General features: G+C 48.3%; 3 protein-coding genes and 1 pseudogene across 4 annotated transcripts; 3 read left to right on the forward strand and 1 right to left on the reverse strand.

The window, feature by feature from the left end:
• Nucleotides 1-15,977: 15,977 nt before the first annotated feature.
• LOC103637229 (uncharacterized) lies at nt 15,978-17,154 on the forward strand (annotated as a pseudogene).
• Nucleotides 17,155-31,502: 14,348 nt separating this feature from the next.
• Nucleotides 31,503-34,757, forward strand: LOC100283911 (uncharacterized). Its single transcript, NM_001156809.1, has 4 exons — nt 31,503-31,717; nt 31,865-32,883; nt 33,106-33,177; nt 34,416-34,757. The coding sequence occupies exons 2-4, from the start codon at nt 32,062-32,064 to the stop codon at nt 34,494-34,496; spliced, it is 975 nt and encodes a 324-aa protein (NP_001150281.1). The 5' UTR covers nt 31,503-31,717; nt 31,865-32,061; the 3' UTR covers nt 34,497-34,757.
• Nucleotides 34,758-47,414: 12,657 nt separating this feature from the next.
• Nucleotides 47,415-53,264, forward strand: LOC100193691 (DUF1692 domain, endoplasmic reticulum vescicle transporter protein). Its single transcript, NM_001138783.1, has 13 exons — nt 47,415-47,802; nt 49,322-49,395; nt 49,530-49,613; nt 49,696-49,776; nt 50,738-50,818; nt 50,924-51,016; nt 51,416-51,592; nt 51,680-51,747; nt 51,864-51,915; nt 51,995-52,048; nt 52,126-52,215; nt 52,424-52,490; nt 52,846-53,264. Exons 1-13 carry the CDS (start codon nt 47,661-47,663, stop codon nt 52,935-52,937), a joined length of 1,155 nt encoding a protein of 384 aa, NP_001132255.1. The 5' UTR covers nt 47,415-47,660; the 3' UTR covers nt 52,938-53,264.
• Nucleotides 53,265-56,136: 2,872 nt separating this feature from the next.
• LOC100279399 (uncharacterized) lies at nt 56,137-58,328 on the reverse strand. 2 transcript variants are annotated; one of them, XM_008656574.4, is made up of 2 exons: nt 57,866-58,328; nt 56,137-57,691 (listed from the first exon to the last, which is right to left on the reverse strand). In XM_008656574.4, the coding sequence occupies exon 2, from the start codon at nt 57,579-57,581 to the stop codon at nt 56,517-56,519; it is 1,065 nt and encodes a 354-aa protein (XP_008654796.1). In that variant the 5' UTR covers nt 57,582-57,691; nt 57,866-58,328; the 3' UTR covers nt 56,137-56,516.
• Between the last annotated feature and the right edge of the window lie 13,273 nt (nt 58,329-71,601).

Raw genomic sequence — 71,601 nt, forward strand, 5'->3', positions numbered from 1 at the left:
GGGATGCATCGCTGGAGGATGCCTGAGGGGCTGCGGTGGTAGAGCTCCTTCCCATCTCCCAGTAGGACGAACGACTTGGCGCGTCGCGCCAACTGCCGAGCTTCGGCTCGGTCGAGGGGTAGCTCTCCTCGGTGGAGATATTGCATGTACGGGGTCTGCCAGTTTCGATTAGGCGCGACCCCGCTTCGCTCCTCCTCGACGCGCAGTGCCTCACCCTCGGGGGCCGAGGGTACCTCGGGCTGAACCGAGGGTGCCTCGGGCCGAGCCGAGGGTGCCTCGGACTGAGCCGAGGGTACCTCGGGCTGGGCCGAGGGTGCCTCTGGCTCGGGCGTGTCATCGATCTTGACGGAGGGTTGATGCAGGTCTCGGACAGTACCTCGCTGATGAAGTAGACTGGCCTCTGGACGGGCAATGCATGCCCCTCTTCTCGTCTCTCAACCACAATCGCGGCGCTGACCACCTGAGTGGTCGCGGCGATGTAGATCAAGAGGGCTTCTCCGGCAGCGGGAGGCACCAAGATGGGCGCGTTCGTGAGGAGCGCCTTCAGGTTCCCGAGGGCTTCCTCGGCCTCAGGGGTCCAAGTGAAACACTCGGCCTTCCTTAAGAGGCGGTACAGCGGCAGACCTCTTTCACCGAGGCGCGAGATGAAGCGGCTCAGAGCCGCAAGACATCCCGTGACTCTCTGTACGCCTTTCAAGTCCTTGATGGGCCCCATGCTGGTGATGGTTGCGATCTTCTCCGGGTTGGCTTCGATGCCCCGCTCGGAGACGATGAACCCCAAGAGCATGCCTCGGGGTACCCCGAAGACACACTTTTCGGGATTGAGCTTCACACCTTTCGCCTTAAGGCATCGGAATGTCACTTCAAGGTCGGAAAGGAGGTCGGAGGCTTTCCTCGTCTTGACTACGATGTCATCGACGTAGGCCTCGATCGTCCGGCCAATGTGTTCGCTGAACACATGGTTCATGCACCGCTGGTACGTCGCACCCGCATTCCTCAAGCCGAACGGCATGGTGACATAGCAGTACATGCCGAAGGGTGTGATGAAAGAAGTCGCTAGCTGGTCGGACTCTTTCATCCTGATTTGGTGATACCCTGAGTAGGCATCGAGGAAAGATAGGGTTTCGCACCGAGCAGTGGAATCCACGATTTGGTCGATGCGAGGCAGAGGGTAGGGAACCTTCGGACATGCTTTGTTTAGACCAGTGTAGTCTGCACACATCCGCCATTTCCCTCCTTTCTTTCTCACAAGCACAGGGTTGGCAAGCCATTCGGGATGGAATACCTCTTTGATGAACCCTACCGCCATTAGCTTGTGGATCTCCTCGCCTATGGCTCTGCGCTTTTCTTCGTCGAATCGGTGCAAAGGCTGCTTGACGGGTCGGGCTCTAGCTCGAATATCCAGCGAGTGGTCGGCGACATCCCTCGGTATGCCGGGCGTGTCCGAGGGACTCAACGCGAAAACATCGGCGTTTGCGCAGAGAAAGTCGACGAGCACTGCTTCCTATTTGGGATCGAGCTCGGAGCCGATCCGGATCTGCTTGGAAGCGTCGCTGCTGGGGTCGAGGGGGCGGACTTAACCGTCTCCGTTGGCTCGAAGTTGCCGGCGTGGCGCTTCACGTCTGGCACCTCCTTCGAGAGGCTCTCCAGGTCGGCGATGAGGGCCTCGGATTCGGCGAGGGCCTCGGCGTACTCCACGCACTCGACGTCACATTCGAACGCGTGTCGGTACGTGGGGCCGACGGTGATGACCCCGTTGGGGCCCGACATCTTGAGCTTGAGGTAGGTGTAGTTGGGGACGGCCATGAACTTCGCGTAGCATGGCCTCCCCAGTACTGCGTGGTAGGTTCCTCGGAACCCGACCACCTCGAACGTGAGGGTCTCCCTTCGGAAGTTGGAGGGCGCCCCGAAGAAGACGGGAAGGTCGAGTTGTCCGAGGGGCTGGATGCGCTTCCCAGGGATGATCCCGTGGAAAGGCGCAGCGCCTGCCCGGATCGAGGACAGATCAACATGCAGGAGCACGAGGGTCTCGACGTAGATGATGTTGAGGCTGCTGCCTCCGTCCATGGGGACCTTGGTGAGCCTGACGTCGCCGATGATGGGGTCGACAATGAGCGGGTATTTCCCCAGGCTCGGCATGTGGTCGGGGTGGTCGGCTTGGTCGAAGGTGATGGGCTTGTCGGACCAGTCTAGGTAGACTGGTGTCGCCACCTTTACCGAACAGACCTCCCGACGCTCTTGCTTGCGGTGCCGAGCCGAGGCGTTCGCCGCTTGCCCACCGTAGATCATGAAGCAGTCGCGGACCTCGGGGAACTCTCCTGCCAGGGGATCTTCCTTCTTGTCGTCGTCGCGAGCCCTGCCACCCTCCGCGGGTGGCCCGGCCCTATGGAAGTGGCGCCGAAGCATGGCGCACTCCTCAAGGGTGTGCTTGACGGGCCCCTGATGATAGGGGCACGGCTCCTTGAGCATCTTGTCGAAGAGGTTGGCACCTCCGGGGGGTTTCCGAGGGTTCTTGTACTCGGCGGCGGTGACAAGGTCCGCGTCGGTGGCGTCGCGTTTCGCTTGCGACTTCTTCTTGCCTTTCTTCTTGGCGCCGCGCTGAGTTGACGCCTCGGAGGCATCTTCCGGTGGGCGGCCCTGGGGCTGCTTGTCCTTCCGGAAGATAGCCTCAACCGCCTCCTGGCTAGAGGCGAACTTGGTGGCGATGTCCATCAGCTCGCTTGCCCTGGTGGGGGTCTTTCGACCCAGCTTGCTGACCAGGTCGCGTCAGGTGGTGCCGGCGAGGAACGCGCCGATGACATCTGAATCGGTGATGTTGGGCAGTTCGGTGCGTTGCTTCCAGAATCGCCGGATGTAGTCCCGGAGAGACTCTCCCGGCTGCTATCGGCAGCTTCGAAGGTCCCAGGAGTTCCCAGGGCGCATGTACGTGCCCTGGAAATTGCCGGCGAAGGCTTGGACCAGGTCGTCCCAGTTGGAGATCTGCCCCGGAGGCAGGTGCTCCAACCAGGCGCGAGCGGTGTCGGAGAGGAACAGGGGGAGGTTGCGGATGATGAGGTTGTCATCGTCCGTTCCACCCAGTTGGCAGGCCAGCCGGTAGTCCGCGAGCCATAGTTCCGGTCTCGTCTCCCCCGAGTACTTTGTGATAGTAGTCGAGGTTCGGAACCGGGTCGGGAACAGCGCCCGTCGTATGGCGCGGCTGAAAGCTTGTGGACCGTGTGGTTCGGGCGAGGGACTCCGATCCTCCCCGCTGTCGTAGCGTCCCCCACGCCTGGGGTGGTAGCCTCGGCGCACCCTTTCGTCGAGGTGGGCCCGACGGTCGCGGTGATGGGGCTCGTTGCCGAGGCGACCCGGGGCCGCAGGCGCTGTGTTGCGCGTGCGCCCGGTGTGGACCGAGGCTTCCCGCATGAATCGGGAAGTCACGGCGCGATGTTCCGAGGGGTACCCCTGCCTTCGGGAGGCGGAGCTTTCGGCCCGTCGGACCGCGGCGCCCTCCAGGAGATTCTTGAGCTCTCCCTGGATTCGCCGCCTCTCGGTGGTTGATGGCTCTGGCATCGCGCGGAGAAGCATTGCTGCTGCAGCCAGGTTCTGGCCGACTCCACTGGAAGCGGGTGGCGGCCTCACCCTGACATCATCGGCGATGCGGTGCTGGATACCCTGGGGTAGACGACGCACTTCTCCGGCCGGAGGTTGGCCCGCCCAATCCTGCCCGATGTCCCGGCGGATCGGCTCAAGCGTTCCTGCTCCCTCGTCGAGCCTGGCCTGCACCCCGCGGATTTGCTCGAGTTGTGGGTCATGACCCCCCGCCTGAACGGGGACCACAGCTAGCTCTCGTAGGATGTCAACGCGAGGCACAGGCCTAGGGAGATCACCGTTCTCTGGCATACCAAGATGGTTGCCTTCGGAGGGACCCCCTAGATCGACGTGGAAACATTCACGACTTGGGCCGCAGTCCTCGTCGCCGAGGCTGCGGCTACCGTCGGAACAGTCGGAAAGGCAGTAGTCGCATGCGGTCATGAAGTCCCGCATGGCACTGGGGTTACCAAGTCCGGAGAAATCCCAACAGAAGTCGGGCTCGTCATCTTCCTCAGACCCCGAGGGCCCGTAGGTCGAGACGTCCGTCAGCCGATCCCAGGGTGACCGCATACGAAACCCCAGAGGGTTTGGACTCACCTCTACGAGAGCGTCCGCCAAAGCGAATTCGCTTGGCGGGTCGAGGCTGAATCCAAAGGGCGTGAGATGGGAATCGGTGGGTACCTCTTGGTCGATGGGTGGTGACGAAGTCACGTCAGGGACGGACTGCACTGTCGTCTTAGGTACGAGGGTGACGCCCAGCAAGTCCTTCGCGAGCGTGCTGGCGTCATCCGTCTGCTTGGGATTGGCGCGTTGCGGGGAGACGGCGCTCGTCTTCGTCTCAAACGCGAGGTCGATGCCCGACGTGCCCCCCGTTGGGGCGCCGACGCTGTCGACTCGCTCGACAGCCGACGAGGTGCCGCCTCCTGCTTGGCCTTGGTTGCCCCGCCTCCTCCTCCGTCGGCGGGGGAGAGGGCGGGGTGAGCTCGAATGTTGTTCTTCCACCACGCGGGGAAGACGTCGTCGATTCCGTCGCCGGCGGGCGGGCTGTCGGCCGCCATTGTCACTGTCGCACGGCGGGGGAAGGAGTATCATGTCGTAGATGCCATCGAGGGACATGAACTCAAGACTCCCGAAACGAAGCACCGTCCCGGGCTGGAAAGGTTACTGGAGACTGCCCATCTGGAGCTTGACGGGAAGCTGTTCGTCAACACGCAGCAGGCCCCTACCTGGCGCGCCAACTGTCGGCGTTTCGAGACCGGGGGGTCCCTGGGCCGACGAGTAAACTGTCGCCGCGTGCCCCAGCCCAGATGGGTCGGCGCGAGACGGAGCGCGAAGGGGGGAAAAGGCAGCCGGAGCGAGAGAGAGAGAGAGAGAGAGGCGGAAATCCTGCGGCCTTCGTGTTTGTCCCGCGCCCAGGTCGAGTGCGCTTGCAGTAGGGGGTTACAAGCGTCCACGCGAGAGGGGAGCGAGCGGCCTCACGCGAGCGCCTGTCCCGTCCTCTTCCCCGCGCGGCCAACCCTCTGTAAGAGGGCCCTGGTCCTTCCTTTTATAGGCGTAAGGAGAGGATCCAGGTGTACAATGGGGGGTGTAGCAGAGTGCTAACGTGTCTAGCGGAGGAGAGCTAGCGCCCTATGTACATGCCATCGTGGCAGCCGGAGAGGTTTTGGCACCCGGTTCGTGTGGTGTCGTGGCCGTCGGAGGAGCGCTGGAGCCTGGCGGAAGGGCAGCTGTCGGGGCTGTCGAGTCCTTGCTGACGTCCTCTTGCTTCCGTAAGGGGGCTGAGAGCCGCCGTCGTCACAGAGCGTGCGGGGCGCCATCATTACTTGCCTGGCGGAGCGAGCCAGACGGGACGCCGGTCTTGTTTCCCGTAGCCTGAGTCAGCTTGGGGTAGGGTAATGATGGCGCCTCCTGTTGACGAGGTCGGTCCGTGCCCTAGGTTGGGCGATGTGGAGGCTCCTTCGAGGTCGAGGTCGAGTCTGTCTTCTGAGGCCGAGGTCGAGTCCGAGCCCCCGGGTCGGGCGAGGCGGAGACCGTCGGCTGAGGCCAGGGCTGAGTCCGAGCCCTAGGGTCGGGCGAAATGGAGTTCGTCGTCTTCAGGGGCTGAGCCCGAGTCCGAGCCCTGGGTTGGGTGGAGCGGAGTTCGCCGTGTTCCGGGGCTGAGCCCGAGTCCGAGCCCTGGGTCGGGCGGAGCGGAGTTGGTCGTCTTCCGGGGCTGAGCCCGAGTCCGAGCCCTGGGTCGGGCGGAGCGGAGTTCGCCGTCTTCCGGGGCTGAGCCCGAGTCCGAGCCCTGGGTCGGGCGGAGCGGAGTTCGCCGTCTTCCGGGGCTGAGCCCGAGTCCGAGCCCTGGGTCGGGCGAAGCGGAGTTTCCTATGGTGCCTGAGGCCGGGCCTAGCTGCCTGTCGGCCTCACTCTGTCGAGTGGCACAGCAGTCGGAGTGGTGCAGGCGGCGCTGTCCTTCTGTCAGGCCGGTCAGTGGAGCGGCGAAGTGACAGCGATCACTTCGGCTCTGTTCGACTGGAGGACGTGCGTCAGGATAAAGGTGTCAGGCCACCTTTGCATTAAATGCCCCTGCGATTTGGTCGGTTGGCGTGGCGATTTGGCCAGGGTTGCTTCTTGGTGAAGACGGGGCCTCGGGCGAGCCGGAAGTATGTTCGTCGCTGGAGGGGGGCCTCGGGCGAGACGTAGATCCTCCGGGGTCGGCTGCCCTTGCCCGGGGCTGGGCTCGGGCGAGGCGTGATCGAGTCCCTCGAATGGACCGATCCCTGACTTAGTCGCACCCATCAGGCCTTTGCAGCTTTGTGCTGATGGGGGTTACCAGCTGAGAATTAGGAGTCTTGAGGGTACCCCTAATTATGGTCCCCGACAGTATTCATTTTTGGGTATTACAAATCCTACCCCCCTTAAAAATAATCTCGTCCTCGAGATTTGCAAGAAAGGGATATAGAAAGTTTTTTTTAACTTTTATGTTTTCAATTAGTTTTAATGCTCCCAAAAGTTTCTCTTCATTAGCAAGTGTGGCTAGAAAACAAGCACATATTATGTTTTAGCTAATAAGTAAGATTTAGAAAAGCTTAGGATAAGAGAAGGTTAGGCAAGAAAAACTTCTATCCCGGATGGTGGATCTTGATGCATCTAGAGATCTGGTTTGACTTTTATCCTTGACGATTACCTTCCATGACGGTGACCCTTATCCTTTCCTTGATGAGGTTGATCTTCTTTGTATTGGTGTCTTGGTTAAGATAGATTTGTATGTAACACGTAGGTAGAGCAGCTGGTTTAGTAGATGGCTATGAGTTTAATAAGGTTAGTCAGAATCTGGTTTGGTCGTTTGCTTCTAGACGTGTGGGATAGGTTATGTAACCTATCATGTAGGTCAAGTTGTTGGGTATGGGCGAGTTGATCTAAGTCACCAATTTAGGTGTAAGTGAATTAGAAGTATGGCCTTATCCTTTGTACCAGCATTAAGTAACTCACACTAGATTAGATCATATAAGATTAGATAGGATCGAGATTAGATTGGATATGACTAGATTAGACTAGTTAAGATCTCATTATTTTGGATTAGATCCTGGTTGTTACTAGTGTGGGGGTAAATATGCTTATTAGGGTAAGATGAATCCATAAGGACAAGGTAGAATCTTTTGAGGTCAGTTAGATCTATTAGGATGTCATAAGACCCTTTTCAAGATAAGATGAGTATTTTTTGGATAAGATGGATCTATGAGTGTAGGATAGAATATTTAAGATGAGATGGATATTGTTAGGCTAGATACTTTAATGAGGGATAATCTAGTTTGTCTAGTTATTTTTATAAGCATTTTTTTCTATATGTATATGCAGATGTAATTGTGGACATTACTCCACAACTCATCACACTCAATCAAAGATCCAAATCAGACAAGTATCATAAGAACAAAACATTCAAATTCATAGATATCTATAAAAAATAGTTTTATTTTTGTTCCTAAGAGTAGGTCTCCTATTCCAAAAAGTCACTTTAACCACAAGATTTCAAAGTGTGAAATCCAAGTTTGTCTTTAGCAGGAAAAGGTAAGAATAATCAGAGTAAAGCGGAAATAGATGAGAAAAGATTAAGATAAGTTTAGAAAAGAATCAGAGTAAGGTAAGTAGATAATGGTTGTCCAGTTCTATCTAGGTTTCGTCCTACAGTCAACATCCCTCTGATACCATTTCTGTCACACCCGGATTTCGGGGCACCAAGACCCGGGCGCGAACATAATCACCAGGTGTGCTGGGACCAAGTCTCACACATATGATGATTCATGGCACAGGATCGAATGTCACATTTTTACTACATAACAGGAGTTCTATACAAAATAAATAAATAAATACATTATAAGGAGACAACGGTCCAGCAACCCAAAGTTGACTGGGAGACGACATCCTAGATCTCTCACGAACTCATCGCAGCATCCTCCATGCGCCTCATCCTGCGGTACCTGTTCTTGACCTGTGGGGGGGTGAGACAGCAAGAGTGAGCTCACATACGTTCATCGCTCAACAAGTTGTGGGGAATAATGTGCATGAACTCGTCAAAGGTGGGAGCTCACGTGAAGTGTAAGGCTTACCAAAGAGGATGGTTAGAGCTAAGCATTGCTTTTAAAGTTGGTCAAAATTTTATTAGCAATTACTAAGTATAAGTAAATACCAACCCAATTAAGTAGTAGAACAAAAGTAACAACATCACCTGTGATGCAATGCATATGACAAATTGAATTTAGTTCCATAAGTTAATCATCAGAGAGTCCTGAGCTGCTCATGACCGTGAGCTCGGCTAGTATACCAGTTTTACACTCTGCAGAGGTTGTACCCTTTACCCACAAGTCGTGTATCCCATGTCGCCAGGGTTAGCTAGACCCTTAGACACTACCGAGATGAATGGCTAGGGATCCACTACGAGGCCTTTACAAAGTTCCACTAGCTTCCGAAAACCCGCTACAGTTTATGAGAAGCGCACTTGCAAGAATCCCCCGTCTGACCGCCATCGCAGCAAAATCAACTCGAGAACCTCCTTGCATGCAACTCCCCTACTGCCCTTGCCCCTTTCGGGTAAGGTAGTCTTCCGCTAGCTTTCCTAATTAATCAGCCAAGGGCGTCCATAAACCCTTGTGGTGGCACGTGTTTCTCAAGTTAAGCTCTATGTTCCAATTAACATTAATGATCTTGACATGAACATAAATAGAATAACAAAATAACTGGAACATAGATATGATAAATAATTATCCCAAATCCATGTAAAGCAATAGCAAACTACCCAAGTGATTCAGGGGTAAACAAGGTAATGAGATAAACAATCTAGGGTGACCTATTGGGTCCCATCAAAATTAACCTATGCATGAATAAGTGACATTAAGAACATTATTGGGTAAAAAGTGGTCAAGGGCACAACTTGCCTGGCACTTGAGATTCCAGTTACCAGCTTGCTTTTCAGATGACACGTAATCTCGCTGCTAGTCGTAGCAATACAGACAAACATGATATAGACAAAATTAACATCACACCAAACATAAAAATATACTGCATAATAATGATCTACGCGATGTTACGAGATCGTAGAAACAAAAACCACTAAATTCGGAGTTGCGGTTACCAAGTTATGAATTTCGGAAATTATTTAGTGCTTAGAATAGATTAATCCAAATGAATAATTTTAATTCAAGTTTCATGGCTAAACAGTGTTACTAGTTGGTAGACAATATTAATACAAAATTATTGCAACTAGAATGACTCAATTTGGAGCTAAAATGAATTATATATGAATTTCTCAAGTTTCTAGAATTATTTTTGTACTAAAAACTAATTTCTATAATTATTTCTCTATTTTTAATCCCTTCTGGACTGGGCCTCGAATTCCAGAAAAATCAGGGGCTAGCGCGTAAGTTTTCCCGAGACTCAGAACACAGTGAACGTGGACGGCGGGTTTATTATGTGAAAACAGAGGGTCTCTTTATGAAGTTTGCTACGCGAAGGGGTATCCGGGAATCCAGACCGTCCGATCTCTGCCCATCGGCCCAGATTATGTCTACGCAGCAAATAACGTATAACTATTTTCGACTGCCAGATCTAACATCCACGGTTCTCATTCGCTTACCCCCAGATCTAATCCTAGACGTCTGGAACTGATCCAACGGTCATGATGCCATTAGCCGAACAGGTACGCCTGACCCGATTCGAGACGTCCGCAGTTTGATCAACGGCGCAGCGCCCAGCGACCTCCCCGCCCTAACCAGTACCGTCCACTTCCAGATCGACGGACGCGCCCGCGTCTTCTACCTACCGACGGCTAAACGCAGCGGCGCGGCTCCGCCCAGTGGTGCCCCTCGCCGGTGAGCCATACCAGGCGCCCCGATGCTCCAAAGTCCAATCCATACGAGCAACACGTGAATATGAATAGCGCGAATGCAAGGGAGGCTTCCTCACAGTGATTAGTGCCATACAACTCTCTGCCCACAAGCCGCGGCGGAGAGATGGCCGGGGTTCGGCCAATCCAGCGTCCCTACCCACGATTCTTTAATTAAATCGGTCCTACGCGATTCTGGGACCACGAAGGGGAGGTTGGGTAACTTACCAAGAGCAGAGACGGCCACAAGGATGCTATCCCCGGTGAGGGGCGGCGGTGCAAGCGTGAACGTCGCCGAGTGAACGAACCGGTTATTGGCTACGTGGATGTGGGCACAGGGAAGATCCAGTGGTCGAGGACGGTGAAATCGACAGCGAGGGAGGCGTAGATGGGGACGTCGCCGGGCTTGAATCCGCCCATGGCGTGCTGCGACCCACCGAGGAGCGGAGAGGTACGGTGGGGCAGGAGCTTGGGGCCGAGGAGAGTGTGGATCCGCGACCATGGACGAGCATGACGTCCAAGAGTCAAGGCGCAGGTTGAGGACGTCCAGGTGGGCAGAGGGAGTCCCACCGGCGAAGAGGGAGGGACGTGCCAGGGAGATTGACGACGAGTTCCATGGCAACAATTAATGGGTTGGACGGAGAGGGGAAAGGAGAGCTCGAGATGGCGGACAGGAAAGGGTCTGTTACTTGTACCCAGGAGTCCAGCCGAGGAGGTCCTGATCCGGTGGCGGAAGTTTCGGCGGCCAACAAGGAGTCGTTGAACGGCCCAGCCGATCCGTGCTTGAGCTTGAAGAGCGACCTGGCGAATGGGCCCCACACGCAGAGGCACAAGCACCCAGCAGTACACGGCCCTAGGCGTCAGCGACCCGCCCGAGCAAGCAGCGGCTGTCAGCCAGGGCCCGCGTGCCAGGTACAGGGGAGGCGCCATGGCAAATTTTGGGCTACGCGGTTAGCGGGGAACTGGGCCGAATGTGAGGGTGTGGCCCATCAGCGGGTTTTTCTTACTTTTCTTTTCTGTTTCCATTTTTATTTTTATTTTTCCAATTCTTTTTGATTTCCAATTTGAACTCAACTTTTAGGTGTGAGATTCATACTTGAATTAACTGCTCACATTCAAATGTCAGCAGGAATAAAATAATTTTATTTATGTATTTATTTTCTCTAATTTATACAATATTTTCTTTCTCTTTTCTTAAATTCTAGAATCCTTTTGGATTTTAAATCCCGCTTTGGACTTAGACATACCTATATATTTTGTACATTAGCTTTATATTGTCACAAAAATGCACACAAAATGAAACCTCAGCATGATGCTTAATTTAGTTGGTGTATCATTTGTTTTAATTAATCACGCTTAATTATAGGTATGCTCTTGTCATGAGGAATTTATGGCACACAAAATAAGATTATCAACTATATACTCATTGTATTCATTTTTGGGTATTACAACTATGTTGCTAAAAATGTCTTTGAGTTCAGTGGCCAAGAAGTAACAAGCCAGCAAGTGTACAATCACCTTCGTAAGTGGAGGTCTAGTTGGGTCAGGGTTTGCAAACGAAAGGACATTAGTGGCACTCTTTAGGATGAAGATAACTTTGTCATAAGGTTAGAAGAGGGTCATTATGATGCTTACATCAATGTTAGGACCAACACATTCCATTTTTAACTTGTTCTAACTTGAAATTGCTAACTTGAGTTGCTAACTCAATAGGATCATCCAAAAGATGCTAATTACCTCAATAGGCCCATATAGAATTATATGCCTATGCAAATCATATTTGGAAGTGGGGTTGCCATAGGTAGGTTTGCAATGGGTTCAAATGAGCCTTTGGGCAAGCCAACTGACATAGTTGACATCCTATATGATGGCATTGAAGTGACCTCAGAGTTTGTTGATGGTTCCAATCTAATTAGCAAGGGGAAAATGTTGACAAGGGTACCCCTGGTGACTCCAATGATATCAAGCCTATGTACAACTTAGGGAAGAGGAAGACGTACATGACTGATGAATATGTTGTTGTGTTCAATGGGATGAAAGAGGTTGTATCTGATGTTCCTTATGTTGTTCGTGAAAGCATCCATGTTGAGGCAGCACCTAGGATCTACAATGATGTAACCAAATGTCTTGGGTTCTCTAGGGAGGCTCTCATGTATGCCATGAACCACATGATGGAGCACAAAGGCCACCTCCCTGGTGTTCCTGGATATGACTCCTGATGATTGTGACCTATGGCTCAAGACTTTCCTAACCAAGCAGGCAAGCACTACCACATATGATCTGCTCTGTCTATCTTATATACTGCTTAAGAACAGATATGCTACACTTGATCTGATCTGTGTGTCCTTTATATTGTTTAAGAACAGGTATGCTACACTTTCTCTATCCTATCTATCCTATATGCTACTTAAGAACAGATTTGCTACACTTGTTGTATTCTGCCTATCTTATATGCTACTTAAGAAGAGATATGCTACACTTTCATAATAATGATATTTCCCTGAGTTCTATGGATTAAATTGAGTTCTATGGATTTCCCTGTTTAAGAACAGATATGGTGCACTTTTGTAGAACAATGATGTTTCCCTGAGTTCTATGGATTAACCTGAGTTATATGGATTTCCCTATTTGAGAACATATATGATACACTTTCATAGAACAATCATGTTTTTAGTTCTACGGATTAACCTATCTTGTTGATGTTCCTTTCTACTTGGTGGTTGCACGGTCTTATATGACCAATTTTGGTGAGCCTGTTTGCAGACCTTTTTGCTGGCTTGTTTATTGGCCTATTTGCAGTCCTGTTTTGCTGGCCTGTTTGCTGGTTAAAATCTTTAAATGGCATGTTTACTGATATATGTTTGAGAATAGATATGCTAGTTGATGATGATGAACTGATATTCTACTCTTGATCTAATTTGGATATCCTAGTTGATGATTAAGAACTGATTATACCCTTAATCTTACAACAATTGACGAGATTGGTATGTGTCTATGATGCTAACCTGGTATGCAAAGACATTGGTCAATGAGAGGTAAGGCTAACCTTACATAATTTGGAGTTGTTACTACTATCAAACTCTTATGTTGCTTTAGACTTTGTAGATTGTGTAAATTGCGTAGAATTTGGAGTCGAGGCTAATCTATCAAGCTTAAATACCATGTCAAGCTCTATTGATTCTCAAATAGCTTTGTAGAGTACACTATGTCTGTACCCTGAATCAGAGGTACCCTCTTCTACGGTATGAAGGCGCTGCACCCGTACCACACCTCCAGGTCATACGGAGAGCGGCACCCGACCCCACTACATGGGCAAGACTAAGGGCACCACGTGGCAAGAAAAGATAATACATCCCGAGGTGCATCGATGGGTCCGGACCTCCGAGGGATATCGGACCCCTGTACGAGCGGGTCCAGAGCTCCCAAGAGGGCATGCTGGGTCCCTCGAATAAGCTCCAGGCTCCTCCGAGTAAGGTCCGGGCCTTGGCAAGGTCCCGGGGCGAGGAGGACCCCGGCATGAGTTGGGGTCCGGTGCCGACACGTGTTCAGGCCTTGCCCAACGCTTCCCGCTCGAGCGGAGGCCCGCTGCTGCCACGTGGCTTGTGGCCCGTGACATAAGCCAACGGGCCGAGCCTGACGCAAGGTCCATACAACCATTGCATTTATTGCGGAAAGGACGCGCTGCCTGCCACCACGCTGACGGGCGACGTGCCCTCTCGACATTTAATGTGCCCTGTCCCATCCGCTGGCAGACGGTGTCAGACCCATCCAGCAGACGGCACGTCTGATCAGTCTACTGGCGAACAGTGCGCCCGTGCCGAGCGGTGCACTGTACTCATCTTCCCTTCTACAAGAAGCTTCCTCGGCACGCGCGAGGATACGCGGGTCTCGGGCGTCAGGGCACAAGAAGATTGCCTCGGCAACAGGCATTAGTGGCTCCAAGCGCTATATTCCTTATGTCCCTGGCCCACATGTCGGGGCCCAGTACCTTTGTGCATGCCCCCCTTCAGCTATAAAAGGGGAGGCATGCGACGTTACACACATACGCAATCTTAGATCACACCTTAGACTCGCAAGCTCATACAAGCTCACAAGCAATACATTCCACAGTGGAGTAGGGTATTACGCTCCGGTGGCCAGAACCACTCTAAATCCTTGTGTGTTCTTGAGTTCTTCCCGTTAATCCCAACGATCAAGCAGAACGCCTAAGCCCCTCCTCATCTTAGGATTTAGGGCGGGTGCACTCCGCCACCCGTCCGGAGATTTACTCTCCGACACTATTTTAGCCTAGTATGTCAAGCTTGTTTTAGTCCAAATTTGTGGATTATGTATTTACTGAGTTATGTAAATTGGATAGAATTTGAAGACTATTTTAGTCTAGTTTGGTGTAAAAATTGTGTAGAATTTGTAGATTGTTTGAATCTTGCTCATTGTCAGACGTGTAAATTGTGGATTTTGTATTTCTGATGTCTAGTAAATACTATTCGTACTTGACAACAAACAACTGCTCAGAACATATGCATCCAAAAAGGAGCTGAGTTGGTGCAGATCATTCGATACAGTGAACCAAACATGTACCCAATATATCTTGCCTGAGTCAGTACAGGAAACCAAACACACAACTAATTGGCTACTTACATCCATGTATACATGCTATACATGCTACACTCAGCCTATATCTGGGTCTAGACCAGGCTCTACCCACCCGAACAACCAATCAGACGGATTGCAACCATCTTCTCTAGCATTCCCAGTGCATAATTCAACCATCCTTTAATCTGTTTCTAGATCTGTCACTGTTGGTAGAGCTTTGTTGCGACTAGGCAGTGGGTCATGTTTCGAGCGGGTGCATCATCCGCGTTCTTAGACCTGAAACCTAAAATTTGAATTTGATCTGAACCTGAACCCGTAATCGGGTGAAATATTATCCGCCAACCCGAACTCGTTGAGGGTCCCAAAACCCGACTAAAATATCAAAAAAAAGAATCAAACAACATGTATTAAAATGCCAGTAGTACACGCGCATTAAAAACCAACCAAAAGAAAGACATGTTGTTGAAAAGTTTACAGTTTACACAAAGTTTCAACTTTCAAGCAGTCGGCTGGATCTTGCCAGCATAATGGTGTCTAGGGAGGCTACCTAGCGTGAGACTGTCTGGCTAGGCACTGGGGAGACTTTAGGGCGACTGAGCTTTAGCGACGTCGATGTTCACTGCGTGGGCTAGGATTAAGGATGACAATCACATCCGTGAAGTCTATCTAAACTCGTCCGTTGTCGCACTCGTAAGTGCAATTCCAAACCCACACACCTAGACCCATCGGTTTTCAGGGGATTGGGTTACCCACGGGTTTTACTCATTGTACACTTTTCTCTACTAACTATTAAGGGCTTAGCGTAGACTGCCCCCGCCCCCGCTCGCCCGATGTCCGGATTTCGCGCCGCCGCAACCACCCCGCCCGCCCGAAGTCTGGATTCCGCGCCGCCGCAAACCGCTAGGCGCCAGCCATCCCCGCCAGCCATGCCCGCTCGCCCGACCTCCTGATTCCCGCCCGCCAGCCATGCCCGCTCGCCCGACCTCCGGATTCCCGCCCGCCATCCCCGCTCGCCCGACCTTCGGATTCACCGCCATCCAAGCCCGTCAGCCATCCCCGCTCGCCCGACCTTCGGATTCCTAGCCGTGGCACGATTCTCGACAGGATTTGGATGGGGGCGACGCAATCCGTTCGTCGCAGCTACCAACAATCCCGAGCTCGTCGCGCCGTCACCACCGCATACCCCGTCGCGCGCTACGAGCTCAATCCCCCCGCGCGAAGCCTCCTCCCACTTGACGTTGCAACCTCATGAAGGCAACCGCCAGCGGATAGACAGACAGACAGAGGACACGGCGTTGGTGCTGATGTCGAGCGACAAGATGCGGGACGGCCCGCAAACCGCGACGGTCGCGCATATGCTGGAGGACGTCGTCGTCGTCAACTCCCCCGACGCCCGCCTCCACCACCTTCTTTGCCCCCTTCTCCGCCCCTGCCACCCCGGAGTTCTCCCATGATGTTCGCTGCAACACCCCTGCTGGAGGACCTTCGGAGGGATCGCGATGAGAAGGCCCGGGCCGTGAGGGAACTAGAGGAGTTGAGGCAGGACGACGACTTGGTTGCCAGGTTATTAGATATGAGCTTTCTTCTCTGTTTCCAGGAGCAGATCCACGGTGGCATGGTGAAGCAGAGGAGCGTCAAGGACCTCATATTAGGCGGCGCAAACGAGGAGACCAGGGACTACGCGGCGAGCTCCGGATGGCGATGAAGGGCGAGGAGTGGAGCCGCAATGCGCCGGACGACCTCTCCATCGTGCTCTCCAACGTGACCACGGAGGCCAGGCAAGTTAAGGCCTGACTCTCTGAGGCGTAGGCGTCCGATGAGCGTGACTGATGCAGGCTCAAAGCCGACGAGTGTGTGGCGGCCTGGGGTGACAAGAAGGAGCGCCTGCTCATCGACTGTGTGCACGCGTCCGAGGACGATTCGAACTGGGCACGTCAGGAGAACACCAAGTTGGTCGAGTTGCAGCACGTCGTCATACGCGATGAGAACACGTGCATGCGGGACATCCTCAAGCAGGCCGTGGCCAAGGCCAGCACCGTCAGGGACTCGCTCGAGCTCACCAGGGTTGAGAATGCGTGCCTCAACCGCGCCATCACCGACAAGGAGAGCGCGATGCAGAGCCTTCGCTAGGAGTACAAGTGTGTCAGGGTCAGCAAGGCCGCGACGCAGGGTAGCCTCAGGGAGCTCAACAGCTGCCTCGCCGCCATGACGACGACGGTGTGCAGCACGCCCACGTCTACTAAGACCTCCACGCGCCGGACTACGGCCTCAACCAACACCTTTAAAATGACAGCAAGAAGGGAACTCCGTAGTCGGTGTCGCAGCGGTGGATGGTTTACAAGCCACGGACGCCGAGCAGCCGGAGGAGGTACTCGATCGGCGAGACGGGCAAGCTAATGACTGGCTTCTCGTAGTCCACGCGGATGGGGAACCTGAACCCCAAGGATCAGATCTCAAGTCCACTCGGATGGAGGAGTTCAACCACATCAACGAGAGCCACTACGTTGACATGGAGGATTCCATGATGAAGCACAAGAAGGTTCGGTGATCTGTTCAAGTGGAAAAGCTTCTACAAGCCGAATTCAGCACCAGTACACACTCTTGTATTTCTGTTCTTGTTCGCCTGAATACACGAGAAATGAAAAGTTGTTGAATCAGATCTGCTCGTTTCTTGTGTTGAAATTTCATGTCTGTCACACCCGGTTTTAGAAGGCAAACCGAATGCGAACCATGTACGTGCCAGGATCAGTTATTCACGTACACAGCAGTTACATAACATGGACATCATCACACAGTGCTCAAAATAGTATTAAAAGGGAATAATAGTCGATTACATCATACGTCTGAGACGTCCATATAGTTCTTACAATAAATCAAAGTGCGGAAAAGAAACGTAGATAAACGCGGCCTTCACAGGCAGCCGACTGGGGGTTGCCGCTAACCCACGCCTAGAACTCGTCATAGTCTTGGAACTCCTGGAAGTCTCCTTCCACAGCTTCATCTTCGCCTGAGCAGTGGTTGCAATGCTGACAACCTGGGGATGGGGGGGTTTGGTGTGTAGAGCAAGGGTGAGTACACATCAACATACTCAGCAAGTATCCTGTTTGGCTGTAGTGGACTAGCTTTATGTGGGGATGAGTCAAGCAGTTGCTTTTAGTTGGTCAGATTATTATTTACTAATAGAAAGCCAAGTTTTAGCATTAACCCAAGTTATTAGCCCGATGTACCCTTTCCAAACGGAAAGAATACCACTTACCAGCACCATAGTCATAACCAGAACCATCGATCTCATAACCACCTGAACCAAAGTATCTCTGATCAAGTCTCACTAATCACTGGAGCTCCCTTGGCCGCTCATAACCGCGAGCACGGCTGATATATCAGTTTTCAAACACTCTGCAGAGGTTGTGCACTTTACCCACAAGCCGTGATTCCCATTCTGCCCGGAGATCATGACTCTCCATTGATCACTACCAAGGTGACCCAGCAGGGCATCACTACGTAGCCTTTACAAAGATTCCCCGGGGCTGTAGCCACCCGTTAGGTTTCCTAAATGTACCGCACTCCTCCCCAAGGGACAAATCAACCTTGGCAGAGCGAGCTGCATACACCGAGCCCCATTGACGGCACGACGGCTAAGTGAACTACACCCCGGATCCTCTAATTATTCAGCTAAGGGCACCCCATTCCACCCTCATGGTTGCACTATTTTCCCGGGCGGTCATCCATAGAACAGGTCCTTACGGAGAGGCACTCGAGAAACCGCTCGAGCCCCCTTGAGGCCACAAGTACAACATCATAATAAGAGAAGGGAAAACAGCGTATCATAGATAATCTCATCATGTTCATTGATTAGAGTTTGAGCAATAGCATAAAGCTAAACAATAATAATCCAACCCAAGTAGGTGAACAAGGACATGGATCACAAAAGCTAGTCAATCCTTAGGCATAAATGTGTAAAGCGGGAGGTGAATTAAAGAATGAATAGGACAGAGATAGGTCAAAGGACACTTGCCTCCACCAACCGACTGCTGCTCAGGGGCTTCTCCTGCGAGTTCCTCGGGCTCTTCAACCGGATCGTTCTCTATGCGATTGCAAACATACATACATCCACATATTTTAATACAAAAGACCAGTACACCATACAATAGAAAGCAATAAGTAAATAGACGTTCCACGCGGGCTCGTGAGTACGGTTAAGAGAGAAAGAGGAAAAGACAGTCGAGAAACGATCACGTTACATGATTATAAATTAACCACTCGCTTAATGGAAGGAAATTTAATGTAGACACTATGTTTAGCGTAAAGTAAAGTCATGTTTCATGTCTAATTATTATCAGCAGGTGGAGATAAATAAAAAGGTGGTCGCGCGGCGAGACGCGCGACAAAGCTCTCTAAAACAAATTAAGAAGTTAACGACTCGTCGCGCGACCGAGCACGCAACGAGGCACTTCGCCTTAGTTATGAGGAGACGTTAAACGTCGCGCGACGAAGCGCACGACGACATACGTCGACTAAACTGAGTCCAAAGTGGAACGTCGCGTGAATGCACACGCGGCGTTACACCTTAAACAACCTGAAACAAAAATGGATCGTCGCGCGACGAAGCGCACGACGCAACACACAGATAGAATCTGAAATTAGACAAATCCGTCACGCGGCGAAGCGCGCGACGCAGCACGTTAACTAACGAATAATCACCGCGAGCGCGGGCGAACGGGGACACGGTCGGGCGAGGCCGGGACGGGAACGGGCGGCCGAACGGGGGGGCGGTTGAACTGGCCCAGGGGGCGGTTGAACCGGCCAGGAGCGGCCGAGTCGGCCGGGGCCGCGCCGGGGGCCGCGCCGGGGGCCGAAGGCCGCGCCGGGGGCCGCGCCGGGGCCGGGGGAGGGGCGGGCGGGATCGCCGCGCGGGCGGGCAGGGGGCGGGGAGCGCCGCCGCGGGGCCGGGGGACGGGCGGGGGACGCCGCCGCGGCCGGGCAGGGGCAGGGGGGCGCCGCCGGGGGCCGGGGAAGGGGCGGGCGACGCCGCGCGCGCGAGGGGAGGGGCGGGGAGGGCCGCCGCGGCCGGGGGGAGGGGCGGGGGACGCCGCCGCGGCCGGGCAGGGGCGGGGGGCGCCGCGCCGCCGGCGAGCAGGGGCGGGCAGGGGGCGCGCGCGAGCAGCGGAAGAAGGGGGCGCGCGTGGGGAGAAGAAGGGGAGGGAGAGGGAGAGAGAGAAGAGAAGGGGAGGGGAGGGGAGCTCACCTCGGGGTCCAAATTCCGGTGATCGTCGTCTCCAAACCCTAGGGCACCACGGGGAGAGAGAGGTGGGAGAGGGAGAGGGAAGTTGTTGCGCGGGAGATCCAAATGAGAGAGAGAGAGAGGGGAGGGGGGCGCATGGGAGGGTTTGGGCGCCAGGGGCGCGCAGGCCGGGGCGGGCCGGGCCGGCTGAGCTGGGCTGGACTAAGCTGGGCTGGGCCGAACCACTTCGCGGATCAAAACCCACGACGAGCGCGGACCACTAAATGGAATTAAATCGCGAACCGAAATCCGGAACGGAACAAGACGAACACTCATCATCAGACAAAGAAATGCGCTTCGGCATGATGCAACACCCATGACACTTAGGTTTTGGTTTATACATGACACGGACACCTGCCGCTATACTGGTTTGAAATTGGGAAGAAGGAGCAAACGGGGAAAGAGAAAAAAGAGTAACGCCCGAATTTGGTGAGAGAAAAGAAGAAAAAATTCTACCCCCAAATTCAGGGCGTTACAAACCTATCCCCCTTAAAAGAATCTCGCCCTCGAGATTCAGGGTCGGCTAGCAAAAAGCTCAGGGTATTTAGCCATCAGATCATCTTCACGCTCCCAGGTTGCTTCTTCCTCAGAGTGATGATTCCATTTGACTTTGCACATTCTGATGGTCTTCCTTCGGGTGACTCTGTCTGCAACCTCAAGGATTTGCACTGGCTTCTCAACGTAGGTCAAGTCCTCCCGGACTTCAAGACCTTCCACTGGCAACTGCTCTTCTGGCACACGCAAGCACTCCTTCCATAGAGCGCCTGAAATGGTGACATCTTCAAATTGGCCTGGTAACTGTTGTTATAGGAAAACTCTGCATAAGGCAATCTCTTATCCCATCCGGACTGATCTTGCAACGCACATGCTCTCAACATGTCTTCAAGAATTTGATTGGTTCTTTCGGTCTGACCATCTGTCTGCGGATGATAAGATGAACTGAAATTCAGATGCGTGCCCAAAGCTTCATGCAACTGCTGCCAGAAATGAGAGGTGAACTGCGTTCCTCGGTCTGACACTATCTTCTTTGGCACACCATGAAGACAAACGATCCGAGACATATACAATTCTGCCAATACTGCACTGCTGTAGTTGGTCTTGACAGGTATGAAGTGGGCTGACTTGGTCAAGCGGTCCACTACTACCCAAATGGAATCGTAGCCGGCTCGAGTGCGAGGCAATCCGACTATGAAATCCATACCGATTTCGTCCCATTTCCACTGAGGGATCTGCAACGGTTGCAACAATCCAGCAGGTCTCTGGTGCTCTGCCTTAATTCTTCGACAACTATCGCACATAGCCACATGCTCTGCGATTTCTCTCTTCATTCCGTACCACCAGAATTTCTTCTTCAGATCCTGATACATCTTCTCACTGCCAGGGTGAATCGAATAGGCTGTCTCATGAGCTTCCTTAAGAATCAACTCCCGAATAGACTGGACATTGGGAACACATAAGCGGTCTTTGAACCATATCACTCCTTCTGCATCTTCTCGAAAATCTTTGCCTCTGCCATCTAGAATCAGTCGCCGGATCTCACTGATCTTCTCATCATTCTTCTGCGCTTCTTTGATTTCACGCTCTAAGGTAGGTTCCAACTCGACTGTGACTCCTCGCGAATGGTTCAGAAATCCAAGACTTAACCTGTCAAACTCCTTGGCCAACTCATAAGGCATCGGACGAGCGACCATCAGATTGACCTGACTCTTTCTGCTCAAAGCATCTGCCACTACGTTTGCTTTGCCTGGGTGGTAATGAATCTCCAACTCATAGTCTTTGATCAACTCTAACCATCTTCGTTGCCTCATGTTCAACTCTGACTGAGTGAATATATACTTCAGACTCTTATGATCTGTGTAAACATCGCATTTCTGTCCATACAGATAGTGCCTCCATGTCTTCAGTGCGTGAACCACTGCTGCCAACTCTAGATCATGGATTGGGTAGTTCTTCTCATGAACCTTCAACTGTTGGGACGAGTAGGCCACAACTCTTCCCTCTTGCATCAACACACATCCCAGACCTGTGTAACAAGCATCACAATACACCGAGAAGGGCTTGTGCACATCAGGCAAGACTAGGACAGGCGCTGTAGTCAACTTCTCTTTCAGCGCTTCAAAGGCCTCTTGACATTTCTGGGTCCACTTGAACTCAACCTTGTCGCCTAGCAACGCGGTCATTGGTTTCGCAATCTTCGAAAACCCTTCAATGAATCGCCGATAATATCCGGCCATTCCAATGAAGCTCTTGATTCCTCTAGCATCTGTTGGCGCTTTCCAGTTCAAAATGTCTGCCACTTTCTTCGGATCCACAGTCAATCCTTCTTTGTTGATTATGTGACCCAAGAACAGGACTTCACTGATCCAGAACTCACACTTGCTCAATTTTGCATACAACTGGTGCTCTCGCAATCTCTGCAATACCATCCTCAAATGATCTGCATGCTCTTCTTCGCTATGAGAATAAATCAGAATGTCGTCAATGAATACCACCACAAACTTATCGAGATAATCCATGAATACACTGTTCATCAAGTTCATGAAAAAGGCTGGTGCATTGGTCAAACCAAAAGACATCACTGTGAACTCATACAACCCATACTTGGAAATGAATGCCGTCTTCGGAATGTCCGAAGGTCGGATCCTGAGCTGATGATAATCTGACCTCAGATCAATCTTGGAGAACACACTGGCTCCTCTCAACTGGTCGAACAGATCTTCTATTCTGGGCAAAGGATACTTGTTCTTGATCGTGACTTCATTCAAAGCTCGGTAATCGATACACATTCTCTTAGTGCCATCTTTCTTTTCCACGAACAAGACAGGAGCGGCCCAAGGCGAGGTGCTTGGCCAGATGTAACCTTTCTCTGACAGCTCATCAATTTGCTTCTTAAGCTCAACCAACTCTGGTCCAGATATTCTGTAAGCTCTCTTAAAGATAGGGGCGGTTCCAGGAAGAAGCTCTATGGCAAACTCAACTTTCTGCTCTGGTGGCATACCCGGTAAGTCCTTTGGAAACACATCCGGGAACTCAGACACTACCTTGATACTCTCAATTGGGTCTGCTTCACTGCTATCGACGGTCATCTGATAACAACTTCCTTTCTTTGGCTCAGGCGGGACTAGCTCGGTCACCACTTCCTCTCCTAGTGGGGACACCAACTTGATTGTCCTCTTATCACAACTGATAACTGCCTGATACTTATCTAGCCAATTCATCCCTAGGATGACATCTATTCCCTGAGTACCCATTACTATAAGGTTGGCGGGAAACGCTATCCCCCTTATTTCCACACTTACATTCAAACAAATGCTATCGGCTCGAATTCTACCACCGGCTGAGTCAATTTGAATGGGGTTTGACATGGTAGTAATCGGAAGATTATGTGCTTCTACCCATGATGCAGTAATGAAAGAATGCGTTGCTCCAATATCAAATAACACTTCTGCAATATGGGAGTCGACTGGGAACATACCTACTATCATGCCGGGGGTCTCCTGAACTGCTTCAGCCTCCAAGTGGTTCAGCCTTCCATGATTATAGCGCGGCTGAGAGCGATTGCCTGCTCCAGACTGAGGCACATTCTGCTTTGCTGGGGCATTGGGGCCTGACTGCTGCTGGGCTGCCTTCTTCGGACATTGCATCACCCAGTGGCCTTGCTCTCCACAGTGGAAACATGCTCTGTTTCCAACCTGAGCTGGTGCTGCCTGACCGTTCTGCTGGGTTGCTGGGGCAGGAAGACGAGGTGCTTGCTGATTCTGCCTCTGAAACTGACCTCCTGACTGATTGCTCTGACGGTTCTGGTACTGATGCTGAGGATACTGCCTTTGGAACTGCTGATGCTACTGAGGTGGACGCTGGTTCTGCCTGAACTGCTGAGGTTGATTGCCTGAGAAACGAGGACGACTGCTGCTTCCAGGCTGGGGTCCACTGATCTTGCGCTTACGATCTTCCATCTCCTTACGCTTCCTTTCTGTCATGATTGCTCTATCAATCAGGTGCTGGAATGTCGGGAAAGTGTGATTCATCAGTTGGTACTGCAGAGGGTCAACCAAGCCTCTCAGGAAACGGTACTGCCGCTTGGCATCAGTGTTGACATCTTCAGGAGCATAGCGAGACAATTGCAGAAACCTGTCTCGGTACTCACTGACAGACAATGGCCCTTGCTTGAGAGCCAGGAATTCCTCCTTCTTCACTGTCATCAGACCTGCAGGGACATGGTACTGACGAAAACTACTTCTGAACTCTTCCCAAGTGATGGCGTCAGGGTGGGCATGGGTGGCGAGGTAAGACTCCCACCATGATTGGGCTGCTCCTCTCAACTGACGGGGACCATACAGAACTTTCTCCCTATCATCGCACTGAGCGGTATGCAACTCCCGCTCCACAGTGCGCAGCCAGTCTTCAGCATCCATGGGGTCAGAAGAATGAGCAAACGTTGGTGGATGACCTCTCATGAATTCAGCACGCTTGTCTCTGGGCATCTGAGGCATCTGAGGCTGAGGTGGGGCCTGTTGCTGTTGCTGCTGCTGCTGAATGGCGGCCAAAGTCTGACCGATGGCTTGAACTGCCTGAGTCTGCATCAGAAACATCTGCTCGATGGACATCGGGGGCGGGGGCGGCAGGTGCTGCTGCTGGGGCACCTCATCCTGTTGAGCGGCTCGCTCCTGTTGAGCACGCCTTCCTCCTCTGCGCCTGTTCTCTGACATCTGCAGAATGCAACCACACATCAGAACTGATCTGGCAAATCTTGCAGCATAAGAAAAGAGTATAGAATTCTTCAACAGCACTGAGCAGATGAGCATCTTCACTGATCTCCAACACAGACCACATAGCTTCTCAGATAAAGAGGAAAGTGGAATAAAAGGTTTCCCAACTATATAACTAACTCCATTAACATAATAGGTAAACCAAAATGCAGGGAATACCCACACTCTGGTGACAGTCATTACAAAGATCCAAACCAAACATAGTTCATCATGACAAACATAAATGCACAGGATATAGCAAACTACCCTGTCTAACTAAGACTAACTAAAACCGAGACTAACGCTAAGACTGTAGCTTCTATGTATGTATATTTCGTATTAATTACAAGATCCAACTCTAACGATCTATGGTTCTAGATTTATCTTGGTCTTGCAGTCGGGATTGCCATAAGACTGGTGTCCACGCTGAGGTGAGCGGTACGGGTGCTGAGTCCCGACAGGAGCGGGGGAACCATCGTCCAGGTGACGACGTTCCACGCGCTCAGCCCGCAGCAGGGCGATCTCAGCACGAGCCCTACTCAGCTCATCTAGTGCATGGTCCAGCTCTGTGTTTAGCACGGCGGCTAGGTTGACTGTGCTGCTCAACCTAGGATTGCCCTCACCGATAGGTGAGACAATCACGCCTCCTGTGCTGCCAGATGGACGGCGGGGGTAATACTTCAGGTCAAGACCATCAGCTACCCCACCGAAAACCGAGCAGTAGTGCGAAAGCGCACGCCGTGCAGCATCTTGCATGGCTGCCTCAGCTGAGTCCCGCTCAGAAATAGAATAGTGCTCTGAGCAGGCCTCTGCACCCTGGAGACTGTTCTCCGGACGGCGCACCAAGCAGGTTGCCTCCCAGCGGTCCGGGTAGACCCCGCGACGTGCTGGTAGACCACACAGCGATACTCGACGGACCAAGTATGCCGGTCAAATGCCCGACGTAGCAGGGTGTCGAGCGCATCGTGGAAGTGACACCCGCGAGCAGCGTCGCGAGTGATGGATCGAGCAACCCATCCTTCCGGCTCATGGTTAGCAGAGAAGTCGGTGTCGTGGCTCGAGCTGTCGTCGCCACCTCCGTCGTCTAGGTCTCCTCCAGCAGCTACTCCAGGGGCTGGGGCGCCCTGTGGTGGTGCAGGGGGCGCCTCCAGGGGAAGCACAGGGGAGCAGCTCCTCACAGACTCTATCTCCTGCTGGAGCGAGAAAGAAGAGCCCTGCTGCTCCTGTCGTCGATGTTCCTGCTCCTCATGCAGGCGGTGGTGCAGTCTCTCCAAGTGGCTAGACTGTCCGGCCACGGGACGGCGAAGCGGACGCTCAGCAAGGCGGGAGGGTAAGAAGGGGATGACGGACTTTCGTGCAGTGTGTCTAAGTCGAGCCATCTACAAAAGACATCGCAAGCAAAAGGGTAAGAACAGAATCAATATGACCAGCAAATAATGAATCATAAGTGAATGAAGGATTAGAATAAAACATGATTTTCAGCAAGGTATAATATATAGTAGAACATAGGTTTGGTCGGTATGACCAACTTTTGAAGGGATATCAAAGTCAAGGAAGGGACAGAGGTCTATAGTCCTTAGAACGGCCATTCTACTCTAGGCTAGCGGTCCTACAGTCAGCACGGCTTTGATACCACTTATGTCACACCCGGTTTTAGAAGGCAAACCGAATGCGAACCATGTACGTGCCAGGATCAGTTATTCATGTACACAGCAGCTACATAACTGGACATCATCACACAGTGCTCAAAATAGTATTAAAAGGGAATAATAGTCGATTACATCATACGTCTGAGACGTCCATATAGTTCTTACAGTAAATCAAAGTGCGGAAAAGAAACGTAGATAAACGCGGCCTTCACAGGCAGCCGACTGGGGGTTGCCGCTAACCCACGCCTAGAACTCGTCATAGTCTTGGAACTCCTGGAAGTCTCCTTCCACAGCTTCATCTTCGCCTGAGCAGTGGTTGCAATGCTGACAACCTGGGGATGGGGGGGTTTGGTGTGTAGAGCAAGGGTGAGTACACATCAACATACTCAGCAAGTATCCTGTTTGGCTGTAGTGGACTAGCTTTATGTGGGGATGAGTCAAGCAGTTGCTTTTAGTTGGTCAGATTATTATTTACTAATAGAAAGCCAAGTTTTAGCATTAACCCAAGTTATTAGCCCGATGTACCCTTTCCAAACGGAAAGAATACCACTTACCAGCACCATAGTCATAACCAGAACCATCGATCTCATAACCACCTGAACCAAAGTATCTCTGATCAAGTCTCACTAATCACTGGAGCTCCCTTGGCCGCTCATAACCGCGAGCACGGCTGATATATCAGTTTTCAAACACTCTGCAGAGGTTGTGCACTTTACCCACAAGCTGTGATTCCCATTCTGCCCGGAGATCATGACTCTCCATTGATCACTACCAAGGTGACCCAGCAGGGCATCACTACGTAGCCTTTACAAAGATTCCCCGGGGCTGTAGCCACCCGTTAGGTTTCCTAAATGTACCGCACTCCTCCCCAAGGGACAAATCAACCTTGGCAGAGCGAGCCGCATACACCGAGCCCCATTGACGGCACGACGGCTAAGTGAACTACACCCCGGATCCTCTAATTATTCAGCTAAGGGCACCCCATTCCACCCTCATGGTTGCACTGTTTTCCCGGGCGGTCATCCATAGAACAGGTCCTTACGGAGAGGCACTCGAGAAACCGCTCGAGCCCCCTTGAGGCCACAAGTACAACATCATAATAAGAGAAGGGAAAACAGTGTATCATAGATAATCTCATCATGTTCATTGATTAGAGTTTGAGCAATAGCATAAAGCTAAACAATAATAATCCAACCCAAGTAGGTGAACAAGGACATGGATCACAAAAGCTAGTCAATCCTTAGGTATAAATGTGTAAAGCGGGAGGTGAATTAAAGAATGAATAGGACAGAGATAGGTCAAAGGACACTTGCCTCCACCAACCGACTGCTCTCAGGGGCTTCTCCTGCGAGTTCCTCGGGCTCTTCAACCGGATCGTTCTCTATGCGATTGCAAACATACATACATCCACATATTTTAATACAAAAGACCAGTACACCATACAATAGAAAGCAATAAGTAAACAGACGTTCCACGCGGGCTCGTGAGTACGGTTAAGAGAGAAAGAGGAAAAGACAGTCGAGAAACGATCACGTTACATGATTATAATTAACCACTCGCTTAATGGAAGGAAATTTAATGTAGACACTATGTTTAGCGTAAAGTAAAGTCATGTTTCATGTCTAATTATTATCAGCAGGTGGAGATAAATAAAAAGGTGGTCGCGCGGCGAGACGCGCGACAAAGCTCTCTAAAACAAATTAAGAAGTTAACGACTCGTCGCGCGACCGAGCACGCAACGAGGCACTTCGCCTTAGTTATGAGGAGACGTTAAACGTCGCGCGACGAAGCGCACAACGGCATACGTCGACTAAACTGAGTCCAAAGTGGAACGTCGCGTGAATGCACACGCGGCGTTACACCTTAAACAACCTGAAACAAAAATGGATCGTCGCGCGACGAAGCGCACGACGCAACACACAGATAGAATCTGAAATTAGACAAATCCGTCGCGCGGCGAAGCGCGCGACGCAACACGTTAACTAACGAATAATCACCGCGAGCACGGGCGAACGGGGACACGGTCGGACGAGGCCGGGACGGGAACGGGCGGCCGAACGGGGGGGGGGGCAGTTGAACCGGCCAGGAGCGGCCGAGTCGGTCGGGGCCGCGCCGGGGGCCGGAGGCCGCGCCGGGGGCCGCGCCGGGGCCGGGGGAGGGGCGGGCGGGATCGCCGCGCGGGCGGGCAGGGGGCGGGGAGCGCCGCCGCGGGGCCGGGGGACGGGCGGGGGACGCCGCCGCGGCCGGGCAGGGGCGGGGGGCGCCGCCGGGGGCCGGGGAGCGGCGAGCGAGGTCGCCGGGGTCGGGGGAGGGGAGGGGGAGTGCCGCCGCGGGCCGGGGAAGGGGCGGGCGCCGCCGCGCGCGCGAGGGGAGGGGCGGGGAGGGCCGCCGCGGCCGGGGGGAGGGGCGGGGGACGCCGCCGCGGCCGGGCAGGGGCGGGGGGTGCCGCGCCGCCGGCGAGCAGGGGCGGGCAGGGGGCGCGCGCGAGCAGGGGAAGAAGGGGGCGCACGTGGGGAGAAGAAGGGGAGGGAGAGGGAGAGAGAGAAGAGAAGGGGAGGGGAGGGGAGCTCACCTCGGGGTCCAAATTCCGGTGATCGTCGTCTCCAAACCCTAGGGCACCACGGGGAGAGAGAGGTGGGAGAGGGAGAGGGAAGTTGTTGCGCGGGAGATCCAAATGAGAGAGAGAGAGGGGAGGGGGGGCGCATGGGGGGGTTTGGGCGCCAGGGGCGCGCAGGCCGGGGCGGGCCGGGCCGGCTGAGCTGGGCTGGACTAAGCTGGGCTGGGCCGAACCACTTCGCGGATCAAAACACACGACGAGCGCGGACCACTAAATGGAATTAAATCGCGAACCGAAATCCGGAACGGAACAAGACGAACACTCATCATCAGACAAAGAAATGCGCTTCGGCATGATGCAACACCCATGACACTTAGGTTTTGGTTTATACATGACACGGACACCTGCCGCTATACTGGTTTGAAATTGGGAAGAAGGAGCAAACGGGGAAAGAGAAAAAAGAGTAACGCCCGAATTTGGTGAGAGAAAAGAAGAAAAAATTCTACCCCTAAATTCAGGGCGTTACAATGTCGTTTCCAGAGCCTAGCATTTTCATGCTAGAAGCCTGAAAGTTCAGTAGTTTAAATCTGTATGGTTGTCACGATGATTAAAAGGTATCCAAATCGAAATCTGATTATGTGAAGGTGGTGTAGCAAGATTGGAAGAAGCTGCAGCTTTGGATACGTTTGTGTGACCTTTTTGACATTTAAACTTGTAGAACCATAAAGGAAAGTCAACATTTGCTAGGATGACCATTTGTCAGGTGCAGATATTAATTAGGGCGGCATATTCTCTACCATGCATTGAAGGCGTTTGCTCCGAACCTTCATTGTAACCAGAACTCTTTCGCCTAGCATAGCTTGGAAATAAATTTGTGTCTTATTATGTATCCATATTTTTTGAAATGAACGGAAAGAGAGTTGGCGAAAAATATATTAGAAGAGAAAGTAAAATACAATTAGCATGCTCCTAGGGGACGACCACACCCTAAAACAAAAAACACGAAGAAAGAAGCAGAAAAGAAGAAAAAACCACTAAAACAATCTGGAAAGAAAACTTAGGAACCCATAACTAACTTGAACTGGTCCACATCCAAATATTTTTCTTCAAGAGTTTGTCGTTTCGTGCATTGATATGTTTCTAAGTCTACTGATGGTGTCAAGGTACATTCAAATATTTTTCTTCAAGAGTTTGCAATGTGCCTATTTGATTATGGCAAGACAGTGTTGTTGGACCATTTTATATGGATACACAAAAGAAGCACCTTGAAAGAACTACAAAGTTAACACAGCTTGAGGGTCCAGATTCTGGTGTTTTCCATCCCATGGATGATTGACTTGCATAAGTTATAATGCTTCTCTTGTCATGAAGGATAAAGCAAAAACATATTTGTTGGATAGCCACAATGAGTTTGAGTTTGAGATTGGGATTGAACCTGTTAGTAATCAACTAGAATCATGTGTAACTCAGTTGTCAGTGAATCAAACTGCACATTTTGTAGCTGAATTTCCTCCTAGGGATTTAATCATGGCTGCATCTTCTGAGTTCTCACATGACCTCTCAAATGTATCTAGCGGTGAGCCACCTAATCTTATAATTTTATATCAGCAATCTTTTTTGAATATAGGTTCATCGTGTGTACACATTTTAAACATTATGTCTATGTTTTATTATAACAAAGTTTACTAAGAAATATACAGAAGCCGTAGCAAAACACGGACATCTGGTTGATAATCCGGACGTCGGCCAAGCATCATGCTCCCGACGAAGCAGAGGCTGCGACCAGCGCGCTGGACGTTGCTGGGGCTGCCTGATGCTGGCGGCGGCTGCTGCCGGGGGGGAGGGGGGCAGCGGTAGAGCTCATGATCGTCGAGATCTTTGATACCAGATTGATAGGAGTTGCGTTCCCTATGTTGACGATATGTTTCCGTTGCAACGCACGGGCACCCACCTAGTTAAACAATAATTTAGCTATAAACAATTAATTAGTAACAATAATTGAGTTATATGTGTGAATTTTAAGCCTTTTTTCACGGTGAGCAACAACACAAAAAATCTTAAGTCACTAGCAAAGTTACTTATTCAAACTAATTGATATTGTATCTTAATCATTTTGCACAAAACAAAGAATGGAACAAATTTTGGATTAGGTGCGGGTCATCCACTGTTTGAAATAGAAACCCACACTCGTGAAACTTCGGGTCTGATGCGTGTGCACCGTCGATCAAAATCTTCACCTATACCATTACCCATCGAGTCAGGTACCTATCGAATTTCGGATTCGCGGGTTAAAATTGCCACCCATAGTTGGGCTATTGTACTGTGTGCAATTTGAGGCCTGTGAGGAAACCTGTGGGTGGATATTGAAACTTGCCCGGAACCCGTAGTAATTCGGGTCTCTAAAATCAAAGCCCCATGGGAGAAAAATATGACCTGACCTTAGACTCGACGGGTCCAAAACCCACAGGCCTCACCCGAATCCGTCCCACTGCTATTTCTAGTTGCGGCTTTTCTGCTTAATCAAAAGTTCTATTAAAGGCTCTACACGAATTCAGACTTTGTAATGCATTCACGTTGTTTTAGACAGTTTTTACTAAATCAATTCTCACTTAAACGGACGGAGAATAAAGACATTTGTGGGTCCATAACCAAATCTGACGGTCAAAATCCGATCAAACATGCCCATATCTTCTGATTACACCGTTCCTTGAGAAGCCCAATTCCTGTCAGAGCCCTAGATTGCAGTCTACTCCAGCCTCACCGCCTCAGGTCGGTCCTACACGGTCCCGTTCTGCCTGGTGCCTGCAACCTGCCTTTTCTTCTTCCGTCGCCACCCAGCGTGCTCTCTCTCCCTCTTTCTCTCTCTCTCGTGGCGGCGCCTGGGCAGCCGTCGCTGCCGCCTGCGCTAGGTGCCAGGTCTTCTTCGGGCCCTTCGCCGGCGACGAGTACCACCAGGTACACCCTCGATCACCTTGGTCGTCCCATCCTGTTGTGTTGTGCGAAACCATGCACCCAAACCCTAACTTAGTATTTGTATTCGGATCTGACCTGTATATGCATGTATTATGCATACTAACTTCGATTGCTTTTCTAAATTTATAGGTTGTACATGTATACACCCATGTGCTTTACTGGGTCGGACCCTACTCATCCTCCACACTAAGGCCATCTCCATAGACTGCACTGTTTAGACTCCACTGTTTAGAGAGTGGAGATAGGGAGTGAGATAGAGAGTGGAATAGGGAGGATGCTGGAGATAGCCTAAGGTTGCCACTGAGTGTGTGCATGATTCAGAGGCAATGTCATCACAAACTGGAGGTGGCAAAGAGAGTGACGCCGGCCCTGGGCAACACAGGCAGATGCAAAGTTTGGCAAGACAAGGGTCTTTATACAACCTTACCCTCGATGAGGTGCAGAACCATTTGGGGGAGCCATTGCTTAGCATGAATTTTGATGAGCTCCTGAAGAGCGTGTTTCCTGATGGTGTAGATTCAGATGGTGCTGTCACAGGCAAGCCTGATCGGACCTCGAGCCTGCAGCGACAGGGGAGCATCCTGATGCCTCCGCAGTTGAGCAAGAAGACTGTTGACGAGGTGTGGAAGGGCATCCAGGGTGGACCAGAGACCAGTACTGTGGTGGATGGTCTGCAGAGGCGAGAGAGGCATCCAACACTTGGGGAGATGACACTTGAGGACTTCTTGGTCAAAGCTGGGGTTGTTACTGAAGGACTTGTGAAGGATTCAGCTGATTTTCCAAGCAATATGGATACAGCTGGCAGCAGTGTTGTTGTGGCTGCTGCTTCTAGTTTGAACCCTGGAGCACAGTGGTTGCAACAGTACCAGCAGCAAGTTTTGGGGTCCCAGCAATTGAGTTTGGCAGGTTCATACATGGCTAGTCAGTTGCGCCCTCAGCCATTGTCTATTGCTACAGGTGCTACTTTGGATTCAATTTACTCTGATGACCAGATTACTTCGCCATCATTTGGTGCACTTTCGGACCCTCAGACACCTGGGCGCAAGCGTGGTGCCTTAGGGGAGGTAGTGGATAAGGTGGTTGAAAGAAGGCAGAAGAGGATGATAAAGAATAGGGAATCAGCTGCGCGATCAAGAGCGAGAAAGCAGGTCTAATTCTGTTTCCTGTTTATTTTTAATTTCTGTATTAAATATTGTTGCTTGTTATAAGTTCAACATGAAGGCTTCCTGAAATGTTGAGTGGTACAGATTTTGATGTTTATTCTTTACTATTTAGCAAGGATATGGAAGCAGCTAGAGCATTGATTTTTTTCCCATTCCTCTTTGTGTCGTAGCCATTGTTTTCATGACCATGTGCATTGTGCTTGGCAGGCTTATACTAATGAACTTGAAAACAAGGTATTCCGTCTAGAAGAGGAGAATAAGAGGCTAAAGAAACAGCAGGTACTTTGTCTCGTGTTGTCATGAACTCATAATATTTTTCTTTTTTCTCATTCTTTCTTTTGTGTGGAGGGTATTCAACAAAAAGTCTTGATATTGAAAGGTCAATTCTAGCAAAACTGTTATTCCTCAGATAGTTAAGCAATTGGTCGATGCTAGCTACTTATTCATTTCGCAGTTCCCTTTTCACTTCTTACTATGGCTCAACAGTTATGTACTTGTGTCATGTCTAGGGCTGACAATGGGCTATAAATTTTGCACTGTAAGATTTAAGGATCGAATCGGGTTAGAATCGGGCTCTATTTCTAGTCATTTTTGAACTATAATTTTTTAGGGCCTTGACATTTTGTGAAGAACCATTTGGATCACGATCCATTACCACCCCTAGTCATGTCCTGCTACCTGGTAACAGATACTCTGAGTACTATATATGTACTTATATTAGCGATAACTGCAATCGATTCTAGAGTTCCATACAATTATGATACTTTGAGATTCTTATATCTATTACGGTATTACCACCATCAAACCATCACCTTTGGTTAAATATATTTTCTTCCAGTCCTAGAAGAATGAACTTGAATTATGTCAGCCAGCCTTTTACTGTCGTTTTGGACCTGAATTTACCACCATCCTGGAAGGACCACGTTTGTTGTGTTCAGATTGCTTGGTCTTGAATTTGAAGCAGCAACCAAAGGGAATGTAGAGCAGGGAAAGGAAGTTATTTTCCCTCTTATTGAGATTTGTAAGGGGTACAACTCATCGATTCAGAGAACTTACTGGATATTGGAAAATGTCTGTGTTTTGCTTCATAAGTTACTAGTTCAGCGCCATTAGATTTGCTTTGACTGAAATACAGAGCTATTGTTGAGCATCGGATACATAGGTTTATCATGTGAAACTTTGTACCAGTGGTGTTTACACTATTTAGCTGATTTCAGCATGGTGGGATCAAGGTTTGTTATTTCGCAATGCTACGACCTTACAGTCCGTTTCTTTTTAGCCCATTGCAATGGGAGTATGTTGCTCCCTTCTGTTGTGGTGATGCACAAAATTTTGGCAGCATGAAGTAATTGAGCTACATGCTGCTCTTCCTGTTGACAGTGGGTAAACAGTAGCATGGTGCTAAAATGCAATGGGTTACGGGTCTAATAAACATTTTATGACGTTATTATGTTCAGGTTGACAGCCTTGCTAACATTGCCTTTTTGTTGGGGTCCTTCACTTCACCTTACTTTCAGGAGTTGGATGAGATACTGAGCTCTGCTCCTCCCCCAGAACCCAAATATCAACTCAGGAGAACGGGTTCGGCTGCCTTTTGAGTTTCGGCGCTGACAATGCTCATAGTGATTTTTGTACATTATACAAGGATTCTACTTTATATGGTTTCCTTCCTTTTGTATTAGAAACATTTGATAGATTGAGGGTATAGCTTTTTCCCGGCCCGGTAGGTCAGTGTATGTAGGTCGCTAGCAAGCTGTAGCATGTCCTGGCGGATCATTTCCTTGGTGTCTGTCAGTGTGTACATCTTCTAGACACATGTCTAAGTCTGAGAGCTTCCTTATACGAGAAGGTATTCAGGTATGTGTTGCGCAGGTGTCTCCTGCTGTTCTGTTTCAACGGTGCAGGCTATTTTTTGTGAGGTCATCATTTTGATCACACATTTGTGAGGTCAGAATATTGCAAGCGCTCCTCTTAACGTCTGTGTCAAATCGTTCACAGGATCTATGTATCTTAACTTCTTAACACAAGATTATAATCTTGTGACTAACGTATATTTTGTAGAGCTAATTTAAGTTAGGTCATAATAATGATTATTGTTTGGGAGATCAATGGTTTTCGTGCCACTAAGTCCTTGTTCGGTTAATCCTGTTACCCATGGACTAGATGCGATTGGAAGACTAGATGCGATTGGAAAAAATTAGGAACAAGTTTAACTTGCTTGAGATTTAAACCCATCCAATCTTACTCAATTCACATGGATTGAGAGCTAACTGAACAAGCCCTAAGTATGGAAGTTTTGTGGCTTTTCAAAGATGAATATTTCTAAGTGTGAATTAGAGTTAAGAGACATTTATAATAGTTTAGAACTTTGTTTTTTTTTCCTTTGACCGTACTATAAAGGGGAATATGAATTAGTGGGTTGACCTATGTGCTTCTAATGAGTTTAGTGTGGTACATATTAGTTATATTTAGCTCTATGTAGCTTAGATGGGGACTAAAAGGTGTTTGGAACAGACCCCATTTGTAGTTTCAAATTTTGGAATGTTTGTGAAGTTTTAAAGGTGTTGGACCATGAATATCAAGGTCATCGTACCAATGGAGATGTCTAACGCCTCCATGTAGATTGTTAGTGAAGCATGATCATCGGACCCTATGAACAGGGACGTCGGATCAATGCAGATGAGTTCGATGGTCTGTGAAAACAAACTAGAGAGCTCTAGGGTACACCATACTAGTCCGATAGAGGGCACCAAACCATATAGTGCAACTATAGCAAATAAGATTCTTTCTATATGAGTGATAGACCCTATGAATAGGGTGACCACTGGACCATTAGGTCCTGGTCCGACACTCTCCAAAAGTGACAATAGAGGTTTCGTGAGCATCACGTTGGTCTGACTAAAGGTATTAGACCATATGATTTATGTAGTATGCTTTAACAATTATGTCTAACATGGGAAGCACACTGTGACCGTTGTGTCTTGTTAGACTAAGGAGATGGTTTGACTCTTGCCATCAGACAGTCCAACGATTGCGAATTTTGTCTAGAGTTACTATAATAACTAGTTGGTCGGTTTAAGGTTATAAATACACACTAGCTCATCTATTCTAGTCCTCTTGCCCATTCTAATAGTTGAAGAAGCCCATTTGAGTGAGGAAGAGCCTTTGCATAGTGAGGGACTTGAGAGTTGGTAATCGATTGATTAGCAGCCTTATTATCGCATTGATAGTAGTTAATGTGCACCCATTTGTTCTCATTATCCTTGTTTAGGTTAAGTGAGTTTGAATTTGTTACTCTTGGCGATCAACATCACTTAGACTGTTTGGTGGTGATCGAGAGTTCAGTGATCATCTAGAGAGCTTGTGGGCGACATAACTCAAGTGTGTACACATTTGTGAGCGGTTCACCGTGTTAGAGAGGCGAAGAACCAGCTCATGGAGAGCACTTGATTCTTGCACGGATTGCTTGTGATGCTTCTCTTGAAAATAGGGCTTGTTTGTATCTTGTGCCCCATATTTGGTGCACATCGAACCATCGAACACATTCGGTGCACCTGCATCACTAACTTGTCTATTTGAAACACTCTTGGAGTTAAATTTAACTTTAAACTTCTCTTAGACATCCTATAGCTACCTATAACTAGATTATACAATTGTGCATTACCACTAAACACTAAACTTACCTAGGTCAAGCTACCCATCCATGCCCCTTTATAGAATGGACAAAGGAAAAACAAAAAAACCTATCACTAATCTAAGTGTCCAACTCCATTCAACACTAATAACTAGCCATCTTTAAACTTCTCGCTCATCCTTTGAAAACTGAAATCGAATACCATTAGTGGGGTTATGGGGGGCACAAAATCCATGTATACCCAATCAGTCTATATTATCGTGACCAAACTTATATCACCTCTACAAAACATGTGTTAGTCATAATAATCTAGTGTCGTTATTAATCATTGAAACCCAACTAAGGGCCTAGATGCTTTCAGGGACCACAAACACATCTTCCACATCCACCTCATTGTTGGGTAATGTAGGGTCATAGGGTCCTAGATTGTCTGGTCCTAGTGAATACACATGAGGGCTGAGATTTATGAACACCTTATGCGCAACCACATCTAAATATTAGAGCTATGTCCTCATTGCTGATCTTTCAAACCCATTTGAAATATCCTCTCAACTAGCTTCTCTCTAGCTCTCACAACCAACTCACTAAGTAACGATTGCTCACTAAATAACATAGACTCACTTTGCATTCCAATAAAGGAAACATTTTCATACTCACTTCTGTCCATACTACCTCCATGATATAAGCTTACAAGATTAACAATCTATTTCATTTCAAATAAATTTAATACAAGTGACTAAATACAAACTAAATATTATCGAATCGCTAACTAAATATTGTCTAACTATTTTTAGCTACCTAAATAACTAAATAATACCTAACTAACTAATGAACTAATAAACTATCTATGTTACTAACTAAATAACTAGCTAACTAAGTTATAAATAATAACTATGTAACTAACTAACTACTAATTAGGTAGTTACCTAATTAATAACTACCTAAGTAATTAATTACTACTAACTAGCTAACTAGCATACCACTAACTATCTACATAACTAAGTTACTTTATACTAACCAACTTATTAATTAAATTATTAATGTATAAAAAAATCACCTTCATCTTCACTAAGAGAGTGGGGGTGTGCTAGGTGATGTCGAGTAGGGGCGCGACCGACGACTAGGGGTGTAGGGTCAGGGATGCAGCAAGGAGGGACATGGGCCTAACGAGCGTTGAGGGGTAGCAGCCACTGAGCGCAGGTGCACAATAGAGCAAGACGAAGAAGAGAGAGAGAGAGAGAGCAATGAAAGCAAGGAGACGCCACAATATTGAATTGGAACCTCTGCATCATAGAATGTAGCGGTAAGGTCGGTGCCACGTCGGAGTCATGGTAAAGTCCACATCATTTATATCATAATACTTTGGCATCATAATATATGATACCAAGATATTTAATCTCGACACCATAAATGATGACGTTGACTCCATCATCCAAACACTATAGTTCTCACTAGATATGTGGATGCGAATTTTTGAAAATGGACTAAAATTTAAAAAACGGTTGCTGATGGCCATCTACGCTAAAGCCAAAGAAAACATATTTGATGCACGTGGGAGTTTGACGCACACAGTGCACATATTAAATCATCATTATCCATCTTATATTTAGCATATCTGATTGCTCCTTCTTTATAAATAACATCTTTCGCCGCTACACTCCACCACTTCATAGGGTGTTCTTTGCAAAAATACAGAGCAATCATAGACATATAGATCTAAGATAAATGATGATAATTTAATATGTGCGCTTATTGTTATCCTAAACGACTGTTTAGACCGTTTAAACGTCGTATAATCCGTTTTAGTCCATTTAAACGTCAGTGTAGTCCGATTAAACGTTAAACAGAGGATCCGACGGTTTACTGTTTAGCATTTAGGATAACATTGTGTGTGCTAGACTTCTATGTGCACGAGATATGCAAAAGGATCCATAATGGGTCACGAGCATTTCCCAATATTGACGCAAAGCCAATGTAAGGATCGCCCTTACTTTCGATTCTCACGATGAACACACAGATATGCCTCCGCGGCCAATCCGCCGTCGGACGCTATTCTATTGTGAAAGTGTCTGTCGCCGCCTAGGTTCAGCCAAGTCTACCTGTATTATTACAGCACATAGTGTATATATAGAACTCCTCTGTTGGGCCTGGTTTTACTGGGCCTAATTTCTCCACTGCCCTCCTATGTACTTGGGATTTGGCCTGCGTTCTCTTTTCCTTCCTGCTTCAGTCTTCGCCTTCTCGTTCGGTACCTCCTGCCCATCCTGGTCGCCTTTGGTACTGCTGACATCTCCTCCCCCTTCAAAAACAGCTTGTCCCCAAGCTGATGCCAATGGAAAACGCTGCCGGATAGCTTGCTTGTCTTCCCAGGTGGCCAAGGATCTCGGCGAGTTTGTCCACCGAATCAGTACTTGCTGCACGGTCTTGTTTCCTCTCCTGGTTAGCCGTGAGTCCAATACTTCCTCAGGAACCTGCAAGTCATGAGGCAAGTCTGGTAGCATGTCATGAACAGGATCTCTATTACCCACGACTGGTTTGAGTTGCGAAACGTGGAACACTGGGTGTATGGAACTGCCTGGTGGAAGCTGTAACTCGTATGCAACAGAATTCACCCTCTTGATGACTGCAAAAGGTCCAAAGTAGCGGAAAGCTAACTTGTGGTTCAGTCGCTCGGTTACTGAGTTCTGGCAGAATGGTTGTAGCTTCAAAAGTACACGATCTCCCACCTTGAACTCCCTTTCTGTACGACCTTTATCAGCTTGTTTTTTCATTCGGTCCTGGGCTCTTTGAAGATGCAGCTTCACCTGTTGCAACATGTTTTGGCGAGTCTGCATCCACTGTTGCAAATCTGGTACTGAACATTTATCAGCTGACACCAGTCCCAGTTGAGGTGGAGAATAACCATATAGAACTTCAAAAGGAGATTTCCCTAAAGATGAGTGATGACATGTATTATACCAAAACTCTGCTAGCGACAACCATGCATACCATTGTCGAGGACAAGAGTGAACAAAGCAACGCAAATATGCTTCCAAACACTGATTGACCCTCTCCGTTTGGCCATCCGACTGTGGGTGGTACGCGCTGCTTAAACATAATTTGGTACCAGATAGTTTGAACAATTCCTGCCATAACTTGCTTGTAAAGATGGGGTCACGATCAGAGATAATCGAAGATGGCATACCATGCAGTCTATAAATCTCCTTCATGTACAGTTTTGCCACCGGCAGTGCTGAAAAGGGATGTGCCAAAGCAAGGAAATGTGCATATTTCGATAGCTTGTCAACAACCACCATGATACAGTTGTAATGATGTGACAAAGGTAAACCAGAAATGAAGTCCATACTAATCACTTGCCAAGAATGTTCAGGTATAGGCAAGGGAAGTAGCAGCCCTGGATATCCACTCCTCTCTGGTTTCGCTTGCTGGCAGACAAGGCAAGATTGCACAAACTCCTTAATGTGTTTTTTCATGCCAGGCCAACTTAATATTGCCTTGATGCGTTGGTAGGTCACTGGAAATCCTGAATGACCGCCTGTTGCACTATCATGTAATGCTGTCATGACTCTAGTCTGGACCTCACGGTTGGTACCAAGCCACACTCGATTCTTGTGTTTAATTATTCCATTGTTGTATGTGTACTGATCTACCTGGCCTCCAGTAGATAATATGCTTAGTAGCTTCTTTGACATCTCATCAGTTTCATAACCTTTGGATACCTCGAGCAGCCAGCTGGGAACCACAGATGAGCAGGTGGTAGCATTCAACTGCAGGTCAACACCATCAGACTGAAAATCAGGTCGACGTGATAGAGCATCTGCCACCTTGTTCTCTATTCCCTGCTTGTATGTTATCCGAAACTGCAAACCCATAAGTTTGGTTAATGCTCTTTGCTGCCATGGTGTGGTTATCCTTTGATCATCGAGATGAGTCAGGCTTTGTTGATCTGTTTTAATCACAAATTCCCCTTGTTGCAGATATGGGCGCCATTGCTCTACGGCAAACAGAATAGCTAGGCATTCCTTCTCATATGTGGACAAACCCATATTCTTGGGACCCAACGCTTTGCTGATATAAGCTATGGGGTGACCTTGTTGCTGAAGAACTGCTCCCACACCCATTCCACTTGCATCTGTTTCTACAACAAAAGGTTTGGAAAAATCTGGGACTGCTAGAACTGGTGCTTGGGTTAGAGCTGTTTTCAGAACATTGAAAGCTTGTTGTGTCTCATCATTCCACACAAAGAGAATATTCTTCCGGAGTAGATTTGTCAGGGGTTTACTGATGATGCCAAAACCAGCCACAAATTTACGATAATAACCAGCCATCCCGAGAAAACTGCGTACATCCTTAACACACTTAGGTGTTGGCCAATCCTGAATAACACTGATCTTGTTTGGATCCGTGGATATCCCTCTAGAACTGACCACATGGCCAAGGAATTCCAACCTGTCCTGAGCAAAAGAACATTTGGTTTGTTTGAGCCTAAGTTGATTCTTCCTCAGTAACTCAAACACCTGTTCTAAGTGCTTCACATGCTCTTCTAGATTTGCACTATACACCAGCACATCATCCAAAAACACCACCACACACTTTCTCAGAAGAGGTTCCAAAATTTGATTCATAAAGGCCTGAAAAGTAGCAGGAGCACCAGTTAAACTAAATGGCATCACTCGATATTCATAATGACCACGGTGTGTCTAAAATGCAGTTTTATATTCTTCACCCTCCTTAATCCTAATTTGATGATACCCTGATCGGTGATCCAATTTGGTAAAGATAGTAGCTCCCCCAAGCTCATCAGTGATTTCTTCAAATATGGGCATAGGATATTTGTTCTTTACCGTATATGCATTTAACTTTCGATAGTCCACACACAACCTCCACTCCCCATCTTTCTTCTTTACTAAGAGAATTGGAGACGCAAAAGGACTAGAGCTGTGTTGTATCACTCCGGTATCCAACATCTCTTGTACTTGTTTCTCTATCTCATCTTTTTGTTGTGGTGTATACCTGTATGGTCGCAGCCTAAATGGTTGAGCTCCAGGCATGAGAGGAATGGTATGATCAACTTTCCTTTTGGGAGGTAGGCCTTGGGGTTTTTGGAACAAATCCTGATAGCTCTCAATCAACTGAGACACCGGTGTAGGTATGTCCAACTGTTCACTTTCAGTTACCTCTCTTAGTTCTAAGATTTGCTCCACAGCTTCCTTTCTGACTAAGCCTTGCAGTTGGGAAGAAGACAGATGATGGCAGGTCTGCAACTGAGGAACTATTCCTTGCAGGTGAACTGTTTTTCCTTGGTATTCAAATTCCATCCACTTTTCTGCCCAATGCACAGACATAGGACAATACTTCTCCAGCCAATCCATACCAAGTATGAAGTCATACCCACTCAGAGGTAACACCTTGAAATCAGTACAAAAATTGATACCCCCACACAGCCATTGGCAGTTAGACACCAGATATTTGCTCCACATGCGCCTACCATCGGCTACTCTTACTTGCATGGGCTGCTTCAGTTTCTGTATATCAGACATGGCCCCCATTAGATGACTTCCCATGAAGCTGGCTGAGCTACCGGAATCAACAAGTATTAGGACCTGTTGACAGTGAATTGAAGCCCATAGTCGGATGGCTCTGTTACCCTCTCCTCCACTAACTGCAGCAATTGAGATTGCTAACACTGTTTCTTCAGTTGTTTTGTCAATCTGATCATCTGTCTCTTCATTGCTATCATCTTCTCCAGCTGAATTGGCTAATGCCCACATTTCCTCCACCAGGTGCAAGGGAACACTGGTTGAGCAGGTATGGTTATGCCCCCATCTTTCTCCACACTTGAAACATAAACCCTTGGCCCTTCTGTAAGCTTTCAAAGCTGCGAGTCTGCTGTCATCAGGCTTGACACTGGATCCTGACTGACGGCGACGGTCTTCCCTTGGTGTGTACGCCACTTGGGTAGTGGGTACAGCTGAAGACCTTGGATGTGGCTTCATAAACCCCTTGAATTCCATCTTTCTACCATCCTTCCTTCCTGAGGTTGTCAGGATGTCCTCCTGTAAAAGAGCAAGGGAGCAAACAGTATCTAGGTCTGAAGGCCTTTGAATGACTACTACAGATTTAATCTCATCTGTGAGCCCATCAACAAATCTAGCAGTGATCATGGATGAAGTTAACTGGGTTTCATGAGCAAGTAATTGATGCATAAGAATATCAAATTCCTCTATGTATTCTGCTACAGATGCTTGCTGGTAGATGTGGTAAAACTGCCTAATCAGCAAATTATGTTGATCTCTACCAAAACGGGTATTCAAGTGTAAACAAAACTCTTCCCAATTCATCTCCCTCAATCTATTTTCTACGGCATGTAACCAAAACACTGCTGGACCCTTGAAATGCATGATGGCTAGCCTAATCCACATCTCTGGCTCTACGGCATAGAATTCAAAATAAGTTTCGCACCGTCGTTTCCACAATTTTGGGTTGGATCCATCAAACAAAGGGAAATCCATATTCGGAACTGCAGAACCCATTCCCGATCCGTGAGACCAAGCCCCAAATGAATTTCTCCCCATGGTTTCGAATCGGAATGGGTCGCGATTGAGGGGTGGAATCGTACCTCCGACCGGAGTGGGTGACCGGAACGTATCGTTCCCGACACCCGCTCTCCGGTAATGGTCTGACTGGTGGTGGCGATTATGCCCGTGTGTCGTCTCCGAAGAGGGTGGTTCCAGATGCGCGGAACCCGACGCACCGTTCGTGGCTGGAATTTCCGCCTTCGATGAAGCTGACACAGATCTCTGCGCCACTTCATTTACCTTGGCTTGGATGGCTTGGAGCGCCTCAGCGATCTCTGTCACCCTGGTCTCCACTTCAGGTCGCCACCTCTGGAACTCTACTTGTTCCCCCATGACGCTCTTCACCGTGGATTCCATGTTACCAATCGCCGTCTGCATCACCTCCATTCTCCGGTGTGTCTCTTTGTTCCCTTCCTCAATTTTCGCCAACAGCTGTGTCACCAGATCATCACTCTTCGCCGGTGCCATAGCTTCGGTCTTCGATTGCAGCCTCGTCCGGTAGTCGTGGTGGTGCTCCAGCTCGGCTCCGAATACCAACTGTAAGGATCGCCCTTACTTTCGATTCTCACGATGAACACACAGATACGCCTCCGCGGCCAATCCGCCGTCGGACGGTATTCTATTGTGAAAGTGTCTGCCGCCGCCTAGGTTCAGCCAAGTCTACCTGTATTATTACAGCACGTAGTGTATATATAGAACTCCTCTGTTGGGCCTGGTTTTACTAAGCCTAATTTCTCCACTGCCCTCCTATGTACTTGGGATTTGGCCTGCGTTCTCTTTTCCTTCCTGCTTCAGTCTTCGCCTTCTCGTTCGGTACCTCCTGCCCATCCTGGTCGCCTTTGGTACTGCTGACAGCCAATGAGGTCTTCTGAAGCACGACCGGATCCTCTAGCGTAGCTTCTAGGCGCCGCCCGCCCCCTATGTATGTTCCAAGAGGTTACTACAGAGAATCCGCTCGCTCTTGAGCTACCACCCTGTGTATGCATAAGGAAGGAATGAGTAATGATTGATTGGGTCGAGTAGGGACGCGATTGCTCTTGCTCCATCCAGCCGCTCGCCCCCATTTCGTTGCGCTTTCCTCTGTCTCTAATCCATGATCCAAGAACAACGAGCAGACGACATACCTTCGTCGTCAAGCTACAAGCTTGCTCATAGGGCTGGACAAAATACTCGTGGCTCGTGAGCTCGCTCGACTCGTGGTCAGCTCGGCTCGGCTCGTTTCAATTTTATCACGAGCTGAGCTAACATCTCAGCTCGGTTCGTTAACGAGCCAGCTCGACACGAGCTCGAGCCAGCTCGTTAGCTCAAATGAGCTAGCATTTATCTATAAAACAAAGCATATACTTGTATTGGATGAATTAATAAGTGACGAACTATGTTTGTTTAGGGTTTAAATGATGTGATATATAAAATTATGAGTATTGTTAGTCTTTTCTAGTGTTAAATTAGTATAAAATTAACTAGCAATTGATTATATTGTTGTATATATACATGTATACTATTTTTTGTTGTGGCTCGCGAGCTAAACGAGCCAACTCGAGCTCGCAAACGAGCCGAGCCGAGCTGGTTCTCTGGCTCGGTTCCTTAACGAGTCGAGCCGAGCCAGCTCGTTTTCTTAACGAGCCAGCTCGAGCTCGGTCGAGCCGAGCCGAGCTGGCTCGATATCCACCCCTACTTGCTCATTTGCCAGCATGGCGACACGATGGCGTTGGTGCGATTAGGCTGCCCGCACTGGCGTACTGGAAACACGACTGGAAAGGATGCCGTATGATATAGAGTTCGAATTTAGGTGCAGCGGTTCACTGGAAAGACGACGCTAAAATACAGTTGGCTAGCAACGACCCTATATACAGCGTTCGCGTCCGTGGAACTGCACAGGAGACAGGCGGGACCACGGGTGGGGCCTGACGCAACGTTGTGAGAGGCTGGTTTGGAGGGAGTTGAAAAATAAATAATAGAATATGTTATAGTTGGTATAGAGTAGATATTTAGGGTAAATATGAATGCAGAGTATTACAGGATAGAGTAGAGAATCTCGATGATCAGGACGAAATATTCCTTTTAGAGTAGAAATTTAGGGTTCCATGAGTGCCTTAGGATCAGCAGCGTCACGTACGATGCTAGCGTCCAGTGCATGCACGAAACTCAACTGTAAAAGAAGCGTACACGTTGAGGCGGCTGTAGAGCAGTCAGATCAGAGGGGGGCCCTGTCCTCCCCATGACCCCATGTCCCCATGTGACACGCACGACGCTCGCTCTCAAGCTCCACGACGAGCAGCGCATGCTCCGTACGAGTCCAACAGTCCAACTCGAAGCAACCTTCAGCCCCATCACAACTCACACGGCATAGTACCGCGATCCTGGGCTTCACTAGGGAAAAAAATTTGGTGCAGCACTGCTGCTAACTAGAGTGTTTGTAGCCCCTCACAAAAATAAGGATAGATCCCACCCGCAGCAACAATAATACAACTAAAACGTTATCTGCTGGACCTGCAGGTGGAGTCTATCCTCCTTTTTGTGAAGGGCTACAAACCACTCTAGTTTGTAGCAGTGCTACACCAAATTTTTTTCCTCACTGGGGCTCCTTCCCTTCCTAGCCTACTCCACTGCAACTGCAAACCTACCTCTCCACAATTCACAATCACCTGGCAGCTGGCATCATTGGTCTAGTGGTTCCATTGCCTGGCCGCACGCACGCGTCCCAGCCATGAGATCCGTCATCGTAGCTGTTGCACTCCCATCGTCAACGCCCATAACCTAATTAGAGCTTGTTCAATTAAATATAAATTGAGGGGAGGAGGAGATTTAATCTACCCCAATCCCTCTTAATCAACTTTTAAGAGCATCTCCAACAATGTCTCAAACTAGTGCCTTAAATTGAAATATGATGCTCTACATAGGAAAAACTACTCCAACAGTGTCTTATTTCATAAATTTTTGTCAAAAAACTATAGGTCATCCTCTCAAGTGACTCAAATATACTACACCGTAGTGGGCTGCCCTATAATCTAGATTTGGGGCTTTACTGTTGGAGCGAGGTGTTTTGTTGGTGCCCTAAATTCTATAAAATATACTTATTTTCAAATTATAGGGCATTTTTATAGGTCACGTTGTTAGAGATGCTCTAACCAAACAAACCCCGCTCTGCTCTTGACACACACGAATTTGGCCTCCTTTTGCGACGCCCGCCTCTTGAATGTCGGTTCTAGAGATGGCAATGGGTACCCAAAACCCGAATACCCGACGAGTTTTACCCGATATGAAAGCGGGTACGGAATGACTTCTCTACCCGTGGGTATGTTAATGGGTAAAAACCTCTACCCGTTGGGTAGACGGGTACGTGTATGGGTTGGTACTACCCATACCCGTCTACCCCGTGGGTAAAATATACCCGCATCAATAGCACTATAAACATCTAATAGAGTCTAACTTAGCTAGAATAAAACTCTTCTCTAATTATCATTTGTCTAGATACTAAGTTATGTAATCATATAATTTGTTATATGTGAAATTGAAGTTGTTTTTATATGTTTCTTTAATATTTTGAGTGATTGGTATATTGGAATTTAATTCTTTCCTAGCGGGTACGGGTTACCCGACGGGTAAAAATACCCGCGCGGGTACGAGTATGGGTAAGATTTTATACCCACGAATATATATGGGTAACTCGACGGGTAGAATTTTTTTTATAGGTACGAGTATGGAATAGTACTACCCGACAGGTATGTACCCGTTGCCATCCCTAATCGGTTCCCTCATCCTTCATTCCCGCGCTCTCTTCCATTTGCTTTACCGACACCGGCATCCTGACATTATTCTATTCTTGAAACTCCGCTTGTTTTCAAGCCGCCGCGTTAGGGAGAAAATGATGCAAAAAACTACACAAAATTATATGCATTTTCAGTTTTTTTTTTCTGTAGGGAGAAAATGATAAAAAACTACACAAAATTTTATTCTTATACGATATAATATTTTTAATAACATGATTAAAGATTAGCACTAAATTATACACCTATTTATATTAAAATATTATATTTGTTATATAACTCATGTTTTAGTAAGATCCGCGCACGACTGAGAAAACGTCATCGACAAACAGGAATCCCGTGCACTAGCGGAGCTGTTACTCTGTTAGGTTGGTCCCTCCATAAACCTGCCTCCCAACGAACCGGACCTGCCACGTAGGCGGGCTCCAACGCATTCCCGCTGCAACTGGCCAACCACGTCGCGCCGCGTGGCGCGCGTGCGTGGAATTTGACCTAATAAATCCAACCATTACCGCGTCCACGCTATATGACGACCGCGTCCTCGTCTAATCAATCTCCGCCTCCCTGCCTCCATACCCTGACCGGACCCCGATCCCGCCGGCGTCTCGCGGAATCGCGGCGGTCAAAGCCTATACGCCACCCCACCTCACGTCGCGCCGCATCGCCGCGGTTTCCGCGTGCTAGTGCTCTCGGGAGCTCGGATCAGAGGGGCGGGCTAGGGTTCGCCAATCGCCAGCGTGGGTACTGCCGTCGGGCGCCGGCGGCCGAGTAGTACGAGGAGAGATGGACGCGTTCCTGCACAGGCTCAAGCGGCTGGACGCGTACCCCAAGGTGAACGAAGATTTCTACAAGCGGACGCTCTCCGGAGGCATCGTCACGCTCGTCGCCGCCGTCGTTATGCTGCTCCTCTTCATCTCCGAGACCAGTAAGTGACTCTCCGGCGGCCGGCAGTTGTCTGATTTGATTTTTTTCCTTTTCCTACTTTGCGGCCTTGTTGGCCCGGCATGGTTGTAGAATTCGAGATGTAAGCTCTTCAAAAAAGAAGCAAAGAAAAGACTGAATTTTCTGAGCTCCTCTTGGGGACTCATTGTTGCTGCATGCTGTGATTATGTGGAGAGAAAAAAAGAGATAAATTTCGATAAGCTACTGTGCGTTTGCATGGTACCGTCTAGATTAATGCAGCAGACTTCTGGGCTTAAGCTCTGGTGCTGTTGACGGTGTATGGAGGGAAGGGATCTGTGTTTTGTTATGTTATGCCGAAATTAGTGTTGAGCATGGACGCGAATCCTAATAATGCATAACGTGGACGGCTATTTATACGCTCTATTTGGGAGTGAGACTCCCAGATGCTGGAATATTTCAAAAAAAGGCTGGATTTTCAGTTGCTTTCGGTTCCTTCAGTTGTCCCAATTTGGTGGGGACAATACTCTTTATCCGGTAGACACCTGGATTTAAGTACTGACGTCTCCTTTTGATCTGTTTGAGTTTTATATTTCTTTTCATGTTACAATCACGTGTGCAAACAATTACATACTGAGGATTAGCTCTACTTTGCTCTTAGGGGATGTTTGAATGCACTAGAGTGAATAGTTAGCGGCTAAAATTAGGTAGAAACATAAACACTAGCTAATAGTTCAGCTATTAGCTATTTTTTAGTAAATTAGTTAATAGTTAGCTAGCTATTTGTTAGCTAGCTAATTCAACTAGCAATTTTTTAGCTAACTAACTATTAGCTCTAGTGCATTCAAACACCTCCTTATTAATTGTGTGTCAGTATTGAGTAAACTCTACTTGAGGGAAAGCTTCTACTTTTAGTCAGGAAATTTGGACTGACACGAACTTATATCACCTTTTCTGGAACCTGCTGTGCTAGTACCTGAGTTACATTTTGGGTAAAAATTCTTTTTGTCAAGTGTTTCCTTCAGAGTACTGGATAATTTATAGCCGTCGCTTGTGGCACACAATTCATATTTCCTGTGGCAAGCTCATGTGTATCCACCTAACATTTGTTCTGAATTTGTGGCAAAGCTGCAAAGTTTAGGCTAAAATGGCTATAGAAATGAGGAATATGTCCATTATCCCAGAATAAATACACCTTACTTTTGCAAGTGTTTGTCCAAAAAAATTGGACTAAATAAGGTATGTAGTTTGGATAGTATTATGCCTTGTAGTTTTCTGTCATTGGCAAATTCTAATGTCCTGTCTTTTAGCGTCCCGTTATGAAATTCATGGCATTTGTCATCTCTTTTTTTGCAGTTCTTTATTGCTCTTTGAAAAACTTAACCTCATCTTGTTTCTACCTCTAAAATCTATGATCTACTGATGTTGTTCCTCGTACCAACATGCCGTTATTGTCAAGGAAATGCTGTTATGTTACATATTGTGCTTAAATAAGTGGAATGAAGCGTCACCTAATGGTTTTTCTGTGTACATAATGTGTTTAGGGTCATATTTTTATTCGTCAACAGAGACTAAGTTAGTCGTGGACACATCAAGAGGGGAAAGGCTACGAGTAAATGTTAGTACTTTTTTTTATCAGTTTAACTGTCTGTAGATTATTTACTTCTATTCTTGTTTAAAGAGACAGACACATACATCTTCATGCGGTAGTGCCTAACAAGTGTCTTTTGTAATGGTAACTCCAATTTGCAGTTTGATATTACTTTTCCGAGCATTCCTTGCACACTCCTCAGCGTTGATACAACGGATATTAGTGGAGAGCAGCATCATGACATTGTACGTTCTGAAGTTATTTTACTTTGTTAATTTAGTTTTTTATCTTTCATATAATGATTCCATTGTTTCCTTTTCCCTGTAGAGGCATGACATCGAGAAAAGAAGATTAAATTCACATGGTAATGTTATTGAAGCAAGAAAAGAAGGCATTGGCGGAGCAAAGGTTAGTGGCCTCTGATGCAGACTTGATCATGTTTTTATGACAGTTGTAGCAATTATGGTGGGTGAAGTGTGGGTAGAATTTCCACTCTTCTTTCAAAAGTTGAACCAACCAACAGATGATACACCTGTCCACATTTCTAGGGCAATAGCACAGTTTATATTTTTCAAACAGAAGGTTGAAATTGAGAGCCGTCTGTGGTTCATTAAAAAAAAATAGAAGACTAGGCAGAAGAAACTGATATAAGCGATTTGTCTTTTTAACCACACAGTATTATAAGCTTACCAGTCAATTTATTAATTTCTTCTGTCCTTAGCCCATGTATTTTCGTCTAGTTCATTGCTGAATTGTTGCTCCTTAAAGAGCTTATAGAACTCACGGAGAAAACTACCAAATTGTGATGACATCGAGAAGCTAGAAGTTTAAGTTTGTATTCATAGAACTCACGGAGAAAACTACCAAATTGTGATGGCAATTTCTGTTTTTAATGGCATACTCTCTCGGTCCCAAAATAAATAATATTATAAGGTTTAAAAATTGTCCACCAAAAAATAACATTCTACACAAACATGGAACACTGCCTCCTAATAAGGAGGGTAGTTATAGGTGCAATGCAAACGGTAACTGCCAAATTCAAGAGATATCTTCCAGGAAAGGAAAGGAGCTGGGCACATGCGTCTTTTCCAGCGTCCGTAATCTGTGTGGAAATTCTAAAACATATTTATTATAGGACAGAAGGAGTAGGTAGTTCATTTTGTTATATTTGAGTCTAGTATAGAAGCGTTTTCCAACCGTGTTATCTTGAAACTGTTCTATGTGACTGTCAGATATTTTGTTTCTTGTTTCCTCCAATATGTACCACAACCAAAACGGAACCTAGTCAACTGAAGATATAAGGCTGTCTTGGTTGTACTCTTAGCAATTCACATGCATATCCTTGATAGAAAAATATATCTTTGTATAGGTCGAGAGGCCGTTGCAAAAACATGGAGGAAGGCTTGACAAAGGTGAACAATATTGTGGCACGTGTTATGGTGCTGAAGAGGTATGCACACCTTTTTTTCTTTTTGGTTCATTTTGTTTTATTATAACTTTTATTTCAGCATTCCTTATCCATGTTATGCTTTGCTTGGACCTACTCTGAGCTCAGTCGGATGAGCAATGCTGTAATTCTTGCGAAGAAGTCAGGGAAGCATATAAGAAGAAAGGGTGGGCTCTAACAAATCCTGACCTAATTGACCAGGTATATCAGCTATTTTACCTGGATTTATTTGTCATGAAGGTTTACATTTTGTTTTTTTGGGAGAATCATAGTTTTTAACATATGGTGCACAATTGATTCACTGCTTTTAAGAAATCACAATCACGTGGAGGCCCCTAGCTTGTATGCTTGGTTCCTTGATCCATCACCTGCCTTGATTAACAGAAATTGCCATCTGCAATGTAGTGACATCTTTTATACTTGAAGTATTTTTTGATGTCATTTGCCTGTCACTAGCTCTGGTTCAGAATGTGCCCTTTGAGTTATATACTTCATGTGCTGGTTTCTAATTAGCATGTAACTTTTTCTGGTGAACTTTTAAAGGTTTCCTGCACACTTTTTTTATTCCTGAGATCCACTGGTGTTTGTTGACTGTTTTAGTGTGCAAGAGAGGATTTTATTGATAGAGTTAAAACTCAGCAAGATGAAGGTTGCAATGTCCTTGGCTTTTTAGATGTCAGTAAAGTTGCTGGAAATTTTCACTTCGCCCCAGGCAAAGGATTTTATGAATCAAACATAGATGTGCCTGAGCTGTCATTACTTGAGGGTGGTTTCAACGTAAGTAGCCCATGTTAAATTTTTTCCCTAGATTATTTTGACTGATTACTTCAATGTTTCTAATATGTTTACCTGTAAATTTACCAGATTAGCCACAAAATAAACAAACTGTCCTTTGGGACAGAATTCCCTGGTGTTGTTAATCCACTTGATGGGTAACTATCTATGTTTCATTCAGTGAGCATAAAATGGTGCCCATTGTTTTAGGCACACCTATTAACCTAAATATGTATTTTCTTACTCTAAACCACTTCACCATTTATGAACACAGTGCTCAGTGGACACAGCCAGCTTCAGATGGGACATACCAGTATTTCATAAAAGTGAGTCTTTCATCATGCATGTATGTTGCAGTTGTATGGCTTAATGGTGCATAAAAAACTTACCGAGTTTCCTATTAAGGTTGTCCCTACAATATACACTGATATTAGAGGACGCGGTATTCATTCAAACCAGGTTTGTGGAACTATTGAATATGTGCAACGTTTTATATTCCCTCAACATTAATATCTGTATGTTACTTTCATTTCCAGTTCTCGGTAACGGAACATTTTAGAGATGGAAATGTTCGTCCGAAATCCCAACCTGGAGTATTTTTCTTCTATGATTTCTCACCTATAAAGGTAACAGAGTAACAAAAGATGCATATACAGTTTTTTTGTATATCATGAACTTTTTTATCATTTTCACATATATGTGACTAAATTAATTATTTTCTAGTTATTTTTTATTAGTGCAGGTAGCATTGTTGTAATCCTCTCAGATTGAAAGCTACTCATTTCAGTCGTTCAGGTCAGCAGTCCTTATAGAATTGAACTGTCTATTTTGCAGGTGATATTCACAGAAGAAAATAGATCCCTACTCCACTACCTGACAAACCTTTGTGCTATAGTGGGAGGTATGAGCATCAAGTTTAGTATAGGTGTAGTTACCATTTGTTAAGATATTTGCTACATCTACAATCTTCACTCTTCTGTAAATGAAACCTTTTATTAACCCACATGTCTTGCCAAATGCTCCAGCAATTCTTTGACCATCCTTTTGATAAACGGCATACTTTTTGCGGAATCGACTCCCCACATGTTTTTCCTGTTCTGAGCTTTGCATTTGCTGTAGTGTTCATACTAAACCGGAGCTTTTGTGGCAATAGATGTCTGCAATCAGTCGCATTTCTGCAAATTTTTTTTTTAAAAATAGCTTCAGCTATGATTTCAATGAGTTCAACTAACAAAATTGGTCTGCATGATCCTCAGGTGTGTTCACCGTTTCTGGTATCATTGACTCGTTCATATACCATGGACAGAAGGCGCTCAAGAAGAAAATGGAGTTAGGCAAATACAGATGATCAACTTGGACCTTGTACTGGCCCCGTCGTTTCCAAATTTTGAGGCATGTAAGGAGCTTATATGCCTGCTAAACATGACGAGTACCACTTAAGTCGGAGACTGCAAGGCCATCAAACTGATGTTATTGCACATTAGCTGATCAGATAACTTGTAAAATGACAAGGAATAGCCTGGTCTGAGGGGTGGGTGGCGGTGTGTGTGGGTGTGTGCTTTGATGCCTATCATTGTTGACTGTTGTTGAATGACATGTTTGAAGGTGGATAGGTCAGATCACAGAATGTTTCTCATGAAAGTTTGTTCAAGGAAACAGCTTCACTCATGGTGTCACCCATCTTTCTAACTTTGTTCATTGGTTATCGCCGCTCTTTATTATATTGCTTTACACCTAATGACCTTAGAGGATTCCGTTATATCATTTTATTTCCAGTTGAGGTATCCAGTAAATATAAATATAATACAATGATTGTTAATTCTACCTCCAATTCATTAAGGTTGTGCTGATGCAAAGATGTATTTAAATTGTACTCCCTTTCCAAATTAAAATTCGTTTTACATAATTAATCGATTCATACAATACTTAATATATGTATTTTATGTGTCTAGATTTATTATTATTCATTTGAATATAGACATAAAAATTAAGAGCTACAAAAAAAAGTATATCTGTCCATTCTAAATTGTATGTCCTTTTCTAGGTACATGGTTTTTATTACGCGTCTAGATATACATTGAGGTATCCAATAAATATAAATATAATACAATGATTGTTAATTCTACCTCCGATTCATTAAGGTTGTGCTGATGCAAAGATGTATTTAAATTGTACTCCCTTCCCAAATTAAAATTATGTCCTAAATTAAAATTCGTTTTACATAATTAATAGATTTATACAATACTTGAGATATGTGTTTTCTATATGTGTCTAGATTTATCATCATTTATTTGAATATAGACATAAAAATCAAGAGCTACGGAGTAAGTATGTCTGTTCATTCTAAATTGTATGTGCTTTTCTAGGTACATGGTTTTTATTACGCGTCTAGTTATACATTGGAACCAAGGTACTGACGATGTAGTGCTATTTGACGAAAATTAGACAATAGTAAATATAAAATTAAGTTGTGACAGAGGACTTTAAAGTCTAAACATTTTAGAGTTTGAATATTTTAGTTCAGAAGAACTAAAACCAAACTATATAAGCAAGGAGATGTTAGTTTAAAAAGTTCAAGCAGTAGCTAGAAAGAACATATTTCGATATTTAATATTAATGTGCTATAAGGATGCGAAGGACCTAGGATGTTGACGCATGAGTGCGACCTCGGATAGAACAATGCTTAGACAACAATGTTTAACACTATTTATATAGAGAAATTTACAGGGTGTTTGGTTTGAGGAATGAGCTAATCCATAATCTTCTTACTCCTCACTATTTTTGTTTGGTTTGTGGAATGGAATAAGTTGATCCATCACCACTTCATTCCTAATAGTTAGTATTAATATGAGGAATGTGGTCATCCCACCAAATTTGAGGAATGAACCCATAATATTTAACACCGTTTAGGTTTGGCAAGGGTTTGTTGATCACTGTGATAATGGCCGATCAGGCTTAACCAGAGAGAGAGCGAGGGAGGGAGGGCGAGGGGGAGAGGGAGAGGGAGAGGGAGGGAGAGAGAGAGAGAGAGCAGTGAGGTGAGGGAGCAGGAGCATAGACAATATCACAATACAAGGCAGCAACGAAATTCCACACTACCGCCGCCGCCGGAGCGTAATTCCAAAAATTTCCTCTCACTGCCTTACCAAGTGACATCTCCATACCCAACCCCAGAAAAGGTTCTGAGAGGGTAAAACCAACTTAATCTGCCAAAAATTGGCCTGCGAAATTCCTCACTGCCTTACCAAGTGACATCTCGCAGACTAATGTTCCTAATCTGCCAAAAGTTGGCCTGCAAAATTCCTCACTGCCGTACCAAGTGACACCTCCCAGACTAATGAAGGATAGCAAGGCAATAGGATAGAAACAAACGAGAAATACGGGGGGTGTGTGTCTTTTAGGTCAGGGCTTCTGGAAGTCACCACTTCAATCCTGAGAAGAGAACCATGGAAGCCCTTTCTTGATTTAGGTTACCCTACAAAATGAAATCTGCAAGGTGATGCCATCACGCTAACAAAACCAGTTCCACCTGGTGAACATTTTTTTCTGGAAGCTCACAAATTTGCAGGAAGAACATTGTAAAGAAGAAGAAAAAAAATAGTACGAGTACCAAACTAGCAACACAACTCCCCTTGTGCAAAGGTAACTTCGTCTTCAAAAGAAACTAAGCCCTATTGTAGACATATAAGATCAGACACTAAAACAAAATATCTTAATCCATACATGTCGACCTGTATTAGCAGCAGCATGTTAATATTTGCAAAATTGATAAGTTGACGCGTGAATGTACCATTCATTTTCTTTTGAAGGAATCTGCTCTCCAGACATGCTCTATTCAAATATTTTCAAAGCTCTTGACTAGTCCACCTCAAGAAAGTACTCATGCCATTGCCAGCTAAACTCCGATACTAGTAATGCAGAGTAACATAATTCTTTAGTAGTGGCCAGGCTTATTAGTGACCCTTCCAAAGATCTGAAAAGCGGATAATTAATGAAAAGATATTTGTGTAATCTAATAACAATGGATGAGACATAAGAGACGTGGACACCCTCTGCACTTCAGCAATAAGAAATTCCAATCGCGAAATTACCAATGTGTCTTAATGATGGTAACAAACTAATCTATTTGGTCCTCGCAGTAAAAAAAACTGATTTATTGGAATGAAGTCTTTAACATGTCATTAACATCGAGGATAGAGACCATTGCCCGATGATAACTACATTTGGAATCTCAGGTTGTTTTACTAGCAGTAGGATAGAGGAGACAACCCATATGCAAAGTCAACCACAGGAAAGCAGTCTCACTGTCACAAAGTCATAACTGTAACCTGCAAGCCTTAATCATTAGAAACATTCTAAGAAACGCAGGAATCAAAACCAAGTAGAAACTGTTCTCCAGGAATTGTCAGCATCAGATGAGCCTTTTTCATTTCACAATCCAAAAATGAATGACATGTGCATGAAGGCATAATCTGGCTCCTTTTCCAAGGTTACCTTCAACTTCCACTGAAAGAGGAGAAAAATTTTCGAGACTTTGTGCATGAAACTGAAAGAGGAGAAAAATGTACATTATATATATAATAACTTGTGTCCACTGGTGAGAGCATCTGAATATCTCAATCCCAGTGCTGACACATTAGATGGTCACAAGGCTGTTTCACTTGAAAAGAGTTAACAGTAGGATGCTTCAGTCTTCCATATCACACAGGACATCATGGGCCAGAATAGTGAACTGTAGAGAGATTCACTATTGCGCTAGAGGACTTGATATGATCTTTATCTAACCAAATGTTAACACTGTACAAATAGCTAAAACAGCAGACAGCAAGCATCAAAACTAGAGATGGTGCCTTCTTGAATATTACACATATGAGACACTCAGCTAAATGTACCATGCATAGCACCAACAAGCTAGATACCAAGATTCCTAGAAGCCATTCATCTCCAGAAGGTAAGTGCGTCTCTTCATCAGCGCCTTCACAGCAGCTTTAAATGGCCCATCGAATGCTCCAAAGACGAATCCTTCGGCTTCCTTGCGGTTAGGGTGGCTTCCATTGCTTCCCTCAGGTGAGGGTTTGATAGCCACCAAAGTAGCGCCTTGCAACGCCATACCACCAGGCAGTTCAACATATGGAGCATACTTGAGCTTCATGTTGCAGGCTGGGACCTGAGTCCTGTTGGAACATGCCGAGGTCGACAACTGGTTCTCTCTGAACTCCTCCAGCTGCTTTGCCCCCATGCACAATGTGCCTTGGCCATCAGCATCTGTCAGTACCAAGCTCTGTAGTGTGGGATGGCCATTGATGATTGAGCGGAGAAGATAGTGCCTTGTTGATGCCGCGATTAGAGAGCTGATTGTCCAGACGACACGAAGTTTCAGCCCACCATTGGTATAGAAAGACTCTGGCATGCTTCCATTGTCCTCCAAAGCTGGCTCATGCTCTCCACCAACAGGCTTGCGGTCAACCCGGGTACCCCCCAGGATCACACAATTCTCAAGTGTGCTCCCATACTCTGCTCGCCATTTCAGGAGAACTCCCTCCTCAGTACCCACATCCCCAGAGGGGAGCTCGATCCGAAGGTTCCTGACGTGCGTGAAGTTCCTGAGCACCTGTGCCGGTGAGTGCTGCGAGAGCTGCGGGAACAATGGCCTCGCAGTACCATTAGGGCTGCGCATGTTGTGGAACGGCTTGATGATTGTGAAGAGCATCAGCTTCAGGAAGTGCGAGAAGATGCTCCGAGGCTTCGGCGAGGACAGGTTGAGCGTGCCCTCGGCGTCGCCGTCGACCGCAACGACGCGGTCAATCTTGACATACACATCATGGACGAGGGAAACGAGCCCACAGAGCCGCTTGGACACGGCGTAGCACCGGCCGAGCGACCGCACGTCCTCGACCTTGTTCAGGATGAGCAGGACGAGCGAATCCGGCAGGCAGTCGAAGTGGTCGACCTCGCGCACCGGGTCGGCGTGGATTCGTGCCTTGGGATGCATCACACGTCACACCTTTCTGCCACGCAGCGAGGCGAAACGCCCCCCGAGATTGCCAGGAAAGGCTGGCCCACCCAAATGGCAGGAATCGCGCGTCGACTCGACGCGACTAGCTGAACAGAGAACGAAGACATCGGTGATAAGAACACGGGTCAGCGAGTAGAGAAAAATGGCAAGCGCATAACTAAGCCTGCGCGTCCGCATGCATCAGACTTCAGAGGTTCCACCATGAAACGACAAGAATCTCAAACCGAGAACTGCAACAAGCAAATCGAAGAATGGTGTACCTGAGCCACCGGCACCGGCACCGCAGTCGCGATTCCATCTCAGGCCGGCAAATTGAGCTCGAAGCTGGGCTGGCCCCCGCCAAGAGCCCGACCTCTCGCCGAAACAAACCTGGATCCGGCGCCGGAGAGCACCGGTGAAGACCTGATCCTTCCGAGGAGCGAGGAACAGCTTGAACCGGGTGGTCCTAGCACAAGAGGGGTGCAAAATTTCGCCAAACCGAGCACGGCTCAGCTCCCGCAGGTAGCTGGAACATCGGAGGGTTCCGAATTGGGAGGATTTTTGCCGAGAATCCAACGAGGTTAGGGTTTATGGAACGAGCAGTCGAGGACTTTCCTCCTCCTTCTCTTTTAAATTCTTAGAGATAGAGGAGGATGAGGTACCGTGCAGTGCAGATGCAGCGTTGGAATGCTTTTTCCTTCTCTTTCTCACCCCGTCCGAAGCAGCTTTTAATACTGGGCTCAGAGCCTTGGAGTTGGAGGTCATGGCGCCGTTAAGTAACGGCTCCGTGCCGTCCACCCACGTCAGCATCAGAAAACGTGCTTATCTCTCGCTAAGAATCTTAAAAGAATTTATATGTGATATCAGGATAGAAATGATCTAGGCTAAGAAGTTTGTTCTTATGTGCATTTGTATTCATCACAATTCACATACGTCAAAACTATGGTGTATATATGTGGCCTGATGACGAATTATAGGTAGACAATATATATTTATTTTCCACTTGATTGGTTCGCTACTTGCACATAACCTAGCTTGCGCGAGCGTGCCGTGGCTAGGCGTATGAGTGGATGCAGACAAACAACGTTAAAATGGTTTGTTTTGCATATGCTAATGCAACATGTGTGGCCGCGCAAACGACAACCAAATATGTGTTTAAATAAAGTTAATATACGCGATGGTCCAAAATGAGATAGAGCGGGCTACCAATCATACGGTTTATGAATGTATAGTGAACTAATTTGGCGTCACAATTTTTTTGCGCTTTTTCTCTCTCTCTATACAATCGATCAAATACAAGAATATTTGGCTTAAAACAGCTCTGTACATTATTTTGTTAAGGGGCAAAAGGGGGACGAAGTGAGGTATATATATAGTACAGAAAACAGCTAATCTGTTTACTACTCTCCCATGTGAAAAACCCGGTTGTTTTTCATAATCAGATGGTGTAACAACTATCTCCCCGTTAGCAGTAGTAATAATCACAGAAGTTGCGGTCAGCTCCCAAGCGGCGTGCCGTGACTAGTTAAGAGAGGGACAAGGAAGGAAGCACGAGCAGCAGGAGGGACAAGGCAGCATAATGGCATGTCCAGACGGGGATGAGAGGGCGAGGCCGACATGGACCTGGACGGACGTGTGCGGCGCGGATGGATGGATGGAGCCAGGGGGCGACGACGACCGCGCGGTGCAAGCGACGGCCGCGTCGTTTTCTGCTGGCGATTCGACCGAGAGGACGGACAAACGGATCCTCCTCTCCCGGCCGGAGGAGCTGCCTGCCTGTTCCTGGCACGAACGATCTGCGCCCGCTGAAGAACTGATCAGGCAAGTAGATTTTTTTATATACTTAGGGCTAGTTTGGGAACCATTAATTAGTTCAATCTTTTTTTAAAAAAAATACTAATCCCTTGAAAAAATAGAGTTTTCAAACTAGCGCTTACTACTAATAAAAACCGAGAGAGAGAATGAGATTGGGAGAGGGGTGTCGTGTTCTTGTTCGCTGCCGTCGTCATCAACGATACGCGGTAAGAAAAGGCTAAAAAGACCGGACGGACGAGAGTAGCAGCGACCGACTTGCTTGGTTGGCACCGGCAGGGGGTGCCGTGGAACGCTACGACTGTGACGAGAAGCGCCGCGAACACACACACGGGTGCCTGATCTTAAACACGGAGACGGATCAGCAGCTGGTTTCTTGAATCCAAGACTCCTGCAGCCACCAGGACGTACTTGTCGTCTTCTACAAGCCGACGTCGTCTGCTCTGATCTTATTAAACGCAACGAGATGCAAACTGGCGCAAGCTTTCCAGGCAGCCAGCCTGCCTTGCCGGCCGAACCCGCCGAGGACGAACCACCTGGCCGATGAGAACTGATGACATCAGCTGGCGCGCGGGCGGCTGACGGTTTCTGCCGCCGGCGCCGGGCACCGTGACCCAGCCTGGCAAATGCAAGATGCTGTGCAGCATGCAGCGGCACTGCACAGCCGCCATGAGCTATCCGGGGGGCGACGGAATGGAATTGAATGTAACAGCACCATCGGCGGACGCTGCGAAGCTGGAATCCTATGCGTGCCATTCGACCGCGATCGCGCGCGTGTCACCTGTCGCTCTGCCTGCTAGCATGTGTGTGGCTCTGCCGCTCTGGTGAGGTCGGCTCGGTAATCGTCCGTGGCGTGCCATGCCATGCTGCCCTCCTTGTTTTGGTGCCTCCAAACTTTCCGGTCGTGCAGCAAAGGTCAGAAAGCAGGGCTGCAAGAGTGACACGATGGAGGACTGAAGGTTTTTCTGCTTTCGCTGTTGCATTGCATTGCATTGAGAACATACAAGTTCGGTTGGTGCCTTGTCTGGCCAAATCGAGATGAGACCGGATTAAATTTTCTGCAATTCTGTAAACATGGTGCCAGGGTTTCAAGGAACCGTTTACCCTCACGGGGACGTTTGGATTCCTTCATTTTATAGGAATTGGAATTCAGTCAATAAAGTAACTTATTTAATTTGGAATTTAACATTCCACCACTTTCCAAAGTTCAGATATAAGTCTATCTCAAATTCATGGGGTGGAGGATGAGAAATGATTTTATACATTATTAGAATTTGTTTCTACTTTGTAACTAACATGACACCCTTCGTCTCACCCCTCTATAGTAAAAATGTAGCACATAAATATCTCTGACATCTTACTAATAATAGTATACAAATATATTTTGCATAAAACCGAATTAGCTTAATTGATAAATGTCTAAATTACTATTATTACAATGGAATTCAATTCTAATGATCCAAACGGGACGTCAATTATTTTTAAATATCTCTTGCATTCACATAGCCTCAGCCTCACATGTATGTGGTCTTGAACAGGGTTGATGGGTAATCTCTATCCAAGCTCTTTGCTCCACAGTATCTTGTCTTGTCACCTTAACATCTGACGTCTCTAATGTGAGTCACATGCTTGTTCAGAATTTACAAGCCCATAGTTCTGCACAAATATTCACTTTCATTTGGCAAAATATAAAAGGGTATAAATGATGTACTGTCTTTTACTTTCGTTCAGTTCATCGATTTGGAGTCTTAAATATAAATTAATGATGTACCGGCTTGGCGGTGGAGTTTTTTCAGGAGTTTTGGCACTTGATTAAGAACAATATTTTTGATATGTGCAAAAAAATTTATAATGGGTCATTAGATATCAAGAGGCTTAACTATGATGTGGTTATTTTGCCGCCTAAAGTTGAAAATGCTAATAAAATGAAGAATTTTAGATCAATCGGTTTACTAAATTTTTGTTACAAAATTATCACAAAAATGCTCAATAGTAGGTTGGTTGCCTACATTATCAAAGTCATCAATGAATACCAATATAGTTTCATTAAGATAGATATATTTTGGACGGTGTGGTTTCCCTTCATGAAATCATTCATGAAGGCTAGCAAATGTGCTGCAAATATTGAGTTGCACAGAGATGCTCTCATCTATACCATTCAGAGGACATGGACATGGTAGTGGAACTCAAACATGGAACTAGGGAACATAGCCCCTCCGTCTTTGCCGATGTCGTCTCCTACTCTGGCCGTCACGGCCCCCGGTACCATCCCCCTCGCAGCAGGTGGTCCGCGGGGCGCCGCTCGGGCACATTTTGGTTGTGTGGCCGCCTGAACTCTAGAGAGGCGTGGACCCTGTCTGGTAAGAGCCTTCATGGATCTCTCCTTTCGCTACGATGTCATCTTCATTTTCGTCGGTGAGGTTCGGAGTTCCTTCAGCTTGGCGGCCTGGGTGATTGTGATTTCGCCCTAGGTTATTGCTACACATTTGGATCATTTTTTCCTTAGTTTTGGTGGCGTTGGTTGCTACGTTTCTTCGCTCTTGAGATTCATGGAGCGGTGATTTAGGCGTTCTCTCCCAAATTATTTTTGAGGTTGATTGCTTTAATCCTGGTTCCTCACCTTACTATGATTTCTGGAAGGCATGACCGAGGACACAACAACTGGTATGAATCTAAGGAACATGGAGGGACTAGTGCTAGGAATTGGGCCGGGCCAGCCCGGCCCAAGCCCATCGTGCTTCGTGCCAAACTGGTTTGGGCCAGGAAAGTTCAAACAATTTTTGGGCCGTGCCGGCCCAAGCCCGGCCCGTATATTTGACCACATAAAATCAAAATATTATAACCATATAAAGTTCATAGCTTACTAAATTAAAGATATTAAACAATTATAGCATCATTTAACCACATAAACTCCAAATATAACAACAATATAAAGTCGATATCTTACTAAATTAAAGAAATTAAACAGATTGAGCTTAATTGGGTCGTGCCGGCCCAAGCTCGGCCCATCTATGCGGGCCGTGCCGGGGGCCCGGCGGGTCGGAATCTGAGGCCCGGCCCAGGCCCACCTTCGGGCCGTGCTAGCCCGACCCATATTATTTCGTGCCGGGCCATGCTTTGGGCTCTTATTTTCGGGTCGTGCTCGTGCTGGCCCGAAAAGCCTGGCCCAGATTCCCAGCACTAGGAGGGACCCTAATTAAATCAGGGATTCACCAAACCTAAAAAGTTTAAAATCAAGTTTGTTCTAATCGAGTTGAATTGGAAGGATGAACTGCATCGCAAACTGCTGCTTCCACCATGGGCGATGCCGCCTAGAAATGAGAGGGAGCGATTTGTTAAAAATATAAAGATGGAGATGCTTGTGCAAAAGTTGGAAGGAGCTAAAGGGAAAATGTATGAAACAGCCGTGGGCCACTTAACCCCGAATCAGGGCAATTTTCTTTGTCGTCCCATCTTTTGGATGGAGGAAACCCTAATTTCCATTCTCGAACCTACCTCCGCCGCTACGTTGGCCACCTTTGTGGGAAGGCACAGAAATCCTTTTCGAGTGTGGTAAAGAACCCCAGGGCTCCCATCACCTTGGTAGCAATGTAGCCAAGAGGAGCGGGTAGACGCACGAGGAGGGGGGTCACGAATCTGGACGAAGAACTGCTCGGTAAAATGTATGGAGAAGAGTAGAAGAGGGGACCTCTAGCGCTCAGAAGAGAGAAGTGGATCACTCTGGGGAAGGAGACATGAGAGATGAAGATGAAGTCTATCATCAAGATCCGTGGGAACAACAGAAGAAAAGCCTGGACAGCAATGGGGACAATGAATAGAAGGGTCCCATTCAAGTGGAAGGAGGTGAAGAACATAAAGAGATCCCGATCAAAAGAGAGGTATCTCACAAACTCTTGCCTGACAGAGCTTCTTGTGATTTCTGCCATCTTAAGAATTACTTTACGAGAGAATGTCGTCATCGATTCCATGTGAAACATGTGGGGCGATGATCATATTGTTTTCAACTGCAAAAAATGCCTCCCTTGGAATCTAGGCCTTGAACTATGTGTTGCTCAGGTAGAGGATCAAAGTTTTTTCTATATCGAAGAAACGATAGACAATAGAATGATTGGGGAGAGATCGAGCACTGCTATGATTTCTATGGTACAGGGATCTGTAGATGAAAAACAAATTGAACAAGAGTTTGTTAATTTGCTTTGGAAGAATGTTTGGAGGTGGTCTAGTATATATATTGGATAAAATAATATCTAATGAGATTCCCTGACCCTAAGATGATTAGTGAACCGAGATATTTCATACCCTTGGGGATGAGGACCGTTAAAGCTCAAATTACAATTGGTCCTTGGTCACCTACTGTTAGTGCTAAAAGTTGTCTTCAAAGAGGGTGGTTCAGAATTAGGGGAATCCCCGTTGAGCAGAGATCCATTAAAACTATTGCTAAAGTTGGAAGACTTGTGAGAAAGGTGGTTGAAATTGATGAAAAACCAGGCTGTGAAATGAATTTGTAAGGGTAAGAATTGCCTGTAGAGATGTATGTGTTGTTCCTAGTGTGGTGGAAAGCTCTTTAAGCCTATTCATATATGACTTTTATTTCGAAAGAAAAATTCAGGATGAAGAAGCCAATGATAACCTTGAGACTAATATTAGAGTGGGGGGTATGGAACAAAAATCCAACAAGAAAGCAAAGTTTGAAGGTAATCCTTGGAATGAAGGGAGAAATAAAGGGAAATGACAATCTAGGATCAACTTTAAGCAGCAAGGGGAAAAAGAGTGGACAATAGTCTTAGGATGTGGTCATACTTCATCTTATAAAAGGAATGATGAGACATACACGCCCACAAAGAAAGCAGGGGCAAAAGTGTGATGACTATGGAAAAAAGACATGAAATAGAGAAAGTTCAAATCACAAACAATGAAGAAGATGAAGAGAGTGATTTGATTGGGGATGAGTTTCTTTATACTGGTATTTGCATGGGGGATCTTGGCAAAAATAAGAGTTTGGACATTGGAAAGAAAACATAAGAGGAGAAATGCAAATACCCATTAATGTAGAAAGCTACTTCTAAAAAAGTATTGTGGCCATTGAAGAAATTCAAACTAATGACACTATGGATGGGAGTGATAGATTGGAAGCTCTGGCTGGAACACAAGAAAGTTCCATATTTAGTGGTTTACAAGAAGCTGAAAGCCTGGATGGAGAAAATATTAAAAAGGATGGGGATATAGATAATAAGAAAGAGGAAAGGAACGAGAGCAGAGCTGCTCCTCTGGGATTGAAAGAAGGTTGAGTGAGAGGCTCAAGAAAGATGCTGGCGTCAGGATCGAGGAGAAAACAGAATACTCGTTGCTAAAAGAAATCTTGAAGGTATTAATTGTACCTCTAAGAGCTATTTTAATACTTTTTCTTGCAATGATATTGCTAGCATAGCCAATAAAATTGGAATTAAGATAGATGAAAACACATTTGAGAATGCTGACTTGAGTAAAGAAATGGAGATGGCTAGACTTTGTTTGGCTCAAAAGAAAAAGAAACTGGAAAATGATCCAATGAAAGGGAAAAACATGATGAAAATAAAGATGATTTTGATGGGGATAAAAGATGGACCTAGAGTGAAGAGTCTGAATCAGACAACTTCATTGTGGTGCAGTCCAGGAAAAAGAGAAAAGAAAAAAGAATTAATGTTTAAATGTCTCCTATCACCAAAGGGCAAATTAGTTTTGACCCAAAAAAGAAAGACAAAAGAGGCAATGCCAAAAACCCTTACACCAAAAGTAAATATGCAAATGAACCTAAAAATAAAGATTCCCCGTTGAATGGGATGTTTTGGAATTATAGGTGTCAGTACCCTGAATCAGGGATACCCTCTTCTACAGTATAAGGATGTTGTACACGTACGACATCTCCTGACCACACGAAGAACGACACCCGACCCCACCGCATGGGCAGGTCTAGGGGCACCACGTGGCAAGGAGAGATAATACACCCTAGGATGCATCATTGGGTCCGGACCTCCACAGAGGGACACCGGACCCCTGTACGCATAGCCCGGACCCTTGAATACAGTCCGGAACTCCCAAGAGGGCATGCCGGATGGGCCCCAGGTCCCTCCGAGTAAGGTCCGGACCACAGCAAAGCATGGGGCGGAGGGAACCACGGCATGAGTAAGGGTCAGGTGCTGGCACGCGTCCAGGCCTTGCCCTGCGCTCCTCGCTCAGGCGGAGACCCGCTGCTGCCACGTGGCTTGTGGCCCGTGACATAAGCCAGCGAGCGAGGCATGACGTGAGGCCTCTAAAGCCACGCAGACTCTGCATTTATTGCGGAGAGGACGCACCGCCTGCCACCGTGCTGACAGACGATGTGCCCTCTCAGCATTTAATGCGTCCTATCCACTCCGCTGGCAGACGACGTTAGGGGTCATCCTGCAGACAGCGCACCTGTCCGGTCTGCTATCAAACAGTGCATCCGTGCCATGCGGCGCACTGTGCTCACCATCCCTTATACAAGAAGCTTCCCCTGCACGCTGAGGATATGCGGATCTCGGATGTCAGGGCGCGAGAAGATTGCACCAGTGGCAAATATCTGTAGCTCCAAGAGCTATATCCGTTATGTCCCTGGGCCCATATGTCGGAGCTCAGTACCATTGTGCATGCCCCCCTTCAACTATAAAAGGGGAGGCATGCGACATTACAAAGGACAGACTTACTTAGACCCAAGTGATTCTAGATAACTCAAGCTCTCAAGCAATACATCACACAGTGGAGTAGGGTATTACGCTCCGGCGGCCCGAACCACTCTAAATCCTTGTGTGTTCTTGTGTTCTTCCCGTTTTCCAACTAACAAGCAAAACGCTTAGGCCCCTCCTCATCTTAGGATTTAGGGCGGGTGCACTTCGCCACCCGGCCGGAGATTTCCTCTCCAACATTTGGCGCGCCAGGTAGGGGCTAGGCTTTAGTGTTTTGCTTGTTTCCTCGATCAGCATGATGGTGCGAATCGTTGAGCACCGCGCCGAGACTTTGATGGATTTCGAGGTGGAGGAAGAAGCTGCTTCTTCCACACCACTGGTTCCCAACCGCCCTGTGCCGGGCGCTGCTACTGTGCACGCCGCACGACAGCATACGGCTGCACAGACATCCCGGACTCCGTCGAGGGCAACTCCGGGAGCATTGTCAGCAGCCAGGGAGTTGCTGCGACACCCTCCAAGCTCCACAGCCTCACTAGGGGCCATGAAGCAATGGCGGGACGACGTCGACCGACTGCTCGGCATGGCACACTCTACCTCAACCAGGTCGAGGCCATGGCCATCCCGGTGCCAATATGAGGCATCAGCATCTGTGCGCTCACCCTCAGTGAGGGGCGCACAGACCAGCGACCTTCGAGCAGAACTCGACAGCAGGCGTGCGGGAGAGGATGCCAGGGTCTCTTTGGAGAGGGCGCACGAGCGTCGCCAAAACATCGAGGGCTGCAACCTTGATCAAGACTTCACCGCGGCGGCACCGCAGACACCAATAGGCACTCGGTCCCCAACGGGTGTCCCCTTGGCCGACGTGGGCTGCGCCGCTCTCGCGGATCATCTCCGCGTGGCCTCATGGCCGCCCACGTTTTGGCCACACCTGCCGAAAAGGTACGACGGAACGTCAAATCCGTCGGAGTTCCTGCAGGTGTATGTCACCGCTATCACAGCGGCCGGTGGGAACACCGCTGTGATGGCAACATATTTTCATGTCGCCTTGTCTGGTCCTGCCCGGACTTGGCTCATGAACCTCGTCCCAGGGTCAGTCTACTCCTGGGAAGAACTCTGCGCAAGGTTCGTTGTGAACTTCGCCAGTGCTTACCAACAACACGGTGTGGAGGCCCACCTCCATGCGGTAAGGCAGGAGCCCGGGGAGACCCTCCGGACGTTCATCTCCCGCTTCACCAAGGTGCGAGGTACTATACCTCGCATTTCCGATGCTTCCATCATCATGGCCTTCCGTCAGGGAGTACGTGATGAGAAAATGTTGGAGAAGTTGGCCACGCATGACGTGAAGACTGTCCCCACACTCTTCGCCCTGGCCGACAAATGCGCTAGAGCCGCCAAGGGCTGCGCATGGCACTCGGCCCCACAAACCGGGGCTGCCCAGTCGGGTGGCTTGGGTGCCGTCACCCAGGACGGTAAGAAGAAAAAGAAGAAGGACCGCGACTACCAGAAGCCGCGGTCCACCGCTCTGGTCGTTGCAGCCGCGACCAGGGGCCGAGACGATCGCAACAAGCACCCACGGCCGCAGAAGGGTAACAACGTCCCATGCCCTGTGCACCCCAACGGTCGTCACAGTGCCGCGGAGTGTCGCGAGATCATTGATCTCGCGAAACGTGTCAACGAACGGCGCGAGCAGTCCTCCAAGGACGGCTCCCCACCTCGTCGCTGACCTGGCAAAGAAAAAGTCGACGACGGCGAGGTGGCCGCAGCTAAACGGGACCTCGGGTACTAGTCACCCGAGGGGGACCTGAAGGATGTCTTCACCAGAGGCTCCTACTCTGGTGGAGGCAACTAGACGGACCCCCAGAGGAACCCTGTGCTCCCCGGTCTACGGGGCTGAAGCCTGTCTTCCCTCGGAAACCCTTCTGGACTCCCCATGGGCCCAGACTTCCGATAGGATCATGCAGAAATGGCTACAGCCGAAGACGAGGGCTCCCACGTCAAACGCGGATGGGAACCCAGGGTCAGGACCTAGCCCTACGGCAAGTACCAAACCAAAAAGGGCTCCACAACTCTCCCCCAGCTGGGAAGGACCCTTCAAGGTAACGGGAATGCACCGACCCGAGGGCAACCATCTAGCTACGACTGAAGGAGTGCCTCACTCCGATGCCAGAACATATCTGTAAGTTCTATCCATAGAGAAAGTCTGAGGGGTCGATTTTGTTTCCCTTTTGTAACTAGGTAGCGTATACGTGTACGCCAACCCGGTGGGGTTCGTCCCCATAAACCCGGCATGTTGGTCTGCACCCATGCATGATGAGTTATAAAGAAAAACTACCCCCTCAGTTGTGCCCCTATGATAGTTCCATCTTGCTGCTCCATGGTCTTACCTTGCAGTTTTTCAGATGATACTTTTTATCTAACCCACCCGTACGGTTCCCATCTGTCCTATCATGACGACATCCGAATTGAGCAGCCAGGCTTGCAGTTTAGGGCCTCCTTTACGAAAGTTAGGGGGTCCGACAGCCCGGGAGCCGGCTCTAGAGAATGGGACCCCGTTCCATGGGGTGGTCCGGAGCCTGTGTGGCTGCTTAGCCTGGTTCCGTACCCAAAAGTCTGCACACTCTACCACTCCATGACGGGTACCTAGTATCTGGAGCTATAAGTCCTGTGGGTCCGACAACCTCGGGACCGGAACTAGAGAATGGACATTTGTCTCCTGGAGTGGTCCGGAGCCCGTGTAGCCGCTCAACCTGGTCCCGTACTGTGGGCCTACACGCTCCACCACTCTGCGACAAATGTCCTAGTATCTAGTGCTGCGACCCGAGGAGGTCCGGACACGCAACTTGGCCACTCGGACTGAAACCTGCGAGTCCAGAGCATGTATCAAAGGATGGCTGATATCAGACAGGGGACCCTATGGGTGTACTACTAACGCTCCCTGGCTGAAGCTGTGTACTGATCCAGATCCCGGTGAGGCTACCTCCCGAGAGTTGTTGACAACCCTTTCAATACACTGGTATCCAACCTCGACACATCGAGCCTGCATCCCAGGCAGGGGGCCAGGTACCAGGGAGGAGTCAACAACATAACATCACGCGCAATAGGAATAAGTGGTACACAGTTAAGTACTAATACTGCTTGATAAATAGTACTCAAAAGTACCTTACAAAAAGCAAAAGTATTACATCCGCTTTCAAGCGGAGCCCTAGCTCCATCTCTACTCTGCAGGTATGAACTACCTCCACACCAGTAGGACCGCGTGGTAGCTAGCTTCGAGCGACACGCCAGTAGAGGCGACCACCTCAGCACCGACGGCAGCGGGCACCTCTGCACCGACGACTCGCCAGCAGTGGCGACCACCTCAATGCGCGTGCCATTGCGAAGAGGTCCTCACCCCCGTCCTCCTATGGGGGCAACAACGAGGCCATTAAAGCCAAAGAGTGGGAGGCTCGGCGGTAGGTGGCACTAACGGTCTCGCCAGCGGAGGCAACCACCTCTGCGGTGGACAGCCTCACCAGCAGCGGCGACCACCTCAGCACCGACGACAGCGGTCACCTCTGCACCGGTGGCTTACCGGCAACGGCGACCGCCTCAGCCCGCGTGAAGAGGTCCTCGCTCCCGTCCTCCCACGAGAGTGAGGACAAGACCATCCAAGAACGCGGCCACCACCCCTCACGCCGTACGACGTCTTGTACAACCCCTCGGGCGACGTCGGAGCAGTACGGCCGGCGACGCGGGAGACGCCATGGATGTGGCAGACCTGCGCACAGTGCGACCGTCGCCCGTGCGGTGGACGGACAGCCACGCCCTGACCAAGCAGCAGGAGGCAGCACCGGAGGCGGCGCTAAAGCCATCTAGGCCAAGGAGCCAGACACGCGGCAGCTAACGGTGCCTGCAGCCGGCTGGCCCCGCGTAGCCGAAGTTCGCCTCCTCCGCAAGGCTGGTAAACGCCCTTCTCCCCCGAATGCTGAAGGAAGAAGCGGGTCACTAGCCCATGCAGAAGGTAGGACCCCAACTCGGCTCGCCTTCCACCCCAGCGAGGATGATGAACATCCTTGAAGCTGAGGGCAGGGGGGAGGCCACAGCCCGGCTCGCTTCTCTCCACCACAAGGCTGGTGGTAATCCTTCTAGGTGACCACTGGCGGGAGGTTGCAGCCGGGCTGCATGATGAAAATCCTTGAAGCCGAGTGATGGCAGAAGAGCGCCAACCTCCACGAGGTCGTGCTCCTCCAACAACAGCAAGAAGAAGACAAGATCGACAGCACCACTGCGCAGAAAACGAAGAGCGCGAGCTCTCCGGTGGTGAAACCACCGGAGGGGGTGGCCCTGACGCGGATTCTTCTAGTGAACACCGGGGCGCCCCATCTAGAGGCCCCGAAGGCAGAAAGGTGCAAGAGGAGCGAGGCATGGCTACTGCCCGGGGGATGGACCCCTTTTTAAAGGCGGATTTCCCTACTCACGCCCCGAAGCGTCACGGGCAAGGCCTCCTCCGATGCGCACCGGGGTTCCCACCCTATGACACGGGGGCCAGGCCCCACGTGTCATACAGGCTGACTCGAAGCGCGAAGAAGAAAACCGCCACGCAAGGAGCATGCAACCGCCCCGCGGTTATGTGCCCCTTCATTTTCGCCGCAACCAGCGGTCAGGAAGACGAACCGCCGCACGAGGAGCGTGCAACCGCCCTGCGGTTATACGCCCCTTCATCTTCGCTGAAACCAGCGGTCAAGAAGGAGAACCACCACGCAGGAAGCGTACAACCGCCCCGTGGTTGTGCGCCCCCTCAGCTTCACTGCAACCGGCGGTCCAACATGGGGCCCAGACCCACATGTCATGCAACCGGCGCGCCGGTTACTAGGTGCGAAAAATCGCACCGTCGCTCGCGCCAATGCCATGTCTCCTTGGGGCCGGCGCGGAAGACTGAAAAGATAAGTTTTCAGAACCAGTGCAGTGACTCGAGGCACCCCGCGCATGGCCCATCAATGACATTAAGTACGAAGGTCACGGGCCAGTCAACCGTGGAAACTGGCGTGGCAGTCAGCGTGACCATAGGCGGGCCGACAGTGATTGCGTCAACAGGCGCGCAGGAGAAGCAGGCCAATCACCAATCAGACTCTAGCCCCACCTGCAGGCTCGCATCCTCCCCTGAGGCGGGCCCGGGGGCCACTGCGGTACCCTGAATCAGGGGTACCCTCTACTATGGTATAAAGACGTTGTACACGTACGATGTCTCCTGGCCGCACGAAGAACGGCACCCGACCCCACCGCATGAACAGGTCTAGGGGCACCGCGCGACAAGGGAAGATGATGCACCCCAGGCTGCATCATTGGGTCTGGACCTCCACGGATGAATACCGGACCCCTGTACGCACAACCCGGACCCACTATTACGATCAAGGACTCCCAAGAAGGCATGCCGGGTCCCTCGGATGGGCCCTAGGTCCCTCCGAGTGAGGTCCGGACCACAGCAAGGACCCGAGGCAGAGGGAACCCAAGAATAAGTAAGGGTCCGGTGCTGGCACGTGTCC

The sequence above is a fragment of the Zea mays genome, chromosome 8, assembly GCF_902167145.1.
Source record: "Zea mays cultivar B73 chromosome 8, Zm-B73-REFERENCE-NAM-5.0, whole genome shotgun sequence".
Taxonomy (NCBI): domain Eukaryota; kingdom Viridiplantae; phylum Streptophyta; class Magnoliopsida; order Poales; family Poaceae; genus Zea; species Zea mays.

Bases quoted from the DNA above. Each gene is read 5' to 3' on its own strand.
- LOC100279399 (XM_008656574.4), bottom strand. From the start codon at position 57,581: ATGCATCCCAAGGCACGAATCCACGCCGACCCGGTGCGCGAGGTCGAC.
- LOC100283911 (NM_001156809.1), top strand. From the start codon at position 32,062: ATGTCATCACAAACTGGAGGTGGCAAAGAGAGTGACGCCGGCCCTGGG. The intron at 32,884-33,105 runs GTCTAATTCTGT...TGTGCTTGGCAG, and splicing joins GATCAAGAGCGAGAAAGCAG to GCTTATACTAATGAACTTGA. The intron at 33,178-34,415 runs GTACTTTGTCTC...CCTTACTTTCAG, and splicing joins AGAGGCTAAAGAAACAGCAG to GAGTTGGATGAGATACTGAG.
- LOC100193691 (NM_001138783.1), top strand. From the start codon at position 47,661: ATGGACGCGTTCCTGCACAGGCTCAAGCGGCTGGACGCGTACCCCAAG. The intron at 49,396-49,529 runs GTTAGTACTTTT...TCCAATTTGCAG, and splicing joins GGGAAAGGCTACGAGTAAAT to TTTGATATTACTTTTCCGAG. The intron at 51,017-51,415 runs GTATATCAGCTA...TGACTGTTTTAG, and splicing joins ATCCTGACCTAATTGACCAG to TGTGCAAGAGAGGATTTTAT.